Below are 72089 nucleotides of genomic sequence, written 5' to 3'. Positions count from 1 at the left end.
AATCCTGAGAAATTGTTGTGGAAGTGGTGTCAAAGTCTGCATCTCAATGTGCGGAAATATTCTACACTTGTGAGGAAAATATTCCCTTTAAAAAATAATTTTCTCTTGCTTGGAATAACAGATTAATTTTTTAACTCATTTGATAAAATCACTTAAAACTTTTACAACACTGAGTGTTTGGGATATACTTTTATTTTTTGGTCAAACCTCAAATGTAATATTATAGGTTGTTATTGATCATTGTGGGTTTTGATATTTTCATAATATCCGCAGGACTATTTCCTAGTAAATCTTTCCAAAGTTATGTGTTGTATCCATACATGAATATAACTATTTATTTGTTATGTTTGTTCTACTTATCTCGTAGGTATCATCAAAGTTGTTTGACACAGCATTGAGAAGGCATTTACAATAAATGGCAGCATTGCATTGTTTTTACTCATAAAAATGAATAATGAATAAATGATATGAGAAATTATATTCCGTCATCATGTACATGAAATCTAATTTGATTAACTTAGCACTTTGTAATGTTAATATTCTATTATGTCATAAATTATATGAAATATAAAAGATTCCAGATTCTTAGATTGAAAGAAAAATCTAGATGATTTCTTGTGAAGTTTATGATATTCATGACTTTATATACACATATTACATATTTAGGCGAATTTTTGAAGGATATTACTAATGTAATATTTATGATTAAATTTTAGCTTTAATACTCTGCTTTTCTTTTTCTCCTGATATTAAGAAAGAAAAACTGGAATCCATTTCAAGCTAAAGAGGAAATTCAACCTGGACTATCCTTCTTTCAAGAAAATTAACAAAGTACCAATGGAGTTCTTTATCTATGGAGTGCAGACTTCATTAATTAATCCTTTTTATCTGTGACAGCTAAAGGTAAATCTAGAATATTCTGCCTCCTTGAAATTATTTCTAGTTTTACTTTTACTTGCTAAACTACATTCTTTCAACCATATGTTATCTTTTGTCAAGCATGTAGAAATTAAATCAAATGGTATTGCACTGTTTTTTGCCTTGCATTGACATTTTAAAAGATAGCCATTTAGATAAATACTTTTTCATATTATTAACTTAATAATTTTGAGAGCAACAGAAAGCAAATGGAGAATATTTTTGTTACTCCTCATTTTCATAATAGTGGAAGGTGGAATTCATATGGCATTATAAGTAGAAATTTTCTGCATCACTAAGAACATGGCTTACAATATAATGCCTCCTGGACAATTCAGAAAATTATTCTAATAAGAAAAACTTCTAGTCATATATCATGCATGCCTGCACTATTTTTCTCCCTTTTCACTAAATATGCTTTCCACAAAAAAGGAATACAGTATTTAGTTCATCACTTCCTGCTATCTATTCCTCATTCCAAACCAATATATGTTCTGATCATCTACTTTAGAAATAATTATTATTCAACAGTGCAAAAAGAGACCATGAAAATGCAAGACAACGAAATCCTGAAAACATATGTTTTTCTTTTGAACTTAATGTTTTAACTGTTTTTGTTGAGGCCTCAGCTGCTTATTTAATGCTGATGATTTTTTTTTCCTTCATTTAGGGCCTTGCCATTAGACAAATACCTGCCAGGAACCAGTAATGGGAAAACATTCTAGTTACATGGATATTTGTTCATTTAACAAATATTTGTTCACTTTTAACAAAAAGTGACAAGCGTGTCACATTTCATCAGGTCACATCAGGTTGTGTCTCAAGAAAACAGAGAATATAAGATAAGCCAGTTCAAAGAGACATGCCTCATCCAGAGCACAGAAGAAAGGAAACATCAATTGCTTAGGATTAGAGAAAGAAAACTCAAACCCACTTATAGATTAAAAATCACCTGAATTTCAAATACACATTTGCAACAATATAATTGTTTTTCTATCGTATATATATTAAAGCGATGCCTTTTGTATTTCTTATCTATAATAGTTATTTGCTTAATATATTTATATAGTGCAGTGTATTTAACAGCTCTATTTTAATGTAAAATTAGGATGGTGGTCCCTTGATTTGAGGGAACATACCATCTGATGGATTATCTGAAAACTCTGTTATCCAATACAGTAGCCACTAGCCACCTGTGGCTATTAAATTACAATGAAATCAATTAAGTTAGGTGTTTTAGTTTCATAAGTCACGTTGCAATTGCTCAAGAGTTAGGTGTTATTATTAGTAGCTCCTATATTCTCCTATATTGAATAGCACTGAGATAGAATATTTTCATCACAGAAAGTCCTACTGCACTGTGCTAATTTAGAATACTACAGGTAAAATGTAATTCTCACATATTGAAGCTATGTATAAAGTATCCAAAAAAGTGATTTCAGGGTCAAAAGTATGTATTAGTCAAATACTTTTGGCTTAAACATATGACCTGGGCACTGTTTGTGCTAGATTTTACTAGATATCATTGCTTCTAATCACTCTCTGAAGAAGAGATAGGTAATAAATGTATATAATGTAACCTGTATATACAGACATATCTATTTATACACAGGTATCTGTATCTAACCATCTGAATGTATATTAATCTAACCATAAATTCATACGAATGTCTCCAAATCTAATCCTGTACCAAGGAGTTCATTCTAGCCTTCTTTTTACACTTTTCTGTAACTTTCTTCTCTGACAGTGAGAAACTTGGATCTCATAATTAAGAATTTAATTATTAACCCTGATATACATGTACAATAGTTTCAGAATTGTATCTCATATCCTGTACGTGTAGCTTTTTATTTCTTCATTTGAACATTTAAATAATACCGTACGTAGGATTTGCTGGCAATATGGGTGAATAGGAACAGCTCCGGTCTGCAGCTCCCAGCGAGACTGATGCAGAAGGCAGCTGATTTCTCCAATTCCAACTGAGGTACCTGGTTCATCTCACTGGGACTGGTTGGACAGTGGGTGCAGCCCATGGAGTGAAAGCCAAAGCAGGGTGGGGCATGGACTTACTCGAGAAACATAAGGGGTCAGCGGATCTCCCTCCCCCAGCCAAGGGAAGCCATGAGAGATTGTACTAGGAGGAACAGTGCACTCCAGCCCAGATACTGAGCTTTCCACACAGTCTTTGCAACTGGCAGAACAGGAGATTCCCTCCAGTGCCTATGCCACCAGGGCCCTGGGTTTCAAACACAAAACTGCACGGCCGTTTTGGCAGACACCGAGCTAGCTGCAGGATTTTTTTTTCTTTTTTTCATACCTGGTATGCCAGCAAGACAGAACCATTCACTCCCCTGGAAAGGGGGCTGAAGCCAGGGAGCCAAGTGGTCTGGCTCAGTGGGTCCCACCCCCACGGAGCCCAGCAAGCTAAGATCCACTGGCATGAGATTCTAGCTGCTAGCACAGCAGTCTGAGGTCAACCTGGGATGCCTGAGCTTGGTGCAGGGAGGGGCATCCACCATTGCTGAGGCTTGTGTAGGCAGTTTCACCCTCACAGCATAAACAAAGCCACTGGGAAGTTCGAACTGGGTAGAGCCGACCCCAGCTCAGCAAGGCTGCTGCAGCCAGACTGCCTCTCTAGATTCCTCCTGTCTGGGGAGGGCATCTCTGAAAATAAGGCGGCAGCCCCAGTCAGGGACTAATAGATAAAACCCCCATCTCACTGAGACAGAGCACCTGGGGGAAGGGGCAGCTGTGGGCACAGCTTCAGCAGACTTAAATATCCTGGCTTGACAGCTCTGAAGAGAGCAGCAGATCTCCCAGCACAGCGTTCAAGCTCTGCTAAGGGACAGACTGCCTCCTCAAGTGGGTACCTGACTCCTGTGCCTCCTGACTGGGAGACACCTTCCAGCAGGGGTCGACAGACACCTTACACAGGAGAGTTCTGGCTGGCATCTGGCAGGTGTCCCTCTGGGACAAAGCTTCCAGAGAAAGGAACAGGCAGCAATCTTTGCTGTTCTGTAGCCTCTGCTGGAGATACCCAGGCAAAGAGGGTTTGGAGGGGACCTCCAGCAAACTACAGCAGACCTACAGCAGAGGGACCTGACTGTTAGAAGAAAAACTAACAAAGAAAAAGTAATAGTATCAACATCAACAAAAAGGATGTCCAATCAGAGGCCCCATCAGAAGGTCACCAACATCAAAGACCAAAAGTAGATAAATCCATGAAGATGGGGAGAAACCAACACAAAAAGGCTGAAAAATCCAAAAACCAGAATGCCTCTTCTCCTCCAAAGGATCACAGCTCCTCGCCAGCAAGGGAACAAAACTGGACAGAGAATGAGTTTGACGAATTGACAGAAGTAGGCTTTAGAAGGTGGGTAATAACAAACTCCTCCAAGCTAAAGAAGCATGTTCTAAACCAATTCAAGGAAGCTAAGAACCTTGAAAAAAGGTTAGACGAATTGCTAACTAGAATAACCAGTTTACAGAAGGACATAAATGACCTGATGCAGCTGAAAAACACAGCATGAGAACTTCATGAAGCATACAGAGGTATCAATAGCTGAATCGATCAAGCAGAAGAAAGGATATCAGAGTTTGAAGATCAACTCAATGAAATAAAGTGAGAAGACAAGATTAGAGAAAAAAGAGTGAAAAGAAATGAACAAAGACTCCAAGAAATACGGCACTATATGAAAAGACAAAATCTACGTTTGATTGGCATACCTGAAAGTGACAGGGAGAATGGAACCAAGTTGGAGAAAACTCTTCGGGTTATTATCTAGGAGAACTTCCCCAACCTAGCAAGGCAGGCCAATATTCAAATTCAGGAAATAAAGAGAACACCATAAAGATACTCCTCGAGAAGAGCAACCCCAAGACATGTAATTGTTAGATTCACCAAGGTTGAAATGAAGGAAAAAAGGTTAAGGACAGCCAGAGAGAAAGGTTGGGTTACCCACAAAGGGAACCCCATCAGACTAACAGCGGATCTCTCTGCAGCAAGAGAGAGTGGGGGCCAATATTCAACATTCTTAAAGAAAAGAATTTTCAACCCAGAATTTCATATCCAGTCAAACTGAGCTTCATAAGTGAAGGAGAAATAAAATTCTTTACAGACAAGGCAAATGCTGAGAGATTTTGTCACCACCAGACCAGCCTTACAAGAGCTCCTGAAGGAAGCACTAAACATGGAAAGGAACAATTGGTCCCAGGCACTGCAAAAACATACCAAGTTGTAAAGACCATCGACACTAAGAAACTGCATCAGTTAACATGAAAAATAAACAGCTAGCATCATAATAACAGGATCAAATTCACACATAACAATATTAACCTTAAATGTAAACAGGCTAAATGCCGCCAATTAAAAGACACAGACTGGCAAATTGGATAAGAGTCAAAACCCATCAGTGTGCTGTATTCAGGAAATCCATCTCACGTGCAAAGACACACATAGGCTCAAAATAAAATGATGAAGGAATATTTACCAAGCAAATGGAAAGCCAAAAAAAAAAAAAAAAGGCAGGGGTTGCAATCTTAGTCTCTGATAAAATAGACTATAAACCAACGAAGATCAAAAGAGATAAAAAAGGGCATTACATAATGGTAAAGGGATCAATGCAACAAGAAGAGCTAGCTGCTGGGCATGGTGGCTGACATCTGTAATCCCAGTACTTTGGGAGGCCGAGGTGGGTGGATTGCTTGAGATCAGGAATTTGAGACTAGCATGGCCAACATGGTGAAACCAGGTCTTCACTAAAAATACAAAAATTAGCTGGGTGTGGTGGCACACACCTGTAGTCCCAGCTACTCGGGAGGCTGAGGCAGGAGAATCGCTTGAACCAGGGAGGAGAAGATTACAGTGAGCCGAGATCATGCCACTGCACTCAGGACTGAGCAACAAGTGTGAGTCTTCATCTCCAGAAAAAAAAAAAAAAAAAAAAAAAGAAGAGCTAACTATCCTAAATATATATGCACACAATACAGGATCACCCAGATTTATAAAGCAAGTTCTTAGAGACCTACAAAGAGACAGACTCCCACACAATAATAGTGGGAGACTTTAACACTTCACTGTCAATATTAGACAGATCAACCAGACAGAAAATCAAAAAGCATATCCAGGACTTGAACTCAGCTCTGCACCAAGTGGACCTAATAGACTTCTATAGAACTCTCCACGGTAAATCAACAGAATATTCGTTCTTTTCAGCACCACATCACACTTATTGTAAACTTGGCCACATAATTGGAAGCAAAACACTCCTCAGCAAATGCAAAAGAACAGAAATCATAACAGTCTCTCAGACCACAGTACAATCATATTAGAACTTCAGGATTAAGAAACTCACGGCCGGGCGTGGTAGCTCACGCCTGTAATCCCAGCACTTCGGGAGGCCTAGGCGGGTGGATCACGAGGTCAGGAGATTGAGACCATCCTGGCTAAGATGGTGAAACACCATCTTTACTAAAAATACAAAAAATTAGCAGGGCGTGGTGGCGGGCGCCTGTAGTCCCAGCTACTCCAGAGGCTAAGGCAGGAGAATGGGGTGAACCCGGGAGGCAGAGCTTGCAGTGAGTTGAGATCCTGCCACTGCACTCCAGCCTGGGTGACAGAGGGAGACTCCATCTCAAAAAAAAACAAAAACCAAAAAACAAAAAAAACAAAAAATAAAAAAACTCACTCAAAACTGCACAACTACATGGAAACTGAACAACCTGCTCTTGAATGACTCTTGGGTAAATAACGAAATTAAGGCATAAATGAAGATGTTCTTTGAAACCAATAGGAACAAAGACACAACATATCATAATCTGTGGGACACATTTAAAGCAGTATGTAGAGGGAAATTTATAGCACCAAATGCCCAAAAGAGAAAGCAGGAAAGATCTAAAATCGACACCCTAAAATCACAATTAAAAGAACTAGAGAAGCAAGAGTAAACAAATTTAAAAGCTAGCAGAAGGCAAGAAATAACTAAGATCAGAGCAGAACTGAAGGAGATAGAGACAGAAAAAAAAATTCAAAAAATCAATGAATCAAGGAGCTGGTTTTTTTGAAAAGATCAACAAAATAGACTACTAGCCAGACTAATAAGAAGAAAAGAGAGAAGAATCAAATAGACGCAAGAAAAAATGATAAAGGGGATATCACCACTGATCCCACAGAAATGCAAACTACCATCAGAGAATACTATAAACACCTCTATGCAAATAAACTAGAAAATCTAGAAGAAATGGATAAATTCCTGAACACATACACCCTCCCACAACTAAACCAGGAAGAAGTCGAATCCCTGAATAGACCAATAACAAGTTCTGAAATTGAGGCAGTAATTAATAGCCTACCAACCAAGAAAAGCCCAGGAACAGACAGATTCACAGCCGAATTCTACCAGAGGTACAAAGAGGAGCTGGTCCCATTCCTTCTGAAACTATTCCAAACAATAGAAAAAGAGGGAATCCTCCCTCACTCATTTTATGAGGCCAGCATCATCCTGATACCAAAACCTGGCAGAGACACAATAAAAACAGAAAATTTCAGGCCAATATCCCTGATGAACATCGATGCGAAAATCTTCAGTAAAATACTGGCAAACTGAATCCAGCAGCAAATCAAAAAGCTTATCTACTACCATCAAATTGGCTTCATCCCTGGGATGCAGGGCTGGTTCAATATAGCAAATCAGTAAACATAATCCATCACATAAACAGAACCGATGACAAAAAACACACAATTATCTCAATAGATGCAGAAAAGGCCTTTGACAAAATTAAATCGCCCTTCATGTGAAAAACTCTCAATAAACTAGATATTAATGGAAATTATCTCAAAATAATAAGAGCTATCTATGACAAACCCACAGCCAATATCATACTGAATGGGCAAAAACTGGAAGCATTCCCTTTGAAAACCAGCACAAGACAAGGATGCCCTCTCCCACCATTCCTGTTGAACATAGCATTGGAAGTTCTGGCCAAGGCAATAAGGCAAGAGAAAGACATAAAGCGTATTCAATTAGGAAAAGAGGAAGTCAAATCATCGCTGTTTGCAGATGACATGATTGTGTATTTAGAAAACCCCATCGTCTCAGCCCCAAATCTCCTTAAGCTGATAAACAACTTCAGGAAAGTCTCAGGATACAAAATCAATGTGCAAAACTCACAAGCATTCCTATACACAAATAACAGAAAAACAGAAAGCCAAATTATGAGTGAATTCCCATTCACAGTTGCTACAAAGAGAATAAAATACCTAGGAATACAACTTACAAGGGATGTGAAGGACCTCTTCAAGCAGAACTACAAACCACTGATCAAGGAAATAAGAGAGGGCACAAACAAATGGAAGAATATTCCATGCTCATGGATAGGAAGAATCAATATAGTGAAAATGACCATACTGCCCAAAGCAACTTACAGATTCAATGCCATCCCCGTCAAGCTACCATTGACTTTCTTCACAGAACTGGAAAAAACTACTTTAAACTTTATATGGAATGAAAAAAGAGCCCACATAGCCAAGACAATTCTAAACAAAAAGAACAAAGCTGGAGGCATCACACTACCAGACACCAAATTATACTGCAAGGCCACAGTAACCAAAACTGCATGGTACTCATACCAAAACAAATATATAGACCAATGGAACAGAACAGAGGCCTCAGAATTAACACTACACCTTTACAACCATCTGATCTTTGACAAACCTGACAAAAACAAGCAATGAACAAAGGATTCCCTATTTAATAAATGGTGTTGGGAAAACTGGGTAGCCATATGCAGAAAACTAAAGCTGGATTCCTTCCTTACACCTCATACAAAAGTTAACTCAAGATGAAAGACTTAAACATAAGACCTAAAACCATAAAAACCCTAGAAGAAAATCTAGGCAATATCATTGAGGACATAGGCAAGGGCAAAGACTTCATGATTAAAACACCAAAAGCAACTGCAACAAAAGCCAGAATTAACAAATAGGATCTAATTAAACTAAAGAGCTTCTGCACAGCAAAAGAAAGTATCATCAGATTGAACGGGCAACCTACATAATGGGAGAAAAATGTTGCAATCTATCCATCTGACAAAGGGCTAATATACAGAATCTATGAAGAATTTAAACAAATTTATAAGATGAAACAACCCCATAAAAAAGTGGGCGAAGGATATGAACAGACACTTCTCAAAAGAAGACATTTATGCAGCCAACAAATGTATGAAAAAAAGCTCATCATCACTGGTCATCAAAGAAATGCAAATCAAAACGACAATGAGATAACATCTCAAGCCAGTTAGAATGGTGATCATTAAAATGGCGAGGAAACAGCAGATGCTGGAGAGGATGTGGAGAAATAGGAACGCTTTTACACTGTTGGTGGGAGTGTAAATTAGTTTTTTTATATAAGCTAATAGTTTATATAAAGTAGTTATAATAAATTAGTTTTTTTTATAAACTTTTTAATATAAATATAAAAAGCAAAAGTACACAGGAGGGGACAGACAGATAATGACAGACAGAAAGCATGGTGTATAAAATGTTTCACAGACTTGTAAGAATAATGTCAGGAAGGCTAATGCCCAGATAAGAAGCACATGCATCAAAAATGCTTAGGAGCAGCCATAATATTTTAAATCTAAATTTAGAGCAAGAGGAGCCGGAGACTTGGGACTAACGGAAAAATATTAATGGATGTTAGAGATTTTAAAAGTTCATTTTATCTTACTCTTTTCTGCAAGGGAGATTGGGAAGAAATAACAAAATATTGGTCAAATAGAATAGAAGCTCTGGTTAGGTAAAGTAACTATGGATTGTCATCTTGTTCACAGCATAAGATATGGAGATCTTCCAGGTGAAATCAATAGACAGTTGTTGGTAACTTATAAGAACTGTGGAGAATGGTATATATGCCAAATATTAGTGACAGCTTCATTTCTCAATATTCAAAAACTTGAAGGAATTAAACACTTCTGAATGCAATGCCAAACTTGTGGATGTTTCTATAACAGAGTAGGAGTTTGAGGCATATAAATCTTAGTTAAGAAGTAATAACGATGTTTCTTGGCTCATGTAGAAAAGAATAACTATGCGCAAGATTTTATAACCACTTTTTAGCATTGTACAGAGAATTCATATGTTAAAAATCACCGGAGTAACTTTGTAAATGTGGCTTCTCCAGAAAATCAAGAAAACTTTAACCTAATTAAGTAACACGGTCAATATTGGTAGAAAGTGCTATAAAGGTATAAGTTACTTCTTGGTAAAAGGAAAAATAATTATTACATTTGTTGTGCTGTATTGTGTTTGCTTATGGAATTCTTGTAATGCACATTTAATCTTTAACACTTTTTTTATGTTTGCTTGTGGAATTCTCGATTTTTATATTGCCTCAGCAATTTTACTCCACTGTGGCCTGTGCACTTATATGTTTATTTATAATGCAACAAACCTTTCATATCTTCAAAACCACATTCAAGAAACATAATGTTTCTTCAGTGTTTCTTTAAATGTTCATTCTTACACATTCTTGAATATTAAAATTTCCATGATCTTATTACTTTTGCACATATAGTATATAATGTAGCTCTGAGGTAGTGTTTTCATTAACTAACTTTAATTTCTTATTAGCAATTTATATGTTAGTACTATATACTTTGTATTTTATTAAAATATTCTATACTATACTTTGTTTTAACAACTTCAGTTTGATTTCAGATTTAATAAAACATGGCCAGTGTTTCTAATTGGTTTGTATCATAGCTACTTTGCCAACTTATTTACTCTTTCTTGCTATCATATTGAAGGATGACTCATGTAATGTTATTAACCTATCTCTCACCTTGTTAGAGAAATATAGGCTTTATCTATATTTAGATAATTTAAACCAAGAAAACATGAACAATAATTTTAAAAGATGTGGAAAAAGAAGATGAAAAGGTATTGACAAAAGAAAAATCATTCAAGAATAAATGAAAGGGTTTTTATGGTTTACATTTTAGTCCTGAAGCGCAGACAGTTATATTTTTAGTATTTTAAATTTTGACTTTATGCTAATGCATCAAGACCTTTTGTTATTGTTGCAGTTATTGTTGTTGAAATATGTCTTCTCCCTTGTGTGCAAAATATATAGGCTCTTATTGTTTTTTAAGAGCTTTTGTTGGTTGAAAAACACAAATTACTGGAGACCAGGGATCTCCTTAAATTTTGTAAAAACCTATGCAACTGATTTATTCAATGTGTCGGACTTGGTAGCGAAGAAATGAATGACTTTAACTGGATTTTCATTGTCCTTTCAATTCCTCTCCTGAAACTTATTATTCTTTTCCTCTTGGTTTAAAATTTGGGAAAACCTTATAAATTTCTTATGCCTTTGAGATAAAATAAAGTCTACTTTGAGATGACAAAAGTCTAGTCCAGTATAATATAGCTCCAGACCGTATGTTATAACATCAATTTTGAAAACTTAACCAAATATATCTTCTTCCTTTTCCCTAACACAGATTTGCTGAAGCCTTGGATGCCTTCAGAGAAGCTTAGAAGGCAGGATCAGCTGCTTTCCCACACCTAAATCCGTTTCCTCTGCACTAGCTAACTGCTGCACTGAAGATTCTACAAAAGGGCATAATGTGAAAGAAAGGCAAAGCAATGCTGGTATTGTTGTAATATGATGTTTATGGTAGAAGCAACATTTTTGACCTTTCTTCCTGTGGGGCACTCTTGTTGGTTCCTCAGTGTATTAGAAAACTAAAAAAATGAGCACTTATTTACTTCCTGCAGTAAGAAGTCTGATGTTAAGCAGCTCAGAAATTTTAAAAGGCAGCATAACAATGCCATCAAGAATCCATGTTCTCATCTTTCTACTTCTCCATCCTTACGTGTTGGCATGTATTTTCATGCCTGTTTTAACGTAGGGGCAAGAGAAAAGTTGTGCCTTAAAGTTTACATCTTTGTTACAGATAAATACAAAAGAAAAATATGGACAGTACTGAGTCATATTAATTGAGTTAGTCCCTTTTTGACAAGAACAGAAAATACCTTAAAGTTTTGTAATGTAACATTTTAAGTAAACAATTTTGGGACAGTTTATATTGAAAGAAAAATTGTGAAGATAGTACAAAGAGTTGCCATATACTTTTAACCCGGTTGCTCCTACTGTTAATTTCTTACATTATATGCTAATTTATTATAATTAAACCAATATTAATATATTATTAACTAAAGCCCCCACTTTATTCGGCTTTTCTTAATCGTTAACATATCTTTTTTGTCTGTGTAGGATTCCATCTACAACACTTCATTGCACTTAGTTATTATATGTCCTTAGATGCTTCTTGGCTACAACAGTTTTTCAGACTTTCCTTACTTTTAATGACCTTGAAAGTGCCGAGAAGTACTAGTCATGCTTTGTAGAAGTTGGGGCTTGTCTGATGTTTTTCTCATGATTAGGCTGTGGTTACGTTCTTCAAAAAGGAAGATCACAGAAATAAAATATCATTTTCTTCAAGTCATGCCAAGGATCTATACTATCAACATGACTTGTGACTGCTAATACTGACTTTGATCACATGGCTGAATTAGTTTTTCAGATTTCTCCTCAGTAAACTTATTTTTTTCCATCCTGTACTCTTTAGAAAGAAATTACTCTGTGTAGCTCTCACTTAAAGAACAGAGGCTCTTAGTGGTGGCTCATGCCTTAATCCCAATACTTTGGGAGGCTGAGGCAGGTGAATTGCTTGGCCCAGGAATTTGAGACCAGCCTGGGCAACATGGCGAAACACCTTCTCTACAAAAAATAAAAACAAATTAGTCAGGCATGGTGGCAAACGTCTGTAGACCCAGCTACTCAGTAGGCTGAGGTGGGAGGATTGCTTGAGATTGGGAGGTTGAGGCTGCAATGAGCTGAGTTGTGCCACTTTACTTCAGCCTGGATGACAGAGCAAGACCCTCTCTCAAAAAATAATAAGAAAAAGAATAGAGGTTCTGCTCTACCTCCTTAAAGGTAGATTATCTACAGAAATTATTTGGAATTTCAGGTGACAGCCTGGGAACCTATGCAATGGGCCTCAAAGTACATAAAAAACATTGTAATCTTTAATTGGTATGTCTGAAAAATTACTTAAAATAATCCTAAACTTAATTCATAGTATTATTTCTTAAAGTAAGTTTTCTCCACCTACTCCTTAGTATCTTTCTTATCTTGCAGATTTACTAAAGTTTCTCTGTTCAAGCTATGTTCTCAAATTAATAATGAATGTCATACAAAAAACCCCTTAAAATCCCCCCAAAATTTATATTTAAGGCTTTTTTCCTCTTTTTCTCCACTTTTGTTCTTTCTATAGTTCTTTATTTCTTATTCTGGGGACACATTTCTCTCCATATCTATGAAAAAATATTCTATATCCCAGTTTAGATGATTGTGTATCTCTATCTATTGATAGAGAGATATCCATTGTGTATCTCTATCTATTGATATCTATCTTTCTCCATTCTATTGATTCTAGATCACACAAACTCCTTAACTAGACTGGTTGGCCCAGAACTTTTCCTAAATGATGGAGGCATGGAGTGAAGTGCAGAGACAAAAGCCAGAATGACTTTTATTAGTCGGCAGTAGAGGATAAAAAGAATAGGTTGAACACATGTAATTAAATACATTTTATTTGGCCCATAGTAACTTAATATTTGAGAGGAGGATGTTACTTAGGTCACATGTGTGACTTAATGGGCAATTTCTTTAGCCAAAATGTCATCAAGTGAATTGGCAACTGCAGATTAACAGTGCAAAAGTTTGCTTAATTTGTGCCCACAGTGCCTGAAGAGAGCAGTACCTAAAATTCTCATTTGTGATTAGTATTAGGTGAAAATACTCAGCTCCTGTGTCAACTAGCGTGACCTGAAGCGCTTTATTTAGATATTAATCATGTTATAATTAAATAAAATGCTGGCTTACTTCAGTTATACTACAGATCATGGTGCCCCTTTTTCTATAGTCATGATCATTGAGGAGTAGAATACTGCTTATAAATTTAATCAAAATATATTTGTTGTCTAATTTCTAATAGAAAATTTTACATAAAGCTAATTTAAAAAGCTGACATGAGCCATTTTTTTTGAAAGAGAAAGGTTAGAGGATGAAAACAGTTTTTAAAAGTACCTGTAGTATTCTAAAAAATAAATTAATTTTAATAAACATATCTCTAGTTTTGTGGGCTTTTCTTATAACTTCTCATTACTTCCTCAGCTATTCATTTTGTGATGTCCCTGTGTCAGTTGCAGTGTTTCCTGTGGGACAACTGTGTCTTAATATTTTAGTAAGAGGACAGCCATGTAATTATCTATAAATAATTTAGCATGTGTTTCATTTATGTGAAAATGATCCAATTAGCCAAAGTGGGGGAAAAATAAAAACTTTCTATGAAATGTTAAGCCACTTACAGTATGGTTTAATTAATTAATTCATTATTACTTTAGTCCTGCATTATCTAATTAAAAATATTTTTGAATTCATATAATCTGCTTAGTTTCTCCAACTGGTTTGAAGCTATTAATACTCATTTTCTCTTTCTTGAAGTTTGTGGCACAAATCTGTGCCTTTGGTTGTAGATTTTTAGAAAGTTTAGCTAGGATTGCTTTAATTTTAGCTAAGATTTTTCCCTTTAACAATGATACGGTTTGGCTCTGTGTCCCTACCCAAATCTCATCTTGAATTGTACTCTCATAATTCCACCTGTTATGGGAGGGAACTGGTGGGAGATCATTTAAATCATGAGGGCGGTTTTCCCTATTCTGTTCTAATGGCAGTGAATAAGTCTCATGAGATCTGATGGTTTTAACAGGGGTTTCTGCTTTTGTATCTTCCTCATTTTATCTTGCTGCTGCCATGTAAGAAGTGCCTTTTGCCTCCCGCCATGATTCTGAGGCTTCCCAGCCATGTGGAACTTTAAGTACAATTAAATCTATTTTTCTTCACAGTCTCAGATATGTTTATATCAGCAGCATGAAAACAGACTAATACAGTAAATTGGTACCAGTAGAGTGGGGCATTGTTGAGAAGATACTAGAAAATGTGGAAATGACTTAGGAACTGGGGAACAGGCAGAGGTCGGAACAGTTTGGAGGGCTCAGAAGAAGACAGGAAAATGTGGGAAATTTTGGTACTTCCTAGAGACTTAGTGAATGGCTTTGACCAAAACCCTGTTAGCAATATGGACAATAAGTCCAGGCTGAGGTGGTCTCAGATAAAGATGAGGAACGTGTTGGGAAATGGAGCAAAGGTGATTTTGTTATGTTTTAGCAAAAAAACTGGTGGCATTTTGCCCGTGCCCTAGAGATTTGTGGAACTTTAAACCTGAGAGAGATGATTTGGGGTATCTGGGAGAAGAAATTTCTAGGCAGCAAAACATTCAAGATATGACTTGGGTGCTGTAAAAGGCATTCAGTTTTAAAACAGAAACAGAGCATAAAAGTTTGGAAAATTTGCAGTCTGACAATGTGATAGAAAAGAAAATCCTATTTTCCGAGGTAAAATTCAAACCAGCTGCCAAAATTTGCATAAGTAACAAGGAGCCAAATGTTAATCACCAAGGCAATGGGGAAAATGTCTTCAGGGCATGTCAGAGGTCTTCATGGCAGTACCTCCCATCACTGACCTGGAAGTCTAGGAGGGAAAAAATGGTTTCCTGGGCTGGGCCCAGGGTCCCCATGCTGTGTGCAGCCTAGGGACTTGGTGCCCTACATCTCAGCTGCTCCAGCTATTGCTAAAAGGAGCCAAGGTACAACTTGGCATGTGGTTTCAGAGGGTGCAAGCCCCAAACCTTGGCAGCTTCCATGTGGTGTTGAACCTGCAGGTGCACAGAAGTCAAGAATTGAGGTTTGGGAGCTTCCACCTAGATTTCATAAGATGTGTGGAAATGCCTGGATGCCCAGGCAAAAGTTTGCTGCAGAGGCAGAGCCCTCATGGAGAACCTCTGCTAGCAGAGTGTGGAAGGGAAATGTGCAGTCAGAGCCCCCGCACAGAGTCCCTTCTGGGACACTGCCTAGCGGAGCTGTGAGAAGAGGGCCTCCATCCTCCAGACACCTGAATAGTAGATCCACCAACAGCTTGCACGGTGGGCCTGGAAAATCTGCAGACACTCAACGCTCACCTGTGAAGGCAGCCAGGAGGGGGGCTATACTTTGCAAAGCCACAGAGGCAGAGCTGCCGAAGACTATGGGAACCTACCTCTTGCATCACCTTGTCTTGGATATGAGGCATGGAGTCAAAGGAGATCATTTTGGAGCTTTAGAATTTACGGCCCTGCTAGACTTTGGACTCACATGGCCTCTGTAACCCCTTTGTTTTGGCCAATTTATCCCGTTTGGAACAGCTATATTTACCCAATACCTGTACCCCCATTGTGTCTAGGAAGTAACTAGGTTGCTTTTGATTTTACAGGCTCATAGGCAGAAGGGACTTGCCTTGTCTCAGATGAGACTTTGGAATGTGGACTTTTGGGTTAATGTGGAAATGAGTTAAGACTTTGGGGGACTGTTGGGAAGGCACAATAGGTTTTGAAATGTGAGGACACGAGGTTTGGAGGGGCCAGGGGAGAATCGATATGGTTTGGCTCTGTGTCCCTACCCAAATCTCATCTTGAATTGCACTCCCATAATTCCCACCTGTTGTGGGAGAGACCTGGTTGGAGATAATTTGAATCATGGGGGCAGTTTCCCCATACTGTTCTCGTGGTGGTAAATAAGTCTCATGAGATCTGATGGTTTTATCAGAGACTTCTGCTTTTGCATCTTCCTCATTTTCTCTTGCCACTGCCATGTAAGAAGTACTTTTTGCTTCCCGCCATGATTCTGAGGCCTCCCCACCATGTAGAACTGTAAGTCCAATTGAATCTCCTTTTCTTCCCAGTCTCGAGTATGTTTTTATAAGCAGCATGAAAGCGGACTAATAGAAATAGGTTAATTGGCTCATTGTATTCTTTGCCCACATTCCCCAATATAGAAACTATATCATTCATTATGAATGTAGATTTCCCCACTAGTGTACTTATTACTAGAATAATGATAAAGGTACAGCAGTGACACAGAGAACTAAAAGTTGTTGATGATTTGGTATTCCTTTCCACTAACATTTGGTAAAAAGGTCTTAGAGTTTACTGTAGGGGAGAAAGAAGGAGATTTTAGAGATAAATATAGTCTGCATTATGCCTGCATAGCCCACACTGTAGATGCTTTGCCTATATATAATTTAACCTTAACTGAAGTAAGCAGTCTTGGCTTTTTTTTTGTTTTTTCTTCCCATGAGTTATAAGTTTGATGCTAATAAATTAAATAAATTAAATTTAGTTCTGAAAGCCAGTTCATCAACAAGATGTTTGATTTTCAAGGAAAAAAAAAAAGAGATTTGGTGTCTACTTCCAAGTTTTACTTATATTAACAGATTCAGCTGAGTATCAAACACACAAACAAAACTATTATCAAGATAACCCATTCATTTCAAAGTCAGATTGATTGTACAGCCTTCAACAAGAGCTCCAGCTCATACTTACTACAATGCTTAGCAATTTCATTTGTCAGAACAGGCTGTTTGATGTACCAGTTCACAGTCTGACTTTATACTACATGGTCTTTTACGAAAGATTTTCTTCAGGTGAAATGGTTTAAAATGTCTGTAAAACACTAAATAAGTTAGTGCCCAATAAATAATAATATATAGGTTTTAGTGATAGGTGGCTGAAATTGTAACTTACAGTCAGTGTAGTAGGTCATATTGCCATGATTGTAAATATTGTTTTAAGTGTTTTATATCTAACACAGTGGCTGCATATGTACCTGTAAATAAATGATTTTCTCCAAGACAAAATTACCCAATATTAAACTTTTTTAGCAAATTAAGACACAATAAGAAAATATTTTATCAACAGTGGGAAAATGGCAATATGATTAAAAAATTATTGAGCTTTTGCCCTAAATATAAATTTTCTTTTTTCGAATATAATAGTTTTTTAATTGAATATTTTGTTGAGATAATTTTAGATTCACATGCAAGTAACAGAGATATCCTATTATTTCCTTTATCAGCGTTCCACAATGGTAACATTTTTCAAAACTATAGCACAATATCACACCAAGATATTCACACTGATACAAGCTAATGATCCTATTCAAATTTCCTTAGTTCTTCCTGTACTTGTTTGTGTGTGTATGTACATTTAGCTCTATATAATTTTTTCACAAGTGTAGATTGTGTATCCACCACCACAATAAAAATATTGAACAGTTCTCTCACCACAAGGATCCCTCATGTGTTAGTCCACTTTTGCACTGCTATAAGGAACTACCTGAGATGGTAATTTATAAAGAAAATAGGTTTAATTGGCTCATAGTTCTGCCAACTGTACAGGAACATGAGGCTGGCATGTGCTCAGCTTCTGTGGAGGCCTCAGGAAACTTTCAATCATAATGGAAGGTGAAGGGGAAGCCAGCACTTCACATGGCTGGAGCAGGAGGAAGAGAGAGAGGAAGGAGGTGCTATATACTTTTAAGCAACAGGATCATGTGAGAACTCACTCACCATTGCGACACAATACAGAGGGAAAAATCCACCTCCATGATCCAATCACCTGTTTTCAGGCCTCACCTCCAAAACTGGGGATTACAATTGAACGTGAGATTTCATATTTGGGGATCCAAACCTATCACCTCACATAGATTTTACTCTTTTATTATCACACCCACCTCCCTCCTGCACACCACCACTTACCAGGTTGTCTAACTCCATACAACCACTACTCTGTTTTCCATTTATAAAAGTTTATCTTGCCAGGCAAAAGCCTGTAATCCCAGCACTTTGGGAGACGGAGACAGGCAGATCTCTTGCAGCCAGGAGTTCAAGACCAGCCTGGCCAACATGGCAAAACCCTGTCTCTACAAAAAAATAGCTTGGTGTGATGGCACATGGTCTGTAATCTTAGCTACTCAGGAGACTGAGGCACGAGAATTACTTGAACCTAGGAGATGGAGGTTGCAGTGAGCCGAGATGGCGCCACTGCACTCCAGCCTGGGTGAGAGAGCAAGACTCTGTCTTAAAAATAAATAAATAAAATAAACAAATAAATAAATAAAATTTTATCTCAAAGCATTATATAAACGGAATCATACACTATGCAACCTTTTAGGATTGATTCTTTTCACCTAGCATAATTCCCTAAAAATCCTTTAAAATAGAGCTTCTTTTTATTGCTGAATAGTAATCAATGGCATGTAGATAACAGTTTGGTACACCGGTCATGTGTTGTTCACATGTTAACATGTTGAAGAGTATCTGTGCTATTTTCAGTGTTTAACTATCTGTGTTCTTACTATTATGAATAAAAGTGCTATATTCGTTTACAAGCTTTTGGATGAACATAATTTTTTCTCTGTGATAAATGCCCATGAGTACAATTGCCATACAGTAATTGCATATTTACTTTTATAAGACTGTTAAAATTGTTTTCCAGAGTGGCTGTATCATTTTATATTTCCAGCAATGTAAGAATGGTGCAATTTCTCAGAATTTTTGCAAACGTTTGGTGTTTTCACTATTTTTTTTAAATTTTAGTCATTTGATAGGTGTGTAGTGATTTGTCATTGTGATTTTTATTTGCATTTTTTATGTTGAGCATTTTTTCATGTGCTTATTTGCCATCGGTGTAACCTCTTTGGTAAACTGTCTCAAAATTTTTATTCATTTTCTTACTAAATTTTTTAACTGTTGAGTTTTAAAAGCTTTAAATCATATTTTGTATACTAGTTCATTGCTTATTATGTGATTTGCAAATATTTTCTCTCATTCCATACCTTGACTTCATTTTCTTCACATGTGATTTTATGTAGTAAAAGTTCTTAAAAATATTGATGAGATCCAAATTGTTAATTTTTTCTTTAATGGGGCATGTTTTTGGTGTCATGTCTAAGAGTTATTTGGCTAACCCTATACCCTCAAATTTTCTCCTATATTTTTTCTAAACATTTTGTGAGTTCACATTTTGTATTTAAATTGGTGATCATTTTTAGTTAGGTCAATGTTAATATTTTTTCTTGTGGATGTTTAATTTCTCCATCACCACTTGTTGAAAGGGCTGTCATTTTTCTACTGAATATCTTTTGCCCCTTTGTCAAAATTCAGTTGGGCACAGCTTTGTGGGTCTATTTCTAGGTTCTCTATTCTGTCCTATTGACCTACGTGTCTAGCCCTCTGCCATTATTGCACTATTTTGATTATTTTGGATATATAGTAGGCCTTATATCAAGTGAAGTAAATGTTCCCTTTTTACTCTTCTTTGTTAAGATTATTTTACCTGGTCTAGGGCCTGTACCTTTCAATATAAAATTTAGAAGAAACTTGTCTATGTCTACAAAAATCTTGCCGGGATTTTAGCAGAAATTGTTTAAAGCCTATACACCAATCAGGGAAGAAATTATCTCTTTATTCTGTTCAGTTTTCCAATCTATAAACATTATGTATTTCCATATTCATTTAGGTAATTTCAAATTTTATCAATCAGTATTTTGTAATTTTAAACTTACATATCCCACACATAGACCTGTGATAATTGTATGTGTCACCTTGATGGGGTTAAGGGATGGTCAAATAGCTGGCAAAACATTGTTTCTAGATGCGTCTGTCAGGGTGTTTCCAGAAGAGATTAGTATTTGAATCAGTTGACTGAGTAAAGAAGATTACTCACCGAGGTGAGGCATCATCCAGTCCCTTGAGGGCCTAAATAGAACAAAAAGGTGGAGGAAGGGCAAGTTTGCTTACTTTTCTTGAGTTGGGACATACATTTTCTCCTGCCTCCAACAGGTTCCTGGTTGGAGCCCCTGGTTGTTCACTCTTTGGACTCCATGATTTGCACCAGTGTCACCATTACCAAACCCAAGCTCTCAGCCTCAGAGTTGGAATGACACCCTTGGCTCCACTGATTTTCAGTCCTTCGGACTCAGACTAAATTTTACCACCTTCTTTCCTGGTTCTCCTGCTTGCAGACAGCACATTTTGAGACTTCTCATTTTTCACAACTGTGTAAACCAATTCCCATAAAAAATCATCTTATACATATGTATACATTATTTCTGTTTCTCCAGAGAATCCTGACTAATATAGATTTCTTTAAGAATTTATTTGTGGAGCAACTGTAAATGGCGTTGCATTTTTAATTGAAGTTTCTACGTGTTTATTGTTAGTCTATATAAATGTTATAGGTTTTTGTGTGTTGATTCTATGACATTGCTAGACTCACTTATTTGGTCTAAAAGATTTAGTTTGTTTGTTTTTTTAAATCCCTTGGAATTTTCTATGTAAATGATCATGCCATCTTCAAGTAGTGCAGATTTATTTCTTCCTTTATAAATGATATCTCTTTTTGTTTGTTTGCTTTTCTTGCCTTATTGAACTCACTGGAAATTCTGTCTGAATGTCTGTTCAATAGAAAAAAACAGACATTCTTGACTTATTCCTTGTTTGAAAGGGAAAGTATTCAGTCTTTTATCATCAGTATGATGTTAGATACAGGCTTATGTAGACACTCCATGAAATTGAGATAATTCCTTTCTATTCCCCACTTGCTGAAAAATGGGTGCCATATTTCATCAAATGCTTTCTCTGAGTAAATTTTATGGGCATATTTTTACATTTTAGCTTGGAGATATGGTGACTTATTTTGATTTTTTTTTTCTGATGTTGAACCAGCCTTACATATCTAGAATAAATTCCTCTTGGTCACAATGAAATATAATGAATTTAATGAGAATACTTTCAAAAAATTTAGATTGTTCTGAAGGAATTTCAAATAGCCATTAGATCTATTATTAATATTTCCAAACAGTTGTGGGGAAAGTGTCATAAAATTGGTAGTATATTCATTTTAATATATCTCATAAAACAAATCATCTACCTTTGTCCCATATGCAACATTTGTTTGAGAAGTAACGTATGATCATTGAATGAGCTCATTTTCTAATTACCTTCAAATGACCTTAGTAATCTCACATGTTTATCATAGCAGAGTCCTTTCTCAGGTTTTCCAGTTTTAGGGTGATAGTTTCATTGTCATACGTATATTATACAGGAAATTTAGCAAGTTGGCTCTTTTGGCTCTTTTTCCTAAAGCAGAGGCTTGAGTTTCAGTTCTATACCTGTTGAGCCTCACTTTTTTAAAAGTTGAGTTTCTCATACATAGTAATATGAATAATTTGTCATAAGGAGAGATAACACTAAGAAAAATATTTAATACAAATAAATTAAAATGCATTGAAAAATGAAATGCTGTGTGTGTGTGTGTGTGCGTCTGTGTGTATCAGGAGATTATTTTAAAATTTTACCAGAATGATTTCATCACACTTAAACAAAATTAAGTTTCCAGATTTATCTTGAACGTAACTGCCATTGTTTGAATGATGGTGTTGGAACTTAATCCCCATTCTGGTGGTATTAAGAAGTGAGTCCTTTTAATTACATCCTTAGGTCTCCTTCCTTGACTGCCCAGGGTCGTCTCAAGTCTCTGCTTACTGCATTCTAGTAAAGTGCTCCTTGGCTGCTTCAGCTGTGGCTCAAGTGGGCCCAGGTGTGGCATGGACTACCACTCCAGAAGGCACAAGCCATACAACTTCGTGGCATCCATGTGGTTCTAAATCTGCAGGTGCACAGAGTGCACAAGCTGTGGAGGCACGGCAATCTTCACTGAGATTTCAAAGGATGCCTCAGTGCCCAGGCAGAAAAATACCACAGAGTGGGAGCCAGCACAGAGATTACCATCAGGGCAATGTTTAGTGGAGCAACCGAGGTAGGGCCACTGCAGAAAGTCCTTACTGTGGCAGTGTTTAGTGGAGCCATGAGAGAGGGCCCATCTCCAAGACCCAAGAACTATAGAGACACCAGACTGTGATATCAGCCAGGGAGAGCTGCAGGCATTTGACTCCAAATTAAGAAAGCTGTTGTGGGAGCTGAGCCCAGCAGAGCCATGGTGGCAGGCTCTTGCTGAGCCTTGGGCACTCTACTCCTACTCCAGTTTGTACAGAAGACAGGACATGGAGTCAAAGATTATTCTTAAGCTTCAAGATTAAATGTTTGCCCTATAGGGATTTAGATTTTGTTGGAATCTGTTGCCTCTTTCTTCTTTCCTACTTCCTCCTGTTGGAATGGTAATGTCTGTCCTATGACTGTCCTATCATTTTATTTGGAAGTATATAAACTGATTTCACTTGCAGATGGAGAGAAATTTGCCTCAGGATGAATCATACTTTGACTCTAATCCATATCTAATTTAGGCAATATTTAGATGAATCTTTGGACTTAGACGTTAAAGTTGATTCTGGAATGAGTTAAGATTTTTGGGGCTATTGGGATGGAATGAAACTATTTTGTATGTGAGAAGGACATGAATTTTGGGAAGGGGGCAGGAGCAGAATGCTATGGTTTGAATGATGGTGTCCCCTCTGAAATTTATGTTGAAGCTTAATCCCCATTGTGGTTAAGCTAAGAAGTGAGGCATTTTAGGAAGTGATTAGGTAATGAGGACTCCTCCTTTGTGAATGGGATGAAGGCCACACAGAATTCAGCTACCTCTTTTTAATTATTTATTTTTAATTATTTTAATTATTTAGAGAAAGGGTCTTGCTCTGTCACTCAGGCTGGAGTGCAATGACACAATCACGGCTCACTGCAGCCTTGAACGCTTGGCTCAAACCATCCTCCTGTCTTAGGCTCCTGAGTAGCTAGGATTGCAGGCATGCACCGCCACATCTGACTATTTTAAAAATATTTTATATAGATGAAGTTGGGCTATTGCTCAGGCTGGTCTTACTCTTGGCCTCAAGTAATCTAGGGCTCAGGCAGTTATGTTTTAGTAGGTATTTATCTATAACACGAAATTCTAAAATGCAGAATACCACTTCATTTTACTTGCATTTTTAAGTCTACTAAAATAATGCCTTTGTATATAGCCTCTTTTTCTTTTTGAGGTAGAAACACAAATATTTAAGAAATAAGCATGTCCTTTAAAAAACAGTACATGGGAAATTAGTTTTCTTTTAATCAAAAATAAGTTAAACTGGAAAAATTGATTTTTTCCATTAAGAAACTGATGGATTTTCTTGATAGCATTGAAAATGAGTTGACAGAAGGTAAACACTTAGCTAAAATATATTTAGAACTTAGTAGAATATTAGCTACAAGATAATGACATCTTAGCCATAGAATGAATTAAAATTGCTTAGCTATGGAGCAAGGGTATAAAGATTGAAAATCAGCACTGGAATCACAAGATAAAGATAATAATAATAACACCTTCCACATAGAGTACTTAACTTCATCAAAACACGTTTGCTTGCATTATCTCCTTTGATTTTCACTGTATATTTTAAAAAATAAAAATGCCATTTTAATGTAACTCATTTACAATTCTTTCTAAAGACAGATACCATAGAAGCAAAACAAATTTACTTGTGCATTCAATCATATTGCAGTGGTTCATGACAACAATAGACTTAATTCCATCCATTTTTTTCTTTTCTTCAGTTCTTCCTTTAATTATGCAAGCAGTTTCCCCAGGCTTCTTTGTATTTAACTGATTTTATGTACCTCTTTTATGATTTGCAGGATCTCTTTGTGGGTTTAGGTGATCTTTTCTTTAACTCTTTTACTTCCATCACACTGTGATTTTCTTTCTTTTGCTTTTCATTTTAGCAAGTTTTTAATGAAAGTTGTACATGGGATTACTTTATTCCGGCATCTTCTCAGTTTCTTTTTTTCTTATTTATTTATTTATTTACTTTTTTTTATTTGCCCTTTTTCTTTCTTACTTGGTGAATTTGGCTTTTCATTCAAGGATCCTTTTGCCGTCTTGGCCCAGTTTTAGCCTAGCGATAACCACCTTGCTGGGGTGAATGCCCATATGAGCAGTTGTGCCATTACCTTTTCCTGCTGCATTCATTCAGTGAAGATGACATACTTCTTCCTGTAAATCTAGACTGCTTTGCTGACCTGTTAGTGTCCTCACACAACATGAACTCCATCATTCTTTTGGATGGACATAGACCTAACCTTCAACTTCTGTCTTAGCACTTTGGAAGCGGGGGGAAGACATACTCTTCCTGAGAATGTGGGAAGGGGCATTGGAACATCTTTTGCAGTTCTTGCTTTGGTCAGAAGTCACAAAGGGATTGACCTTCATTTTGACTGCTTCTGCTTTGGTGATGGCCACAAAAGGGAAGAGGGGAAGCGTGCTTTGCTATTTTCTTTTTTTGGGGGGGCAGGGGCGGGGGCAGACAAGGACACACTCTGTGGCCTAGGCTGGATGCAATGCAATGGTGTGATCACCACAGCTCACTACAGCTTCCACCTTCCCGGGTTCAGGTGATCCTCCCACCTCAGCCTCCCGCCCAGTGAATTTTTAAAATTTTTGTAGCGATGGGGTTTCCTCATGTTGGATAAGCTGGTCTCAAACTCCTGGGCTCAAGTGATACGTCCATCTCGGCCTTCCAAAGTGTTGGGATTACAGGCACAAGCCACTGTGCCTGGTCTGCTCTGCTATTTTCTACCTCCATTTTCCCCCTACTTTTGTAAAATTTCTGGGGAATTTATAATTCTCTGCTTTTCTTCTCCCTCATTAATTCCTCTAGCTGTTTTTCCAAAACAAAAACTATTATTTGGAAGCATGGAGTATAATTATATTTTCTCAAGCAGGCTCAGACTCTGTGTTGGGTTATTCTGTGCTAATTTCAGTTTTCCTTTGCTCCAGTCTCTGAATCCCAACATTATTTTCTGTGGAAGCTCAATTTTACTGTCTTCTATTCCTCTTAGTCTTCTCTCCTACTCCCACTTACCTGTATTTCCCTGCACCAAATGTTAAAAGTCCAGATTTTCCACTTTAAATTTTAATTCTGGGTCTTTGAGGTTGGTTTGGCTCTATTTGTCTCCTGTTAATATCTTCTTGTTCATGGGCAATTAATACTAATATGTCCTTTCTTGTCCTCTTCCTGATAACAGAATGACATTACTCTGTCAATATCCTGAACGTTGGAGCTGTTTCTAACTACACATTACCTTCTGTGGAGTTCTTGAACCACATTTATGGCAAGTGCTCAGCTAGCTGTCCCTTACATCAGTTAAAGTGTTTCTCCACCTCTAAATCAAATTCATGGGGCAGTTCCTTAGACCCAGTGTCTCATATTCAGGATGGAGTATTCCTCTGTCTCTGTCTCTCTTTGATATGAAATCCAAACCAATCTGACACTTTCCTGAGGCTGTTACTATTTCACAATATCTTTTTAATTGAGTCACTGTGTCTCCTGCTTTTGCTGCTTGTTTCAGACTTTATTCATGAAAGGTCTTAGCTCAGTGGGCTTATCAAACATCTTCTTAGCGGTTTTAGTTTTTTTTTTTTAATATTCTATTTGACACACTTTCCAATGTAAATCCAAGTGCTCTGATAATGTGGAACTGTTAGCAAAATTCTTTGCTCCTGGGAATTTGAACTAGGTTAAATATTTCCCTTGAGTTTATCTGTTAGGTTCCCACCACATATTGCTTTTCTCGGTGGATGCCACAATACCTTGTGTAGATAGTCCTCACTATATTTTTTTCATATTCACACTAATATCCCTTTTTAAAAAAGCTTAAATTCTCTATCTTTCTTGTTCTATTTTTCCCCCCACTGCCAAGGTCACCGGTGATTTTTTTTTTTTTATAATCTAACACAGTGAGTTATAATCAGTTCCTATCTATTTGACCTCTGAGCCCTCTTTGAAATAATTGCCATCCTTGCATTTCAATATTCACCACTTCTTTGATCACATTTTTCTCATTCTCTTTTGTCAGATTATTTTCCTCAATGGGTTCCTTGAATGTTAGTATTGATCATAATTTTCTTCTTATCTCTTTTCTCTTTTTTTCTTGCTTGGGCAATCTTAACACAATAGTTTCAACTATCACTTGCAGACAGATACTTTCAAAATCTTGATCTCAGCCTTGCTTCAGACACTGCCCTGCAATTCTCTCCTGAGTATATGTATGCTTCAAGCTTCAAATATTCAATACGTTTGCAGCTGAACTCTCTCTAATTTGCTCTAAACTTTTCCCCCATCTTTGTACCTTATTTTTGTGAATACTAATTTATCAGCCCATTTATTCCTAGTCAGATCTGTTTGTGTTTTCCTTGTGCATACATGCAATAAATTACATTTACCAATTTTTATTTTCTATATCATAAATATCTCTTGAAAAATGTTTCGTCCTCTTCAACTTTGTGGTTTGTTCAGAATTTCATCAGATTTTTCATGGACTATTGAGATATTCTCTTTACTTCTCTCCCTGCTACCTATCATATTCTCCTTAATCCATTCTTCAGTTCCTTCCTTAAAGCAATTTACTAGTTCTTCATTGCTGTTTTACAAGTTTCCTAGGTAATTCTTATGTGGCCAGCCAATTGTAACAAGGTCTACCTAGACTTACATTTGAAACTGATTATATAACCTTGCTGCTCCAAATGAGCTCTGGTTCTAGCAACATTGACAACATCTGGGAACTTGTTAGAAACACAGAATCCCCCATCTTGCTTCAGAGATCCTAAATTGTAACCTGAATTGTAGCAACATCCGCCACTGCTGCACAAGCACACTCAAGTTTGAGAAGCATTGTACGCTGGTTCTATTCCAAGCTCTGCCAATCCAAGTCCAGGGGTTTAGGGGCTACCTGGGTATCTGTATCTATTTTGTAGAGTTCAGGGAAAACTCAATTCAATTTTTTCCCTATACCTTTATCTCATTTACATTGCAAATCCTATCCATGGTCCACTAAGATTATTTCTCCCTGACAAATTATTGGTCTTCAATAGATTCTCCTCTTTTGGTAAACTAGAAAAAATACTTGAAGGTTTAAAATGATTTAGATTATATATCTATATTTATAATATATATACACTATATATTATATATATTTATATATTTTATAAATATATATATATAACATTTCCTAGGTTTCAAAAGGGCCCAGCTTGAGATTGAGCACAAGCTCAAAATACAACGTTTTTTTCTTAATCTGCATTCAATCAATTGCTGTAATCTCTCATAACAAAAATATTTCTATACATGTGAATCTTGGGTCAAATTTGTTTTTAAGTTTCTTAATATAACTTAACTTTTGTGTATATGTCCTCATAATGGTCCCTGAATTTGATTCTTCTGATGTAAAATATATTCCCTGGTTGTATAAGAGGACTAAGCAGTATATACACTAAACCAGTGGTTCTCAAATGTTTTTCTATGAGCAACAATATTAGTATCACCTGTAGACTTATGAAAATGTGAATTATCTCACCACATCAAAGACCTATTGAATGTAATGTTTTTTTTTCTGGGAATTGTGATCTGTGTTTTAACAATTTTGACTGATGCATGGTAAAGTTCGGAAATTATTAGTCTGTCTAAAATAATTACTAAAAGTTCATTTTCCTTTCTAGTGCTGGATTTAGATATGGGCATGATATACAGTAATAGTTAATGAGATATGAGAGAAATATGTCAGGGAGGCCTCTTGGAACAATACTCTTGCTGTTATAAAATAACAAACAAAAAGGAATAGACCTTTTTCATGGTTGGGTATTGATATATTACATACAGTTCCAAGACTGGCTATAACCATCTTACCATCATGACACAGAATTACATGTTGAGGTTGGTTTAATTAAAAGATCGTAAACATATAGGTTCATTATGATGTCACTGAGCCAGAGAATAAACCAGCTCTGGCATGGTATTGTTCTGGGTTTTTTGTTATATAGAATTGGCCTTATTAAATAAGCCAATTTATGTTGGATTTTCTGTAATCCACAGTTAAAAATGTCACAACTTATACATCATGAGTCTCTTTTATAGTCAATAATAAAATAATAAATGCTGTTTAAAAATCATTGATGCATAAGAATTTTTAAATGGAGTTTTCTATTCTTACACATAGTATTTGCTGTCAGTCAGTGCTAGGGGTCTGTAGGTTTTAATAGGGTGAACACCTCACAATTAAAAAGGTATATCAGAAGTTAAAAATAAAAACACTTAACATAAAGTGGATAAGATTAACCATCTATGAAAAGCTTGTGAAGCATAAAAAGACCATAAAGTAATTAACAATTGTGATTGGATTAGATCAGAGTCCCTTATTTAATCTCATAAGGAACTTTAAAAATGCCTATAAAAAGAAAAGTAATTATTGGAGTGTAATTAATAAAAAAAAATCTATAATGAAAACATGTCCAGTAGATGGAAGTGTTCTAATGATAGATTTTTAAAATAATAAGAAATATTGGAGATAGATAGTAAGTACTTTTCAGATTTATTTAGCTTCTATATCTGATCAACACTACCATTAAAAATTCTTCAGGCTTTGCCATAGATGAGATTGAACAGCAGGCAAAACTGTCAGACTACCTTTGTTCTTTTCTCATGCACACAAACTGCTTTATCATTCTAAGTTCAAGTTTTGCAAGTATCTTAGTTTTGAGATGATAGTGTTACAAAAAACAAATTGATGCATTTTGTTAACTATGTATATATTCTCTACTTTAAAAATTAGTGTTTAGGAGAGTAAATCAATGTTTTGGCAGTTTAGTTAATGTGACTCACTTACTTAGATCCTAAATCATCTCATAGTTATAAAACTTAGCTTGTATGGTGCAAAGCTGAGAATCACATTTTGTGTAGCACCCCCACTGCCATAAATATTACATGGAGTATTTTTTTTCTTTTTTCCTTGCTAATCATTTTAACTTCCTGAGTCATAACTGCTCTGTAATTTCATTTCCAGTGGAGCGTCTCAATACTTTATAAAAGCAGTTTAATAGTTATAAACATAAACAGGAAATAATTACCTTTTGTAAGTAGGGTCATAATACCTCTTCAACTGCTTTTATGAATTCTTACAACACTTTTCAATACTTTATATTTTCCTTCTCTTCTTGCTACTTTAGCTATCAAGGAAGCAGTTATATGAAATTTTTTTCGTGTGTATTTACTAGGCAATTTTTCTGGTTGATGTTGGAAAAATATGGAAGGCAGTATGACGGTAACAAGTACCATGCTTTTCTTTCTTTTCTTTTTTTTTTTTTGATGGAGTCTTGCTCTGTCACCAGGCTGGAGTGCAGGGGTGGGATCTCAGCTCACTGCAACCTCTGCCTCCTGGTTTCAAGTGATTCTCCTGCTTCAGCCTCCCGAGTAGCTGGGACTACAGGCGAGAGCCACCACGCATAGCTAACTTTTGCATTTTTAGATAGGGTTTCACCATGTTGGCCAGGATGGTCTCCATCTCTTGACCTTGTGATCCACCCACCTCGGCCTCCCAAAGTGCTGGGATTACAGGTGTGAGCCACCGCACCCAGTCACTTTTCAATTTATATAAAAAGCAATCTAATTCATTATTCTCCAACGAGTGTTTGTATGTATAATACTGTTGCAGATATGAGAGACATTTGTTGTAGAGTCTGCCTTTTACTAAAAGTATGAAAACTAAGGTATCAGTAAACCCACACTGAAAGAGTTTCAGAGCAATTGGATGAAAACTTCTCTTTGAATTCTTATAAACAATTCTGAAAATTCTGTGCAAAATGTCAGCTGCCATCTCAGTGGTTTTCTTAACCCAGGATGGAAAGATGGGGTATATTGCTTAGTACAGATTATTTCAACTACAGGGAAAAATGTGGTCTTCATGTGGGAAGAATAGAACTCATTATTCTTTTCTTCATAAAATTAATGGCAGTGCACATTTAAAAATAAAACTTAAGCCAGGCATGGTGGCTCATACCTGTAATCCCAGCACTTTGGGAGGCCGAGGCAGGTGGATCACTTGAGGACAGGAGTTTGAGAGCAGCCTGGCCAATACGGTGAAACCCCGTCTCTACTAAAAATACAAAAATTAGCCGGGCATACTGGTGCATGTCTGTAATCCCAGCTACTAGGGAGGTTGAGGCACTGGAATTGCCTGAACTCAGGGGGCAGAGGTTGCAGTGAGCCCAGATCGCGCCACTGCACTCGAGCCTGGGCGACAGAGCGAGACTCCATCTCAAAAAGAAAAACAAACAAATGAAAAAAGTTTGAAAAAACCTTAAAGCCTTAATGCCCATTGTGACACTTTTTGACAGACTGTCACTATGTTGTGGGGGAGGAGGAGAGCTTTCTTTTTTTGTTGCTCTTTTTGCATGAAGTGATTTGGTTAAGCAGGAAAAAGAATGAAGGAGTTTTGACACCTCATCCCCTATTCTATTCACCAAACTACATAATCCTCTCCTTTGCTCAGTTTGATTTTCCTTTATTGAATTTTGCTTTCTGTGATGTTCTCATTTCCCTTATTAGATTAAATCAAATTGTTCTTACCCATCCAACATTACCCCTTTGGGAGAGCAAAATTCTGTCTCCCGAGAGAAAAACGTAAAGAAAATCTACTTAGAGAAGATTACTCAGCTGCTGTTATTACCCGTTTCCAATTTCCTTTTTACTTTACAGAGTAAGTTTGACTCATTCCCCAATGGCAAACTTTCCTCTCTTCTACTATGTAACAAGGATGAGGACAGGCCATTTATAATAGATGAAGCCTAATGTGAAGTGCAGAAACTCAGGATTGATATGACATGTTATATACAATAGGTCAGAAAAACTCTTAGCTTATTGCTTGGGCTTGCGGCTACTGTCTTTTGAAATCACAAAACTGTCCCACTGAACCAAGAATTATTTAGGAAATTCTATTAGACCATTTAACTGACACACAGGTGATACTCTTTTGGTGATTATGATGGAACTGCTGAAGATCTGTCGCAACAAAGATGTGAGAGCACAGCAACTTTATCTGGATTGCTTTGGATTCAACTTCCTTTCTACACAGAGGAAAGAGGAAGCTTAAGACAGACAACCTCAGGGGAAATCATGTTTCTGTCTTTACAAACTGTTTAAACCTCAACATAGAGATTTGCATGAATTTTTTAAACATTTTCAAATTTGCTCACAAAACATTTATTTTTTTACTGTAGTACAAAAAAATGGAAAAAAAGTATATTCTGGTCCAAATGGTAATAAGTACATGAATAACTTAATGAATTGCGGACTTACACACTCCCTTTTCTCTGTGTGTGCATCTGTGTGTGTTTTCTAACCCAGCATCTTAAATTCTCTTGAGGTCACCCTGTCAGCATCAGTCCTGTGGCCTGGATTTAGTTGAATCAATCCTAATTGCAATTCAGCACAGGTCTGCTCCTCTGTGGAGATTGCAGATGAATGACAGTGCAGTGGCAGGAAAGATAAATATGCTGGCAAATAAGATCCTGGCTCTCCACAGAGGATGGAATAAATTACTTTACCAACGGAGTGGAGGTAATATGTTGGAGAAAGAAAGTGAAATCGAAGCCAGTTGAATACGAGGTTTGTTGAAGTTTAAAATAAAGCATTTTAGGCTTAAGTAATACACGGATGGTGATTCTTTTTATTTAGAAAACATTCCATTGCTCTGTACTGTAAGAAATAATGGCATAGATGAATTTTGTTTATGCAGATGACAGCTTGGACAATTTTAATTCATGTGGCATTCTCTGGTATCTGAGAGGCCGGTGGTAACTGTGGTGTAGCATATTGATTAGTAATTTGATAAATACACAAAATGGCACGTTGAGCTTTAGGTGCTTCATGCAAAATGTATTTAAATGACCTTGGCTAATTAGAGTGCATAGCTGCAAGGCAGGACCATATAAACAAGAGCCAGTTTGTTGGTCCAGATATTTATGTAGGTTTATGACACAGAATAGGAGAGACCTGAACACAACATTAAGACTTCTATCAAGGAAACAGTACATCGTCAGGAGAAAAATTGTATTTTCCGTTGTGAGAATTATTAACCTTATGCCATATAATTAGTTCAATGATTTTATATCTAAAATGCATTTTGCAGATTTTTAGCCAGATCTTGGATTATATATAAACTTGCATTTTACTATAATAATCAGGCAAATACTTTTAAAGCAATCTTAAAATGAAAATTATATATTATACTTAAAGATTAACATACATTCTTCATTTTTATTTACCCCAACATTTTCTAGCTGCATGAAATGTAAAGTTCCAAAATAATATGCTATCCCTACGGAATATACATTTAAGGTTTATCATCACGGATCATGTTGGATATCCTTCAATTACATCTTGAAATACAAATTCTAATTAGGTTTCATTGGTAAAGGTCAGGTTTTCCCTGTATTCTTATGAAAAAGATGTTTATCAGATAAGTGGAATGCTCTAAGAATCCAAATAAATAATACCTGGAAAATTTCTGTAGTTAATTTCCCTGTTTCACTTGGATATACATTTCCATGACAACACTGGATAATAAATTAAAAATAAGATGTCATAGACAGGTGATTTGATTTCATCATCCCTTGTGCATGTAATCTAGGCATTTTTTGGAAGTATACTGATTTTTTTCTTTTTTTTTGAGACAGGGTTTCACTCTTGTTGCCCAGGCTGGAGTGCAATGTTGTGATCTTGGCTCACTACAGCCGCTGCCTCCTGGGTTCAAGAAATTCTCCTGCCTCGGCCTCCGGAGTAGCTGGGATTACAGGCGCTGGCCACCACGGCTGGCTAATTTTTTTTTAATTTTTAGTAGAGATGGGGTTTTGCCATGTTGGTCAGGCTGGTCTTGAACTCCTGACCTCAGGTGATCTGCCCGCCTCCACCTCCCAAAGTGCTGGGATTACAGGCGTGAGCCACCGTGCTTGGCCAGAAGTATACTGTTCTTATAAACATCCACAGAAGCTTCTGGAAGCAAAGTAAGAAGGGACTCTAGGATGAGATTTCTGTGTAAATATTCAAACTCTCTAAATTGAGCTTAGGCTCAAGCGAATTGTTCTTAACAGCATTATGTGCACCTCCAATTGTATTGGGTTTTTCAGAATGCATATTGCTCTGAAAAAAGTCAAGCACAACTGTCTATTGTTACAATGTATGATTAATGTCTACTAGAAATCTGCTGGCATGCTTCAATTTGGAGTGAAATTTGCACCCCGAAAAAAGAAGATGTGAATGAGATTTTTCAATAACTTAGCTTTAAGTCAATGTATTTTTGTTTTCAAATTTCAAATGGCAATTTTCTTTACCCACTCCGAGCATCTCTTAATGAATCTAGGTTATGTCAAATACAACTTTCTCTGACTCTCCAAAATCACACTTCTCCTCACGTAGTTGCTTTCAACTTCAGAGAGCTGCCAGAGACTATTTCAGTTTGGTTTTCATTGTAAGAGATATGATTTTGAAAGGATAGATTTCTAAAAAGAATTTTCAAAAGCCTTAAGGAAAAATCTTCTAGAAGACTGATAATCTTTTTTCCAACCTACTTACTTTAATTATTGAATATTTTGAAACTAGAGAAGACTTAAAATGTTAACAAAGCCTAAATCTTTGGTAATACATGATAAGCTTATGAATATTGATTGTAATCTATTACTGTTACTCTCAATACTATACACATACAAACACATACATACACACATATATATATGATGGTGAAAGTAAAAAACTTGAGAAATGTATTAAATAGTTGAGAAATGAGTTATATGAAAAAATTAGACTGAGGAGTTCTACGAAGGTGAAGGTAACTTAGAATCTATCTTGAACAAAATGCATATCAGGATGATAGCCTCTACTTTGTCAGTGTATAAAAAGTACTCAATATTGTACTTTAATCTGACCTAAGTCTGTTCTGTCCAAATTAAGCAGAATATCTTTTCAGAATTCTTGACTAAACAAAATCATCTCTTTAGGTTTTTAATTACGTCATTGAACACCTTGCTAGGCAACCTGAAGACTCAATGAATGAGTTTAATAGATTGTGGTTCACCATATGCATTAGCATCAACTGGGGTGGTTGTGATAAATGCAGATTCCTGCCTTAATCCAGGATTCTGACTCAGGGTTAAGGAGAAAGGGGCCAGAATCTCTATTTTTAGGGGCTCTCAAATGGATCTGAGGTACTTTCAAATTGGAAATCCACACAATAAATGCTTACTGTCTGAGAGATTTCACTTTAGAAGATAGGCTATAGGCCAGATTATCTGTATTGATTCCTTCCAGCACTATCATTCTTGAGAAATCAAGACACAAGTATTACTTAAAGTCATAAACCTGCGAAGGGATTGTTAACAATTTTTCTAAGCAATTGAAGAAGTTAAGCTAAGAAAAAGTTATGAAATTTACTCCAATAATGAGTTCTTATTTTAATTCACTTGAATAGACCAAAAAAAGGTAACAGACAAAAAAAAACTCTCTTTAATTTTGAGATGAGTAAAAATGGTTAACTATGAAATTGTGTACACCAATATAGTTCCCACTTTACAGGTTTCTATCATAGAGAAATGGACTTTAAAGGTGTGTGAAATAGAAATATCTTGAATAAAAAAGATTCTGAAACATAACTTGCTCATATTGAAATTACTAAGAAAAATCCATTAGCATACCTTGTCTTGTCCTTACTATGAAGAACATCATTCCGGTGGTAGCTATGACATAAGCAGAAGCTAGAAACATGAATTTTTAAATGGCTAACTTCTGCCAGGTTTACTCCCTTATTTGCTCTTAGATATGTATGAACACACACAACATGATAGAACTGAAAGAGGCAGAGTATTTTTTTAAATGCTGTCTTTTTTCTCTGATCATTTCTCTCTTCTCCTCTTAGGGATCTTATTTATTTCCACAGCTTCAGTCACTACCTCTGTGCAGATACTCTCCAATCTGCATCTACAATTTTCTTCCTTTCTGAGAGATGATATCACATCCCTGAGGATAACTAGGTGTTTCTACTTGCTTAACTTTCTATTATTTCAAATTCAGTACTTTAAATCAAGACTCATGATCTTCTGCCTCTCAGCTGACACCCATTTTGGCTTGCCTATGTTAGAAAAAAAACTTTATACAAAATAAATTTAAGAGTTCATTTGAGCAAAGAAAAATTCATAAATCGGGCAGCACTTGGAATCAGAAAAGGTTCAGAGAGCTCCTCTCAGCAAAGTACATATACACTTTCATTTCATTGGTGGTGTTTCCCTTCAGTGTAAATTTTTAGAAGTGGAATTGCTGTTTCAAAGATTAATATATTCATAGTTTGATTAGATATTATCAAAACTTCCTCCATAAGTGTTGCATTGGTTTGCATTTTCATCACAATATATGACGGTATCCATTTCCCCAAAGCCTCACCAATATTTTGTGTTGTTCTACTTATTTTTTTCTAATCCAATAGGTGAAAATTAGCAACAATGTAATTTTTGTTTGCATTTCTTTTATTATGATTAAAATTGAGCATAATTTCATGGATTGAAGTGTCATTTTTATATATGTTTTGTGAATTGTCTGTTCATGTCATTTGCCCATTCTATTTTTCTTTTAGATAGTTCCCTCAATTTTTAAGAGATTTTCATATATTAGGAATAGCCAGGCTTTATTTGTTATATATATCATCTCTCCTTTTTTTTTAGTCGTTTTGGCTTTGTCTGTGTTTTTTTCTTGGTTTACAAATTTTAAAAATGCTTAAATAAATTTGTCATTTTTTTGTATCTGGAATTTTAATTGCAAATAGAAAGATATTCTCTATGTCTAGTGTCCAGGTTAAAGAGGAATGTGCCTATGTTGTTTTCTTCTAGTTATATGGTATAATTTTTTTCTTTACATTTAGAATTCTGATTTACATGTTGATGTAAAGCAAGGATCTAATTTTATCTTTTTAAAATAGTTTTAATATTTTATTTATTTTTATCTTTTAATTTATTGTCTTAGAATACTTTCCTAAAATGTCACCTTTATAACAATAATTTAACATGCCACATTTAATGTACTAAAGTTTTGTATGTTCTTGTATCTATCTCTGGCCTTACATTCTCTTCTATTTATCTGTATTTTCATGAGTTTGTACCATGTCATTTTAGTTATAGAGACTTTGTAATGTTTTAATATGTGGTAAAGTTAGTCCCCATTCATGACAGTATGAAATAGACTATTTTTATATGTGAAAATATTTTCATATTACAAGACATACCAACTGAGGAAATATCTGAAACATATATGACCCAGGGTAAAATATGTTAGAGCATCTGAGTAACAAAATACAAAGTTCATAAACAAAAAATAAAAATAGTCATTAAAGAAATAAAAACACTCAACATGACTATTGATTAACTATATTAAAATTGTAAAGTGATATGCAATTTTCATCAGTTACATTGGAAAAGATTAGAAAATGATATTTCTGAGTTTGTCAAATGTTCAAGGTATATGTCACTTTAAATATTCTTAGTGCACTTGGAACCAACCCAAATGCCCATCAGTGATAGACTGGATAAAGAAAATGTGGCACATATACACCATGGAATACTATGCAGCCATAAAAAAGAATGAGTTCATGTTCTTTGCAGGAACATGGATGAAACTGGAAGCCATCATCCTCAGCAAACTAACACAGGAACAGAAAACCAAACACCACATGTTCTCACTTATAAGTGGGAGTTGAACAATGAGAGCACATGGACACAGGGAGGGGAACACCACATACTGGGGCCTGTCAGTGGGTGGGGTGGATGGGGATCAAGGGGAGGGATAACATTAGGACAAATACCTATTGCATGTGGGGCTTAAAACCTAGATGACGAGTTGACGGGTGCAGCAAACCACCATGTTACATGTATGCCTATGTAACAAACCTGCACCTTCTGCACTTGTATCCCAGAACATAAAGTAAGTAAATAAATATATAAATATTCTCAGTACAAGAGTTAATTGAAAAAACCTATTTGGAAAACAATTTGTCAGAATGTATTAAAAGTCTTAACACATTGAAGAATCCACACCTTTCTTCAATGATTTAATCAGAGATATTCGCAAATTAAGTACAAGAATGTTTTGCATTATTGCTTGCAACAGCAAAAATTGGCAACAATTTATGTGTTTAGAAAGGAATTGAATAAATTAGACTACTTTCAAATGCTAAAATGATAGGTTACATGGAAACGATTATATTTTAGAATATTTTAATGGCCTAAAAATGCATTCACAATATAAACTTCAAAGCTTCTATTACAATTTTAATTCTTATTTAGGAAGTTCTTCAAACAATTGGAAAAGCAGAAAAATAAAAGCTGATTGCATTGTTGAATATAAAGCTTGATCACAATTTTTTATAAAGGAGCTTGAATATCTAATAATAAGAAATATGTATGTACACATGGATACATTTATACGTACATGCATACACATGTACATATTTGTGTGTGTGCATTATGTGTGTTTATATGTAAGTCACCCGGGCCTCCTGTTTTTCTCTCACTTCCCATTGTAGTCTGTCTGAGTTCCTATAGGCTTGCTTCTTCCTCACAGTTCAACATTTTTACAGTCATCACTAATCGACATTACCATACTCTCTCATTTCAACTCCTGCAATATTCTTCTTAATGGCTTTCCATGCTTCTGCAGGTAGTGGAGAAAAAAAATTCTTCTTTTTCTTGGGAAGCCAAGGCAGGCGTATCACGAGGTCAAGAGATGGAGACCATACTGGCTAACACGGTCAAACCCCGTCTCTACTAAAAAAAAAAATACAAAAAATTAGCCGGGCATGGTGGCGGTGCTTGTAGTCCCAGCTACTGGGGAGGCTGAGGCAGGAGAATGGAGCGAACCTGGGAGGCAGAGCTTGCAGTGAGCCGAGATCGCGCCACTGCACTCCAGCCTGGGGGACAGAGCAAGACTCCGTCTCAAAAAAAGAAAAAAAAATTCTTATTTTTCCTACTGTCATCACAGGTTATCTTGCTGAGGTCCTGTGAATTGGACTGATGAAAGACAAATTAAAAAGAAAAAAAAAGCAAAAATTTATGAGTATGCGTATTGCCTTTACACACGGGAGCATTTAGAAATAAGTAACTTAAAGAGTTAGCACAAGGGCTTATATAGCATTTTACTAAAAAGAACAAAAAACAGAAAAACAAAACAAAACAAAACAAAAACAAGTTTTAGAGAAGTGACAAAGCAAAGAGAAAGAACTTTGAGATTTTTTAGGACAATAAATTGTAGGAAGGCAAATATGTAGGAATTTAACAGTACACAAAGTCTAGTTGGTAAATTATTTTGAGTTAGATAAGTGCCAAATCTATCTCTGGCAATTATTTTTTGTCTTTCCTAATACGGAGGAAAGCATTTCAAACTTGTATCCAACTTTTAGGCAAATGGAGGAGGATAGAGAGCTTTTCTTATTTTTGCTTTTTCTCAATTGCTTCAGCTCAAAGGGGCATATTTTGGGGTGGCACAGTGTGCTACCAGACACATGCTTCTCCCTATAATCAAATTTCTAAACAATAAAAATAATGACTATATCATATCATACTCCTGCTTCAAACTTCCCATAAGCTTTTAAATAAAATATATATTTTTTGTCTTTACACGTTGCTACATGATTGCTTCCTTCCAACATCTTCTTTGACCTCATCCCAAGCCTCTCTCCCTTGATCATATCTATATCCCTACAGGCCTCTCTTGCTTTTTTGAGCCCAACAGACTTATTCTGATGTCAGACAATGAAAGGCCTTAAGATGTTTCCATGATTTTACTATTTCTTGTTATTTAGGTCTCAGCTCAACTGATGATTCTTCAAAACATTTTATTTCATCTTCTTTTCTAAAGTACTCATCCCCTCCCCCAGAGTAATTCTCTGGTTATATCTATATCTAGCAATACCTATAGATACCGACATAAATATATATATATACACACACACACACACACACAGATATATCTAGATATATATATCGATAGATACAAATATATATGTAGATATCAGTTGTTTGTTTTTTGAGATGGGGACTCCCTATGTTGCCCAGGCTGGCCTTGAATGCTTGAGCTCAAGTGATCTTCCTGTCTCGGCCTCCCAAGAAGGTGGGACCACAGATGCACAGCTTCATGTTTGGCTTGGTGGTATATATTTGAAGCACTTATCATTGATGAAACTGTGCTATTGTTATTGTCATTATCTGTATCTCCAAACTTAAATGTTTAGGCTTCAAGAAAGAGGGACATCAGTGGTTAGAACAACATTTGACATGTAGTAGGCATATGAAGGCAGAGTTCATCAAGAATATTTCAAAAGAAGAATGAATATTGTGAGGCCTGAGTTAAAACTCTGAGATTTCTTTCTTCAGTGGAAGTGTCTCTGGGTTTCTTAATCTTGGGAAAAGGCAAAAGCTGCAAGCATTCCCCTTGAGGGAGGGAATAAGACAAGGATGTCCGCTCTCACCACTCTTATTCAAAATAGTACTGGAAGTCCTAGCCAGAGTAATCAGGCAAGAGAAGGAAAGAAAAGCCACCCAAATAGGAAGAGAGGAAGTCAACTTATCTCTCTTTATAGAAAATATTATTTCATACTTCAAAAATCCTATAGTCTCTGCTCAAAACCCCTTAGATGTGACAGACAACTTCAGCAAGGTTTTACGATATGAAGTCAGTGTACAAAAATCAGTAGCATTTCTACACACCTATAAGATCCACATTGAAAGCCAATTCAGGAATACATTCCAGTTCACAGTAGCCACACACACAAAATACCTAGGAATACAGCTAACCAGAGAGGTGAAAGATCTCTACATCTCTACAACAAGAATTAAAAAACACTGCTAAATAAATCAGATGTGAAACAAAGAAAAACCATTCCATTCATTCATGGATAGGAAGAATGAGAATTGTAAAAATGACCATACTGCCCAAAGCAATTTAAATATTCAATGCTACTCCTATCAAACTACCAATGACATTTTTCACAGAATTAGAGAAAACTAGTCTGCAATTCATATGCAACTAAAAAAAAAAAAACCCCAAATAACTAAAACAATCCTAAGCAAAAACAACAAAACCTGAAGTATTACGCTACCCAACTTCAAACTACAAGGCCACAGTAAAAAAAAACAAAACAAAAAATCCCCCCAAAAACCCAGCATGATACTGGTACAAAAACAGACACACAGACCAAGGGAATAGGCTAGATGGACCAGAAATAAAACTGCACACCTACAACCATCTGATGTTCAACAAGGTTGACAAAAACAAGAGATGGGGAAAGGATTCCCTATTCAATATATGGTGCTAGGGTAACTGGCTAGTCATGCAGAAGATTGAAGCTGGACCCCTTCATTTTACCACATGCAAAAATCAACTCAAGGTAGATTAAAGACTTAATTATAAGACTTAAAGTTATAAAAACTCTGAAAGAAAACCTAAGAAATCCCTTTCTGGATATAGGTCCTGATAAAGATTGCATGATGAAGACTCAAAAAGCAATTGTAACACAAACAAAAATTGACAAATGGGACCTAATTAAACTAAAGAGCTTCTGCACAGCAAAGGAAACTATCGACAGAATAAATAGACAATCTATGGAATGGGAGGTAAATATTTGCAAACTATGCACCAGACAACAGTCTAATATTCAAAATCTATAAGGAACTTAAATTAACAGGCAAAACCCAAACAACTTCATTAAAAATGGGCAAAGGACATGAATAGACACTTTTCAAAAGAAGACATATATGCAGCCAACAAGCATATGAAAAAATGCACAATATCATTAATCATTAGAGAAATCTGAATCAAAACCATGAGATACCATCTCCCACCAGTCAGAATGGCTATAATTAAAAAGTCAAAGAATAAAGATGCCAGCAAGGTTGCAGAGAAAAGGTAACACTTATACACTGTTGGTGGGAATATAAATTATTTCAACCACTGTGGAAAGCAGTTCGGAGATATCTCAAAGACTTTTAAACAGAATTACCAATTGACGCAGATATCCCATTATTGGGTATATACCCAAAGAAACATAAATCATTCTACTATAAAGCAACTTGCATGCATATGTTCATCGCAGCACCATTCTCAATAGCAAAGACAGGGAACCAACCTAAATACCTATCAATGGTGGACTAGATTTTAAAAATGGAGTACATATACACCATGGAATACTACACAGCCATAAAAAGAGTAAAAGTGTGTCCTTTGCAGCAACATGGATGGAGATAGAGGCCATCATCAATGCAAGAACAGAAAACCAAATACTGCATGTTCTCACTTATAAATAGGAGGGCTAAACTTTGAGTACACACGGACACAAAGAAGAGAATAGAGATTGGGGCCTACTTGAGAGTGGAGGCTGGGAGGATGGTAAGGATAAAAGAAACTACCTGTCAGGTACTATGCTTATTACCTAGGTGATGAAATAATCTGTACTCCAAGCCCCTGTGACACAATTTACTCATGTAACAAACCTACAAATGTACCTCTTGAACGTAAAATAAAAGTTGGAAAGAAAAAAAAAGTTAGCAGGTTTTCTTATGCCTTCTAAACTCATATTGGTTAGAGTTCACCTTATCCAGGGTGAATTTCTTGACTCACATGGCAAAATTAAAACATTCTCCAGCTTACGATAAAGATGCATAATTTTTAAACACCCTATTAAGAAAGTCTTTTTCAATTGTAGGTATTTCAGAACACATAAGAAATATTAAATGTGAACAATATAATATCCTTATTCAAATATAAGGGTCCATTGTATCTATTAATAATACACATTTGTATAGCAATATGTTATTCCAGGCATTCTTCTAATAATGTTACAGATGTTAACTCATTTATCCCCCAACCATACTTCAATAAATTGCTCTTCTGTTTTACAAATGTGAACTTGATATACAAACAAGTTCGGTAAGTTGCCCTAGGATACAACTAGTAAGTACAGACGACTCCAGAATCTGCTTAACCCTTATGTATGTTGCCTGCCCATTCTTAAACAATAGACTAAAATAAAATAAAATATGGTTAGATAATGGGACAGAATAATGAACCCAATAAGGCAGAAGCTAAAGTTTGAGGTAGTAAATAGCAGTCTAACAATACACAGATAAACTCGGGAAATCCTTCAAGAATACAGAAAAGTGGAGAAAAATAGTGAAAAAGAATAGAGTGGAGAAAGTAGCCATGGATAACATACGTGAAGATAAAATCATAAGAATTAGCTGTTATATAATAAGCAAAGTGGAAACACAGAAGGTAAATTTTATACAAAGTTAAATTAATAAAAATAACATTTAACTGTGTTTCAAGTCTTACAAAGACCAGATAGATTCTGAACAAGTTTCACTGCTAAAAGATGATCAAAAGAATTAGAATACACACATACACACACACACACACAATCAAAAGTGAAGACTTTTTTAAAAGTTTAAATTCAAAAAAGGTTACTTTAAGGAAAAGAAAATACAGACAGAACCTTTTAAACAATAAATGACAAAGACAAAGCACTGTTTTCATGCTTTTAGTGAAAAATAACTGTGATCTAAGTTTTTCCTATCCAGCTCAGTTACCATCCTGATGGCGACAGCGAGACTCCGTCTCAAAAAAAAAAAAAGGCTCCAAAGACATTTGTGTTGTGATTACTGATTGTCAATCAAAAAATATCTCAAGAATGAAGGTAGCAAAGATGTAAAAAAACTGACAATACATATTGAAATTAATTAAAGATTATAACTACTCAATTAATACTATCAAGCTCTAATTAAAAATAGATGGATGCTGATAAGCATATGTAATAACTGTAAACTTGTAACATTTAACATGAACAAATTTAAAAATAAAAAATGCTTGGCTCAAATATGTTTAAGAGTATTCCCATTTTTGGCTTGGTAAATATTATTTAGAAAACTGACAATATTTATTTATTTATTTTTTGTGAGATGGAGTCTTGCTCTGTTGCCCAGGCTGGAGTGCAGTGGGGCAATCTTGGCTCACTGCAACCCCCACCTCCCGGGTTCAAGTAATTCTCCTGCCCAGGCTTCCCAAGTAGCTGGAACAACAGGCATGCGTCACCACACCCAGCTAAGTGTGTGTGTGTGTGTGTGTGTGTATGTTTAGTAGAGACAGGGTTTCACTATACGTTGGCCAGGCTGGTCCCAAACTCCTGACCTCAGGAGATCCACCCACCTCGGCCTCCCAAAGTGCTGTGATTACAGGCGTGAGCCACCACACCTGGTCTGTTTCTATAGTTTTTATCAAATTTGTAACAAAAACTGTTTGCCTTACACCATTCTATAGTTGTGCCTTTTACCCTGTCTACTGTGAAAAATGAATTTTGTCCACAGATGTTTGTATATAGTTTAGCATGCTATAATTAACAAGATGTCCAGCAATATAACCTGGAAAATAATCATTTCTTTTTTCATGTTACGAGTAACTTAGGGATAGTGGTTCTAGAGTTGTATTAGGGATTTAATGACAGCAGGACTTGAGATAAATCATATGGTTTTTAAAAGTATGGATCCTCCTGTATTCAGAACTTGGCCCCAACTCTGCATGTGTGGTTTTGGATAGATCACTTAATCTCTACAAATTTCAGTTTATTTATTTATATCATTAGGATAGTAACAGTATTCTCTTAAGGTTTTTGTAAAGATTAATGAAAAAACATCTGGCAAATCGTATACAAGCAGCAAATAATAACTATTTCTATTATTATTAGTAATAATATTATTAGATAAATATATTGCTCAACTAAAGATTGCTAATTAGTGAGTAATGTAGCAATTACCAAACAAGGAAACAAATTATAAGTCATTGATTTAAATTCTAGAATAATTAAAAGTTTCAGTTTAATTTCAAATGTATATTATTAGAAGTATTTAAATAAACCAAATTGTGTTGGTATGGAGTAATAAAAATCAGAGTGAACTTTATGTTCTAATTCTATAATTAAATTATAAATGGAGGAAGAAACATTTTTATTAATTATCAGATAAGGTTAATTAAATAAAAGTTAATAAAATTTGCCTGTCAATTTCATTAAATAAGCTTAAATAGTGAAGAGAAGTAATAGAGAAGTCTGAACCAGTTAGGTAAAGTACCTGCCTTGGCTGATTGGGTTGCTGTTGTCAACTATATTTTCTCTTACTCTTATTTGATAGAAGTTTCCCATGTCACCATTTTAAGTCCTTCAATAGCTCAGGATTCAAGTAAATAAAAATTGGTCCTCTGAGGCAGAGTCTTGTTGCTTTTAAAAGATTCACTGTACCGTCTTTCTTAGTTATATGATTCTGACTTTATTCTGGGAGCAATGTGCTCAGTTAAATGACAATTTTCCAACCTGTCTTGTAAATCAAGGTGGAAAGTAAAATACAACTAGAAATTGTTGGGTGGGCTCTAAGAAAAGCTTATTAAAAGGGATGCCACACAGTTAACATATGAACTATTTTGACACCCTCTTTCCCCACCTATTATCAAAATTCAGATAAGATTTCTGGAATTCAGCAGTCATGTAAGACTGTAATGCTGCATTGACATGGAAGAACTTTCTTGGACAAAGAGTAGAGCACAAAGGTAGTGACAGGCTGTGTCCGTGAATACCCACGTGGTCACTACGCCAACCCTGAATTGCCGACCTCACGTCTAGGAGAAAGAAAGTTAAACATTTATGTTGTGTAAGCCTTCGCTTTCAAATGTTTAAAAGACCTGAGGTGCAGAAATCAAAGAGAAGCTGGCAGATGCTCTTTTATCTCTTCTAAAATAAATCATGTCTTTGCTGCAGTAGCAATGTGTACACATCATCTCTTTCTCCTTCTGCTCACTGCCAGTTTCTTTCTCTTCTTAAAATTTTAAATTTTGATATCTTCATCTCAGTAGTGACAATATATATATTCCATGGTGCTGTGAGACTAAAATGAGATAATTATGTGTAAAAATACTTGTGACTATAAAGTTCACTTGAAAAATATGACATTATAAGAATTGAGGGTGATGGAGTCAAGATGAATGTGGGGAGGTTAAGCGTTCTCAGTCAAATCATCTTATTTTATTCCTCCTTCACACTAAAACAATACCTAAGTGTTTAAAAACTAACCCAGGGTTCCAGTTCAAGATGACTGACTAGACACAGCTAGTGGGTGTCTCTTCCTTAGAGAGGAATCAAAATAGGGAATAAATGTTCACACTTCAAATAGATTGTCTAAGAGAGAACACTGCAATTCATCAGAGAAACAATGGGAATCATGAAATGCAAAGGAGAGTGAAGCCAGGTAGCCTGCTGAGCTGGGATCAGTGTGAAGCTGGGAGAAGCTACCTGACATGGGGAACAGGTGAGTGAGAGACTTCTGGGGCTCCACACTCCTGCCATGGACTTTTACAATCCTAACTACAGTAGAGTCCTTGGATATCCCTGGGCTTCCAGACTAACAAGGAACTGCCTTGAGATTGTGCTGAATCATTGCTTGAACTCGTGTGGAATTCCACAGGCTTTTGAACCCTGAGCAGCTGCAGGCTGATGCTATTCTTAGCTCCCAGTCCCCAGAAGCCTGTGTCCTGCCCTTGCACTGCCACCGTTGCTGCCACCACTATACCAGGGAGGAAGCAGGGGGGCTGGGCACTTCTGCACACTCCAATGATGGATACTGCTGTCATTACTGCAGAATGGAGGAGCGAGCAGACTGTGTGCCCTGTGGCTCCCTGTTTCTGCTGAGGGAGTGCTGTCATCCCTGGTGAGAAGGCCATGCCAGTCACCTTGCTCTGAATTAGCATTTCAGCTGTGGCACGGCACCATTCTGAGAGCCAGGCACCCAGAGGGCTGCATTCTGCCCTGGGGCCAAATCAAGGAGGGAGTTGGGAAACCAGGCACCTTCACACGCCCCAGGGATGATATCACCACCTCTGCTGTGGGATGGAGTCATGAGTAGGCTGCATCCCCTGCAGCTGCATGCCTTTGTCGCTCCTGCTGAGAGGGTCCAACCCTCTCTGGGGGCAGGCCCTCAGCACAGCTGCTCTGTTCCCACCCTAGTGTTCTGCTGGGGGCCTGGAGAACATCCCATCCCTTCCTATCACAACCAGTAACTAGTCCTGGGGAACTGAAGACAAGTCCACCAGTCCAGTCCTAATCCAGTCCCTCCAAGACTCATGTACATCATCCAGGGTGCTGTCTAGGGGCCAGGGTATTGGGGCATTGCCTAGCCCAATCCACCACTGCCGACACCTGATTAATATCCAGAGGGTCTGAAGTTAAGCCAACCCAACCAGCCAACACAACCACAGCTGGCACCCACCCACATGCACTGAAAAGTACAGCGCCTCCCCGACTTTACACGAATAGCAGTGTTCCAGCATTGGAGAGCAGGCATGCAGCGAAGCTGTCTGTATTGGATTGAGAGATGAGGCTCCTCCTGATAGCCACTTCTACAGAAAACCAAGGGACAGGTGTTTTTTGTGCCTGTCAGCTACATGGTTGCCTGGAGACAACTGAGAATGTCTGACTGAATTGAAAGCCATGAGCCCTGCAACAAGGTGGTAACAGGGAAATGGATCATGTTCCTGCCTAGGATGTGGAGATGACGCAGCCACTTACCCCCATGTGAATACTTTGGTGCATTTCACCAGGAGATCCCCCTGCCACCTCCGTTAGGGCTGATGCCTGTACTCAACCCTGAGAAATTCATGGGCAAGCTTGCTAGGTCAGCTCCACATAGCTTTCTCCCCAATACTTCCAGGCTGAACAGTGAACTCAGGGCATTAGATGTTGCACAAACCAGCTCATCACCTTAAACAGAGAGCACCTCCCAGTGGACAAAGATCAAGTACATACCCATACATTTCTGCCATAGAAAGCTCTAAAATATTTCACCTGCCGGCATGGAGGTTGAACTGCATAACCTAATACAAAACTTGGTGACACAAGTGCATATTACTGGTGAATGAGATGAGCTTCTTGAGACCTACACAATCCCAGTTCCACAGCAGGCAGTGAACCTGCTCATATGCACAGTATATCACTATTGCAACTGGAGTTTGAGAAAGCCACCACACAAACACTATCTATAAACAAGCAACTCATACAGAGCTTTGGCCCCCTGAAAGCACCTAGAATTGAAGGCAAATGACCATACACAACATACATTACAGAGTACCATCAAAATGAGAGTAAATTCAAAAATAAGAAGTGACAGTTTTTCCAGATGAGAAGGAAATAGCATAAGAATTCAGGCAATATGAAAAAAGAGCTCAATGAGATCCAAGAGAAAGTTGAAAACCAAACAAAGAAATAAAAAAAACCTCAGGATCTAAAGAATTTTCTAAATAGATACACATTTTTAAAACACCAAACAGACTACTTGAAATAAAAAATTTATTGAAGGAATTATAAAATACAGTTGAAATATTTAACAATAGAATAGACTAAGCAGAAGGAAAATATCAGAGCTGGAAGACAGATCTTTTGAATTAACCTCGTCAGACAAAAATTAAGAAGAAAATCCTCAAAAATATCAGCAAACCAATCCAATAGTTCATAAAAAAGATAATACATCACAATCAAGGGGGTTTTATTTCAGGAATAAAGGAAGTTTAAGCATATTAAAATAAGTGTGATTCATTACATAAAGAGAATTAAAAACAAAAACCATATGGTCATTGTAATAGATCCAGAAAAAGCATTTAATAAAACTCAGTATCTTTTCATGACAAAAAACCCTCAACAAACTAGGCATAGAAAGAACATACCTCACAGCAATAAAAAGCATACACAGCAAACCCACAGACAACATTATACTGAACAGAAAAAAGATTGAAAGCATTTTTCCTAATAACTGGAAAAAGAAAAGAATGCCCACTTTCACCACTCCTATGCAACATAGTACTGAAAGACCTTGCCAAAGCAATGAGGCAAGAAAAAATAATCAAAAGCATCCAAATTGGAAAACAGAGAGCCAAATTTTCTCTTTGCTGATGATATGATCTTATACAAAGAAAATCCTAAAGACTCCTCTAAAAGCTTCCTATATTTAATAAATGAACTTAGTAAAATTTCAGGATACCAAATTAAAATGAAATCATAAGTAGTATTTCTATACACCAGTAATATTCAAAGTGAGAACCAAATCAAAAACTCAATTTTATTTGCAATAGCCACAAAAAGAATAAAATACCTAGGAATACATTTTTCCTAGGAAGAGAATGGCCTTTACAAGAACAACAAAACACCAAAACACGAATTAAAGAAATTATAGATCTCACAAACAAATGAAAAACATTCCCTGCTAATGGACTGATAGAATAATCATTGTTAAAATGACCATACTAGCCAAAGCAATCTATAGATTCAATGCAATTTCTATAAAATTACCAATGCCATTCTTCACAGAATTAGAAAAAACAACCCAGAAAAGATCCTAAATAGCCAAAGCAATCCTCAAGAAAACAATAAAGCTGTGGGTATCACATTACCTACTTCAACTGATACTACTAGGCTATAGTAACCATAACAGCATTGTGCTGGTATGAAAATAGACACATAGATCAATGAAGCATAATAGAGAATTCAGAAATAAAACCACATACCTACAACCAACTGATCTCTGATAACCTCAACAAAAATATACAATGAGAAAAGGATACCCTATTCAATAAATGGTGCTGGGGAAGTTGGATAGCCATATGGAAAAGAATGAAACTGAACCCCTATCTCTCACCACACACACAAATTAACACTAGCTGGATTGAATACTTAAATGTGAGATGTGGAACTATAAAAAATACTAGAAGAAAACCTAAGAAAAACTCTTTTGGATATTGGCCTCGACAAAAATGTTATGATTACCTCAAAAGGAAATGCAACAAAGCAAAAATAGTCAACTGGGACTTAATTAAACTAAGCAGCTTATGCACAGCAGGAGAAACTCTAGAGGGAGTAAACAGACAACTTAAAGAATGGGAGAAAATATTTGCTAATTATGCATCCTACAAAGGACTAATATTTAGAATCTACAGGAAACTCAACCAGAAAAAAAAAATACCCCATTAAAAAGTGGACAAAGGACAAGTACAGACATTTCTCAAAATACATACAAGTGGCCAACAAACATAAAAAACCACCATCACTAATCATCAGAGAAATGCAAATTAAAGCCACAATAAGATAATATCTTAAACCAGTCAGAATGGCTATTACTAAAAATTCAGAAAACGATAGATGTTGGCAAAGATGAAGAGAAAAGGGAATTCTTTTACACCGATTCTTGGTGAGAATGTAAATTAGTACAACCTCTATGAAAACAGTATAGAGATTTCTCAAAGAACTAAAAATAGAAGTACCATTCTATTCTGCAATGTCACTACTGGATATTTACCCAAAGGAAAACAGGTGATTATATAAAAAGACAACAGCATTCATGTTTATAATAGCACTTTTCATAATAGCAAAGTTATCAAATCAAGCTAATTGTCATCGACAGATGATTACATTTAAAAATGTGGTATTTAGTTACCATAGAGTACTACTCAGCCATAAAAACAATAAAATCATGTCTTTTGCAGCAATGTGCACAGCGGGCATTATTGTACATGAAATTACTCAGAAACAGAAACTCAAAAACTACACATTTTCATCCATAAATGGTACCTGAACCATGGGTACACACAGACATACAGAGAATAATAGACACTGGAGACTCTAAAAGGTGGAAGGGTGAGAAGGGGGTGAGGAATGAAATACTATTTATTAGGTGTAATGTACACTATTGGGGTGATGAGTACACTAAAAGCCCAGACTTCACCATTATGCAATATATCTGTGAAACACGACTGCACTTGTATCTCCCACATCTATAAAAATTTTACAAAGGGGAAAAAACCCTAACCCAATCATGCATTATTGAAATTTAAAATATCAGCCTAAAAGAATGAGGTAGGAATGAGAGGGAATGGGAAGAAATACATTTGAATGCCTTGTAAAGAATAGTTACCTAAAGAATAGTAGATTCATTTACATATATTTTTCTAATCCTTACAAAACCCCTGAAAGTTATGTGTCCTTATGTTTATGCTAAGAATATTAGGATACTAAGTTTTAAATATGTAAGTTAACTTGCCTTTGGTAGTATATCCAGGATCCAAAACCAAAGTCCTTTTCTCCATTACATCATTTCTAATGTTGGATCAAATTTGGATACAATTATACAACTAATTGCATGTACTAACATTTGTATGTTCTTGATAACTATACTTTATTTGGTTACATTAAATTCTTCAAAATAAAAAATTCTCTCAAATACATTATCTATTGCCTAAATTTCAATAAATGTGATCTGTAAAGTAGTGGCTAATGTTTGTATTTACCAGGATATGTCATGCGAGCTAATTTTTTGTGGGAGTTTTCCTTTAATCAGAAAAGAAAAAAGGATAAATCAAGTTAGACTATTGTACAATACAAAAAGTATGGCTACTGACATGGTTTGGCTCTGTGTCCCCACCCAAATCTCATCTTTAATTGTAATCCCCATGTGTCTAGGGAGAGACCTGCTGGGAGGTGATTGGATCATGGGGGCGGTTTCCCCCATGCTGTTCTTGTGATAGTGAGTGAGTTCTCATGAGAGCTGATGGTTTTAAAGTGTGGCACTTCCTTGCTCTCTCTCTCTCTCTCTTGCCAGTTGCCATATAAGATGTGGTTTTCTTCCCCTTCACCTTCCACCATGATTGCAAGTTTCCTGAGGTCTGCACATCCATGTGGAACTGTGAGTCAGTTAAACCTCTTTTCTTTATAAATTACCCAGTCTCAGGTAGTATCTTCATAGCAGTGTCAAAACGGGCTAATACAGCTACTATGTGTAGTGACTTCTATTTTCTTGCTGATATTCCACTCTGTAGCTATAGAACTGCACACAGAAATTGAGCTTCCTGAATAAGTTAAAATTAACCAGTCATCATAATATCATCATGAGGACCCAAGAACAAGATTTTCTGTTGAGAAAGGTGTGCTCCATATGCAGAGTTTCATGAAGGAGAACTAAGTAAATTATTTGGCTCATAAAATGACTATGAGACAATACTTTAAAAATATTGAGTAATAACACATATAGTATTTTATAATATGCCGGTGCTCTTACATATAATAATTTTATTTATCACATGAAATTTATATTCTACTTGTAGAGATGAAGCAATCAGAATCAGAAAATTTAGAAACTTTTAAAAGGTCAAGTGGATAGTAAATTACCATTATACAACTTGAATCCAAGTCTTTTGACCAGACTAGATCCTGAACAGTAAGTAATATGGCAGAACCTCCATTTGTACTGATACTGTGCAAACATATTTAGCTCTAAAATATTTTATTTATATTGATTATTCTTAGAAAGTTATTCCAAGACTATTCGTTTATGTATCAATTTATTGATTCTTTTGTTGAATATTTATTGAGTGCCTACTATATGCCAAGCACTTATACAGACATTAAGGATATAGCAGTGAATACATGAGATAAAACTTCCTGCCTCAAAGAATGTACATTTTAATGCAGAGGAGATAGTAAAACAAACAAACAAACAAACAAACAAACAAGGAAATGAGTCCTATGTTTGTATAACATAGACTTTAAGAGCTCAGGCTCTATAGTTATACTGTCTGAATTTAAAGCCATATTGGATCAACCATTGCAAAATATATAACTTGCTTGTCTTTAGTTTCCTAATCTGTAAAATTGGAAATAAAGTCATAATCATCTCCTTATTTTGCAGAAGAAATAAATTCAGAATTCTTGGAAGACTGAGTAAACAATAGAAGCAAAATTCTGAAAGATTTATTTGCTCACAGTCTGCCCTTTATAAATGTCAGTTATTATTTATGGGGATGTAGAAGATTTTTTCCTTTTGTTTTATTTTTCTTTTGATGCTTCAGTCATTCATTCAACACATAAATGAATGTCTAGATAGTTTCCTAGAATGTGGTTTCTGTATTCTACTATAACAAAAATATAATGGGCAGTTAGACAGGTAAACAGCATGAACTGGTGTCACAATAAAGGTAATCCGCAAGACTATAAAGATATGATACAGAAACTCCTAATTGCCCAGGGAGCTTGTATTAGATTCCTAGCACACCATAATGAAGTATAGTCATGCTCCACTTAAGATGTTTCAGTCAATAATGGACCACATATATGACAGTGATCCCCTAGATTAAAATGGAGCTAAAAAATTTCTATTACCTGATGACTTGTGTTAGTTGCTTTTAATATTCAGTGCAAGAACATGCTGCACAGGTTTGTATCCTAGGGGCAGTAGGTTCTACTGTACAACCTAGGTGTGTAGTAGTCTATACTGTTTTGGTTTGTGTAAGTGCTGTATACTCTGTGGTGCTCACACAATGACAAAACTGTCTAACAGTGCATTTCTCAGAATGTATCCCCATCATTAAGTGATGCATGACTGTACCACAAATTAGGTGGCTTAAACAACAAAAATTTATTGTCTCACAGTCCTGGAGGTTTGAAATCTAAAATTAAGGTGTGGGCAGAACCCACACCCGTTTTCACTTCTAGCCCATAGGGGAATTCTTTCTTGCCTCTTCCTAGCTTCTGGTTATTCACTGACAATTTTTGTGTTTATTGGCTTGTAGATGCATACTTTAAGCGCTGCATTCGTCATCACATGACGTTTTCCCCATGTGCAACTCTCCTCACTTGGTTGTCTCCTTATAACACCAGCTATATCTGATTAGAGGCTCGCCCTATTTCAGTATGACCTCATCTTAATTACATCTGCAAAGACCCTATTTTGAAATAAGGTCACATTGCAAGGTACTGAGGGTTTAGATTTCAATGTATCATTTATGTTTTTGAGAAGGGAAGGCACAGTTTAACTTATAACAGAGCTCAAGAGGTATTTCTGGGACGTTTAAGTTGATAAATAAAAATTTATTAAATAATCTTAAACTTTCTCTTTTATATTAAATTAATTACAATACCTGTACTGTTTATTAATAGTTATTTTATTCCATGGCTTTTATGAAAATTGCCACATTAGGATGATAAGGGGTTTAAAGTACAAATGCATTTGGTTCTTTTTAAAAACCTTATTTTCTGGAGAAATTTTAGGTTCACAAAAAAATTAATCATATTCTTCAATCCCCTCCACCCATAACCTTCCCACTGTTAACATCTTACGCTATAGTGGTACATTTATAACAATTAATGAACCTACGTTGACACATTATTATCATCCAAACTCCATAGTTTATAGTAGAGTTTACTCTTGGTGTACATTCTATGAGTTTTGATTAGTATATAATGACATATATCTGTCATTATATCATCATGCATAGTATATTTACTGACCTAAAAATCTGCTGTGCTCTGTATATTCGTCCCCCACTCCTTGGTAAACCCATGCAACCACTGATCTTTCTTTTGTCTCCACAGTTTTGTCTTTTTCAGATGTCATATAGTTGGAATTATACAATATGTAGGCTTTTTAGATTGGCTTCTTTTCACTTAGCAGTATGTATTTAAGCCTCCTCCATATTTTCTCATGTCTTGAAAGCTCATTATCTTTATAGTGCTGAGTAATATCCCGTTGTCTAATGGACCATAGCTTATTTAAACACTAATCTACTGAAGGAAATCTTGGTTGCTTGTAAGTTTTGGCAATTCTGAATCAAGCTCTAAATATGTGTGTGCAGGTTTTTGTGTGAATATAAGTTTTCAACTCCTTTAGATAAACACCAAGGAGTTTAGATAAATAAATATCAAGTGCTGGATCATAGAGTAAGAGTCTGCTCAGTTTTGTAAAAGAATTTTCAAACTGTCTTCCAAAGTGACTGTACTGTTTTGCATTTTCACCAGCAATGAATGAAAGTTCCTGTTGCTCCACATTTATTTCGGCATTTAAGGTTTTCAGTTTTGGATTCTTGCCATTCCAATAGGCATGTAATGGTATCTCATTTTCATTGTAATTTGTAATTTCCTAGTGACATATGGTGTTGAACATCTTTTTATATGCTTACTTGCTATATGTATACCTTCTTTTGTGTGGTTTCTACTCAAGATTTTGCCTGTTTTAAAATTGGGTGGCATATCTTATTATTGGTGAGTTTTTTGAATTTTTTGTTCAGCTGCCCTTTATCAGATGTACTCTTTGCAAATATTTCCTTCAAGTCTATAGCTTGTTTTCTCTATCTTTTGATTTGTATGTGTTTACAATGCATATTATAAAGACATTTCTGATATTATATAGCAAGTGTAATTTTCTTTATTTTTGAGAGGAAGAATCATTATGCTATAAAGTGGTCTGGAAAATTACATTTTGCCTGTTAATGTATTCGAGCATCAATTTTGAGAAAATACATATAACATCTAAATTATATTTAAAATTTAATATTTTCTTTATTCTTGAAAGCTAGTGAATATTTAGAATTCAAGCAAATAAAAGTATTACATATCAGAATTAAAGTAGCTATTAAAATAGTAAGAAAGAAGATACTTTTAAAATGTAGAATATATTTAAATTAAGCTACAATTAGGAAAATAAAGTATCAATGCAAATGAGAGAAAAAATGTGCTCGGGTAGTCAATGGAAGTATATTTGAGAAGTGTTTTTATTTGTGAAAATGTATGGGGCATGTGATACATTTTTTATAGGTATATAATGCATAGTGATTAAGTTGGGATATTTAGGGTACCTATCCCCTGAGTACAATACATGTTTTAAGTATAGTCCTCCTACTCTGCTATCAAACAGTGAATTTGTTCCTTTATCCTTTAGCCCACTTCTCTTGATTTCCCCCATCTCAACTCACCCTTTCCAGTCTTTGTTATCTATTTTCACACACCGTATGTCTATGTGTTGAAATTTTTTAGCACCCGCATATAAGTGAGAACATAAGATATTTGACTTTTCTTGCTTGGCTTATTTTACGTAAGATAATGATTTCTAATTCCAGCCATGTTGCTTCAAATGACAGGATGTCATTCTTTTTTATAGCTGAATAGTATTCCATTGTGTATATATACCATGTTTTCTTCATCCATTTCTCCACTGATGGACACTTAGTTTGGTTCCTTATCTTTGCTATTGTGAATAGTGTTGCAGTAAATATGAAAGTGCAGCTATACCTCTGATATATTGATTTATTTTCCTTTGGGTAGATATCTAGCAGTGAAATTGCTGGATCAAATGAAAATTGTGTTTCATTTTTTTGCAAAATTTTCATACTGTTTCTGTAGGGGCTGTACTAGCTTACATTCCCTCCAATGGTATATAAGAGTTTCCTTTACTCTGCATCCTCACCAAGATATCTGATAACTTTCAAATCTCCTTTTTCATGGATAATTATTTCCACCCTCGCCAAAACTTATCGGAGTTTCCAATGAATTACATTAGATAAGCAGCAGGTCTAATCCTTATCTTGCTCACCTTCTAAGGCACCTATTTATAGACAACTAACAAACAGAAAGACACTAGGTGAAAAAAGAAAGAATATATGTTAGATCATCATAAACCACTGAAGCTTGAATATATGGATAAAACTGTAGAACAAAATACTAACCCACTTTATGTATCTAAAAGAACATTGTGAAATAAAAAGGAAATATTAGATTCAAAGGTTATACTCAGCATAATAATTTGAAACAGTGTAATCTCCATGCAAGCCTTGGAATAATAAAATAACAGTTATTCCCATTACTGTTGTCGACATCTCATTAATTGCATATCTTGATATCCCTTAGAAAAGGTGAAAATCCCCTGATAAAACCTTGGCAATGAATAAGTGTAGCCAACCCCTAAGGAATTAAGATAAGATGAGAAAAGGTTATAAGAATAGATCTCTGGAGCCCAACTGAAAAACTAAATTCATTTACTGAGCTGCAGTAAGCTAACAGGAATAAACAAAGCAATCTGAAAAGCAGAATAAAAAAAATCTGGAGACATAAAAGTCAAGATGACACAGAAATTCCCTGAGCTATGAAACAAATTTCCTACATATTCTCTCATTGATGGGTACAGGGAATTCCATTTGAAAAAATGTATTAGCTTTGTTTACACTGGTGGTGCCAAAGTCACTTTTCTATAGGGAGGCTTATCTCCAATGATGGGGCAAAAAGTGAATCTGCCTATTAAAAAATAATAACTATACTGAGTTTATGCAAATATATTTCTTTTGACTTTGTAAAAGTATAATCATTACTAAGTAAAATTTATACATGTTATACAAGCATACAGCACATATGTATTTAAAGTTTATACTTTATACATACATGTATATGTGTGTGTATGTACACAGTATTATTTCTCTATGATAAGGAAACTGAAATTTCCATTTTCTTTAGGAATCTATTGTACATGAAGCCTGAGCACTTTTGGAATTTAGGACTGAGACTACAGTGTCAAATAGTCAAGGAGTACGATGAAGAGCTGGGGTAAGAATACTCAGATTATTTAATCGGTTATTCTCTACCACTTTTGGAAAAGAAGCAATCAAAGATATTTGCATGTGATAAAATGTATAATACAGATCCTACTGATCAAAAATAAATCAACCAATTTTCAGCAGTGACCTAGTCATTTTCAAAATAGTAGTGTTATGCCCAGGCAATACTTAGAGAGGCAGCTACTGTTCAATAGTATCGAAACAGTACTATTAGTTGGAATCACTTTAATTGTGAAAAAATATATAAATCCAGAGATTTTCTTTGAAATACAGTTCCATGTGTATAGGTTTTAAAAGACTGGATTTCCGTGTGACTAAAATATAAAATCAAATGCATATCAGATTTTACAATTCACATATTCTTATAAAGATGGATAGAAATTAATGCTTTATGTAAAATGTATTATGTTTTATTTTTCATAGATACGAATATTTTTGTAAAGTGAGTTTTCACACCTTCATTTTTAAAAATATATCTAATTTTTCACAGAATTTTAAAGAATTTAGCATGCTAGACGTTCTGCTACATTATCTCTTTCATTGTTTTTTTCCAGACACTACTGCATTTTCTAATTACAATATGTCTGACAAACTCGTGCATCATTGCAGTGCCTACAGGACCTTAGCTATATGCATTGAACGTAGAAGGTGCTCAATGATGACTTCTCGATTCAAATGGTAGGAAAAGCTTTAGGAGAAAGACCTATAACCACAATTTTGTTCATAATAATTACAATAATGATCTTCACTATTAGACCTACCTACTCAAAATGATTATAATCTGCCTCTTCTAACAACTGAGGTCAGTGGACCTGTTTTGCTTTACTGTATAGCTCCATGAAGTACCTAAAACCATGCCTTAAGAGATTTATGAAGCAATGTGGGATTTGGCTTTAAGTCTTACATTATGATCATCTGCTTGGTCCTCTGGTCTCTAGCTTGTACTGCGGCTCTGGAATCCTTTATTATTCTATTTATTTTTACTCCAATTCTAGTGCTGTAAGAATTGAGAACTCTGCCTTGTTTTCTTGAAGTTACTTTACAGGTAGAACCCATTCTTGAACCTTAGCCTAGCAGCTGGACCATGGTTAGTTACTGAGTCAATATTTTATGTCTAAATCAATGCATTTTTCAATCTCTAAGTAGGATTTTTTCTTAAAATTTCTTTGGTTCCATAACGGATTCTCCCTTCATGTTTTTTTTTTTTTTTTTAATTCTTTCAGGCTAAATACTAATCTGTTGTAATACCCTTGGAACACCATGTTGTGCCTGACTGGAGCAGATGACCTTGAATTATAACTGAGTTTGTTAACTCAGAGCTTTACCTCCCCAGGGAGCAAGTCTCATTTCAGATTTTATTTATCAGGTAGTCTTTTCTTTTCAACTACAGGTAGTGGAATTATGATTGAATCCATGCTGAGATAATTTCCTCAGTCTCAGCATAATTTGGGCTTGAATTAAGGTTAACAGTCATCCATTGTTAGCCAGATTTCTGTCACAACTCCTAAGTTGTCTACTTAGAACTCAAAGCTGTCTGGCTAATTCGTAAGTATGAACCTTGAAGAAGCCAACTATTTGCTAACCAGCATTCCAAATCAGACTCTTAAACATCTATCTTTAAAACTGCTGCCATCTTGCAGCAACTCTGCTATTGTTGATTTATTTTCACAGTCCTAACTTGCTTAGATCTTATCTGAATCTCACCTTTATTTCACTCTAGTCTTCTAACCAGATCTTTCCAGGGCCCATTAGTTAACCTAAGAATTTAACTTGTCCATTTTGAAGAGCAAGGACTGCTTAAGCTGTGGTGTGCCTACCTAACTCCAACAAGCCATTGCCTATACTGTTTTACTGACCAGATTGCTATGTCTCATAAAGATTCCACCAGGAATTCAGAAGTATCCATTTAGCAACAGAGCTGGAGGGCTATTGCAAAGATTACAATTCCTACCTCTGAAGCTATCAGTGTAAAAACAGATCTTAACATGAATCCTAAATACTGACACCTTGCTGCTTTGCCTGTGGGGTGAGTGAGGAATGTACAGCAGAGGTGTAGTAGCTATAAGGAAGAGAAAAGAAGGTCTTTTGTACTTTCTCTCCTCCCCACTTTCCCATTTCTCTCATTATACACCATCTTAATATTACCACCCAGCCATTAGGATGAGAGGTGTGAAATAAGATTGTGCTCAATGCTGGAATAGTTGGTTATCAGTGATGAAGTCTAGAGGTGGCTTTCCATGAAGGGCTTATTGTAGCTAGGACACATAGCAGCACAACTACGGAAGCAGTAAAGGAATGGCACAGACAGCAGTTCCAGGAAGCTGCTAAATTCGAGATGTGTGAATATTCTTTTTAGCTTTGCACTATCATTCACCAAATCATTTGCCAGATGATAAGAAAAATTAATTGCTGTGGGTTCATGTGACCTCAAGTACAAAATAAAGTGTAGAGTTAAGGTTACTGAATACAACTATGAGAGAATTTTATAACATATTTTAACCCAAAAACATTAAGACTGAACTTAGGTGATATCAGCAAGAAGACTTCTAGTATCCCTCCATGGCAACAATAATTTGGCAACCATCTACAGACAAAAGTGCCTTTATGGAAGCTTTGAGATCCCGATAAGAGTCTGAGAAACACGGGTGGAACCCAAGACTGAGGAAGGCTATTTGAGAAGTCAGGCTCATACCAGGTAGCAGGCTTGCCAGCAGTGGTCCTGGCTAGAAACCTGGAAGCAACCCATCTCCCTATGGACTCAGCTCCAGCTCCCATTTGGTTGTGATCCTACAACTACCCCTTATCCACCAAGGGACCCGGGAGAAGCAACACCCATCTGTATCCTGGTAACTGGCCCATAGGCTGTAGACTTAATTGTGAATCCTAAAGTGACTCCGTAACTGATATCCAGCCCTGCTCTATCACCAGTTCAAAGTCATCCTGCCTACACAGGGGCAGCCAGACATACCCCTTCATGACGCTGGTAACAGGCTCATTGGCCGTGTACTGGACTGCAGATCCTGAAGCAGCCCTGTGTTCTGGCCCTAATAGCCTCATGACTCAGCTGTAGCCATTCAATATTACTATAAATGTAAATAATATGAATAATATTACTATAAATGTAAATAAAATGAATAATATTATCCAATCAAAAGACATATAGAGTGGCTTAATAATAATAACAAAACAAACAAAACTAAATTCTGGCTACAAGAGATGCACTTCAGCTTCAAGGACTCACAGAAGCTGAAAGTAAAATGATGGAAAAGATATCCCATGCAAATGGTAAGCAAAAGAGATGAGGAATAGCTATAATTGTATCAGATAAATAAACTTGTCAAAACTGTGATAAGAGACAAATAAGGTTATAATTATATAATGATAAAAATGTCAATTCATCAAGAGGATGTAAAAATTGTAATTAAATATGAAGCCAACATTAGAGACCTTAAATTGTATACAAAGCAAATGTTAACAGAACTGAAGGGAGAAATAGACAGCAAAACAATAATAGTATTCAATACCCTACTTTCTCTCTTTTCTTTTCTTTGTTCTTTTTGAGACAGGGTCTCACCCTGTCACCCAGGCTGTAATGCAGTGGCACGAACACAGCTCACTGCAACTTTGACCATCTGGGCTCAAGTGATCCTCCTACCTCAGCTTCTGAGGTGGAAGCTCGTTGTGCACCACCACACGTGGCTAATTTTTTCATTTTTTTGTAGAGATGGGGTCTTGCTATGTTGCCCAGTCTGATCTTGAACTCCTGGACTCAAGCAATCCGCCCACCTCAGCCTCCCAAAGTGCTGGGATTACATGCAGGAGCTCACTTTCAACAATATATAGATCATCTAGACAGAAAGTTAATAGGGAAAGTTAGACTTGAACTAACTTTAGACCAAATGGATTTGACAAACATACACACTACATTTCATCCAACAGCAGCAGGATACACATTTTTTCTCAAGCAGACACGAAACATTCTCCAGGATAGATTACATGTTAGGCCACAGAACAAGCCTTAACAAATTAAAAAATTAACATCATATCAAGTATATTTTCTGACTATAATAGCATTTAACTAGAAATCAATAATGAATAAAACTGGAAAAAGAATAAGCCTTAACAAATTAAAAAATTAACATCATATCAAGTGTATTTTCTGACTATAATAGCATTTAACTAGGAATCAATAATGAATAAAATTGGAAAACATATAAACTTATGGAAATTAAGGAACGTCCTTCTGTACAACTGATGAGACAAAGAAAAAATGAGTAGGGAAATAAACATACTGAGACACAAAAAATGGAAACACAACATACAAAACTTATGGAATAGCAAAAGCATGTTTAAGAGGGAGGTTTATACTTATAAATGAGTACATTAAAAAATATCTCAAACAACCTAACTTTAGTTTTAAGAAACTAGAACAAAGAACACACTGAGCCCAAAGTTAGCAGAAGGTAGGGAATAACAATGATTAAAGCAGGAATAAATGAAATAGACACTGAAATCTTTAGTTAGACCAAGGAAGGAGAGAAGGTTAAAGTAAAATAAAATAAAAAATGAAAGAGGAGGCATTTTTGTGAGATTACTCTGAACAATTATATGCTGACAAACTGCATAAACTGGATCAAATGGATAAATTCCTAGAAATATACAGCCTACAAACACTGAATCATGAAGAAATAGAAAATCTACATGGAATAATAACAGAAAATCAAATCAGTAACAAAAATCTCCCAACAAAGCAAAGTCCAGGACCAGATGCCTTCACTGGTGAATTCTACCAAACATTTTAAAAAGAAGTAATATTAATCCTTCTTAACAAAATAAATTACAGGCCATGATGTCTGATGAACACAGATGAAAAAATCCTCAACAAAATGCTAGCAAACCAAATCCAACAGCACATTAAAAGGATCATACAACATGATCAAGCAGGATTTATCCTTGGTATTTAAGGATGGTTTCACATACACAAGTCAATAAATATAAATCACTAAATTAATAGAATGAAGGATAAAAATTATATAATAATCTCAATTGATCCAGAAAAACAATTTGACAAAATTCTACATCTTTTTATAATAAAAGCTCTCCACAAATTAGGTATAGAAGGAAGGTACCTCAACATAATGAAGGTTCTGTCTGAAAAACCTACAACTAACATAATGCTTTCAATGGTTCCACTAAGAACTGGAACAAGACAAGAATGCTCACTCTTGCCACTTCTATTCAATATAGTATTGAAGGTCTTAGCCAGAGCAATCAGGTAAGAAAAAAAAATAAAGGTATTCAAATAAAAAAGAAAGAAGTAAAATTATCTTTGTTTGCAGATTACATGATCTTATATATAGAAAAGCCTAAAGACTTCACCAAAATACTGTTAAAACTAATAAACATTTCAGTAAAGTTGGAGGATATAAAATCAACCTACAAAAATCAGTTGCATTTCCACACTCTAGCAAAAACCTATCCAAAAAGGAAATTATGAATACCATCCCATTCACGATAGCAACAAAAATAATAAAATACTTGGGAATAAATTTAACCAAGGAGGTGAAAGACCTGGGCACCGAAAACTATAAAATACTGTTAACAAGTTGAAGAAGACACAAATAAAAAGATATCTTGTGTTCTTCGATTAGAAGAAGTAATATTGTCACAATGTCTATACCACCAGAAGTGTTTTACAGATTTAATGCAATGTCTATTAAAATCCCAATTGCATTTTATTCACAGAAATAGAAAAGAAATCCAGAAATTAATTTGTAACCACAAAAAACTTTTAACAACTACAGCAATCTGGAGCAAGAAGTACAAAGCTGGAGGCATTGTACTTTCTGATTTCAAAATGTATTACAAAGCTATAGTCACCAAACACCATGGTATGGCAATAAAAAGACAGACTCATTGTCAAGCTGAACAGAACAGACAGCCCAGAAATAAGCCCACATATCTGAGATCAACTAATTTCCCACAAACTTGCCAAAAATACCAATAAGGAAAGGAAAATATCTCCAATAAATGATGTTGGGAAAATTGAATATACACATACAAAAGAATGAAGCTGGACCTTATCTTACACCATACACAAAAATTAATTCAAAATTGAATAAAGACCTAAACATAAAACTGAAAATGTAAAACTCTTAGAAGAAAACATGAGGGTGAAAGTTCCTTGACATTGATTTTGGCAATGACTTTTTGGGATATGACATCAAAAGCACAGGCAGTAAAAGCAAAATAAAAAAGTGGGACTATATGAAACAAAATAGTTTCTGAATAGCAAAAGAAACTCAATCTAATGAAAAGGCAATCTATGGAATAAAAAATTTGCAAACTATATCTCTAATAAAAATTGGTATTCAAAATATATAAGAAACATACAAGTTCATAGCAAAAAACAAGTAACTTGATTGAAAAATGGGCAAAGGACTTAGACATTTTTACAAAGACGATATAAAAATGGCTTTTGGGTAATGAATGGGTTCTCAACATCACTAATTATCAAGGAAATACAAATTTATACTACAATGAGCTATCAGTTTACATCTGTTAGGATAGTTATTAAAAATATAAGAAGTAAGTGTTGGTGGATATGTGGAGAAAAGGGAACACGTATACACTGTTGGTGGAAGTGTATATTGGACAGCCATTATGGAAATCAGTATGGAGAATTTAATAGTAGAGCATACATGTAATTTTGCAATCTCACTTCTTGGTATATTTCCGAAGGAAATAATATCATCTGAAAAGGTTCCGTGCATTTGTAGATTCACTGCAGAATTATTCACAATAATCAAGATATAGAAACAATATAGGAGTCTGCCTACTGATGAATGGATAAAGAATATATATATGTGTATGTGTGTATGTATGTATGTATATATTTATATAGAGATATATGTATGTGTGTATGCATCGATATATGTACACACTATGTGCATATATATATATACACATATACATACACACAAAGTAGAAAATTAGCCTTAAAAAAGATGTAAATCCTGTCATTTATGACAACATGGACGACTCTGGAGGACATTATACTAAGGGTAATAAGTTTGACACAGAAAGACGATACATGATTTTACATATATGTGGAAGCTAATAAAGTCAAACTAATAGAAGTAGGGAATAGAAAGGTGGCTGCCAGTAGCTTGGGGGGATGGGGAGTGGAAAGACATTAGTCAAAAGGTATAAACATTTATTATAAAATAAGTAAGTGCTGGGGACATAATGTACAACATGGTGGCTATAGTTAATACTAACGTATTGTATACTTGAAATTTGCAAAGGGAGTAGATTTTACATGTTCTGTCCACAAAGACACAAGGTAACTATGTGAGGTGGTGGATATGTTAATTAGTTTGAGAATTTCAAAAATTTCACAATATACATGTATATCACAGTATGTTTTACATCTGAAAGACACACGATTTGTATATGTTAATCATATCTGAATAGGCCTAAAAATACTGGTATTATTTAAATTTATTAATTAAATCTAGGAAACTATTTTCTAAAGGATGAGCTATTTTTTCTTTATGTAAATATGGGAAATAATAATGGGGGAGGTAGATTGATTTTGCTCCCTGCTCCCAGTGGTGCAAAGGGATAGAGAATCAATTAATTAAAGCCTACACAAAGGGGTGCCTAATATATTCCCAACCTCACTTTTCCTCTCAGTAGTCATATACATAAAACTTGGAAATGAGCACACGAAAGTTGGTTTAGCTGGCAGCTCTTGATTAATTTGGTGGATTTGGTGAATAGGTGGGCTTTAACATCAGTGGCTAATTTGGATATGTTTGAGAAACACCTTAAGAAGTATGTGCATTCAGTTACCTTCTGTTAGTTACATCAGATATTTAATGTGCTTTTCTCCAACAATAATAGTCTTTAATACATAAATAATTCAGTCATTAGATTCATGTAAGTATAACATATTAACAAAAATAACTAAATAAATCTTAAATTGCATTTAATGTTATCTTTTGAAGTCTTCAGGGAAATATGTTCAAAATAAGGCCAATCATTTTGATCTCAGCATTCAACTATAAAATATCCTATTTGATAACCTAAAAATCAGTTCAGTATTGGCTGCTTTAGTGGTTGTTACAAGCTTCCATCTGGTGAAACAGCAGCCCCAAATGGACAGATGTTTTAAATTTCTCATCAGGGAATAATGATCTTAATATACACGTCACAGCTACTTGGCATGGAGCAAGTGTATCTTTGGCTAGATTCTTTCATGTCCATCTGCTAGACTGGCCAGTTGCCTGCTCACAAGTTGGTCAAGTCTTTGCCATGAGACATAGGTTTCAACTTTGAGAGCATTTACATGGAAACCTTGAATTTGAGTAAGAGTAAACATTATCCCAATACTGGGCCATTTTCTATTTAGTGGTATCAGATATTTTCATCCTCTATTTTAACTTAGATTCCATGGGTATATATTTATGTACTTTTCTTCCCATTTGAAAACATGATCAAGCCTATTTTTGAACTTAGTGTCTCTAACCACAGTGTCAATAAACAATTTAAGAATGAATAACCTATCCATTTGGAGGTTATTGTTTTCATTAGGAAGTCATTTACAGAAGCTATGCCTATGAAATTGCCAATCTACCAACTAGCCACGCATAAAGTAATAACTTCCTGTTTCAAATGTCATTAATTTAACAATACCCAGATGCTTTTACATGTTAAACTAACAGGAAGCAATACCTTTGTGTAGTCAAAAAAGTAATTGTTGTAAAGTTCATAAATTTGGCTTACAGCTTATGAGTTTTGGAAATACCATAAAATTTTCATTGCGAATCTAATTATTTAAGACAGAATTTGAAGAAGCTTGATTATCTAATTTTCATTCCAAAGTGAATTACAACATACAAATGAGAAACTCAGAATAAAGGTAAGGTAGAAGAAAGGGTATTAGTTCTTCTGTTTTTACCATTGAGACTGGCGAAGATGTCAAAAGAAGCTGGATGCAGAGCTATCCAATATCATTCCTATTGTCTGATAGTCCAAACAGCTCTATTATGCTCTTGATCATCCAAAGGATATATTTGATAGTTTCCTTTCTTCTCAAGTTTGTATGGGGATAACTAAAGTCTTGAAAATATGTACGAGGCACAAATGGGAAGAAAAATAACATCTAAAACTCAAGAATGAATGCGTTATTCTTAAAATGGAAGTACATATTGTATTTGTGGTATTTTAAAACTAAACTCTTCATATTGTAACTAATATAATACAATATTAGTTAATCAGAATTCTTAAGGAATAAAACATTATTTGCAATTTTGTTTTCTGGTGAGTTGAGGGGCTAACAGAAACTCTTCATGTTTTAAATCCAAAAGGTTATTAGTCTATTTTTTGCCTTAATAAGAGTAAAGTGAAGATGATGTAAGCATTCTCTAATTTGGGAGGAGATTATAGAACAGCCTGGTTCTTAATTTAAATTACCATTATAACATAGGTGGAGTAGATAAATGATTCATTTTAATTTGAGCTAAATCTTACATGGTCACATTTTTTTGCTAGATTTTAAGTTTATTTTATACCTATTTTTCTTTTAAATATTTTGCAAACATGACTTGATATTCTAATTCTGATTAACTGAGTTATCACTGAACTTTTCATAGAAATGTAATTGAGACTGTTAAATTTAAATAAAGAACTTTCCTTTTACCTTTCAAAATATTTTTATATGCCAATGTAATTCCATTCTACTTGATCTTAAAAAGTGTAAATACTCAAAATAGAAAATTTTCAAACAGGCTTTAGAGGGCCATGTAAGAGTCAATCTAGTCTAAAAATAATTTTAATACAGTAATAATTAGGATGGAAGTGTAAAAGAATCTATTTTGTTTAAACTGTTTAACAAAAATATATTCTCCAGAATTTTAAGGCAACATTATTTGTCATTTTTTATAATAATGGCATATTATATATTTAGGAAGATATTTGGCATTCCTTGTGTCATTTGCTGAGAAAAATGTGAATTGATAAAAGAGAATGCTATATATATTTAAAAAATATTTTCCTGTCAGTAACTTAGACACTTCTCTATATAGGGAACTAATTAAATACTGAAATAAAAAAAGCACATGCTCTAATACATGTAGAATGAATATTTTAGTTCTGGATGAAAAATAAGATTCTCTGAAAAATACGACAGAATTTTGAGGAGAAAAAAAGTACAGATCTTAAAGGTGAAAAATTATATAAATTTATTAAACAAATTGCATATAGAGAAAAAATGGGCTTGAGTTGTCTTATATGCCAGCTTTCTATCTATAAGTAGCAACACATTCACCTAAGAATAATAAATTTTTTTTAAATAATACACTCCCAAAATCCATTGTGCCAATAATTTCAGGTCCCATTATGAGTAATTTATTCTACGAATTATGAATTATCCCTCTGATAATTGTTGGGTCCTTCATAGAGATGTAAAAAATTTGTTTTCATTGTTCTTCCTAAAAAGACTTTAGTATTTAAAGCCCTGCATTATTACATGACCCTTTAACATTTTCTTCATTCAGCTAAAGATTCTAGTTTTATTCTCTGTTGTTTTTATGAATGTTATTTTCTTTCTTTCAGTTTATTTTCTATTCTGTAATTTTCACAATATCTCTTTGGCTACAAGGTTGAGAACTAGATGCAGGTTTCCACTGATGATCAAAAGTCATTTTGTTATCACTTTGACTCCAGATATTACACTGTTGTGTGTGTAGGCAATTAGCTTGAAATTTAATTAGCTAACTTTTTCTCAGGGACTGGTTGAGAATGGCAAAGGAAACGGTTGCAGTGTAAATTTCAACTGTTAATAGGGACAAATAACAGACAAAAATGGATGGTGCTTCCTAAAGTTTGAATTCATTTTAAAAACTATTGTTATCAAAGACATTCTTTGAATAAAATGAAAAGTAAATACAAAGCTTTTCCAGAGACCATCAGTGCTTTATTTTAGGGGGATGGTGATGTGGTGGTGATGGTGGATAAATTTAGTTTATTTATTTTATAAGTAGCTAATGATTATAAGGAATTAACTTTCTTTGTTAAAGACATATGCCAGCAATGACATGTTCGTGATGAAATGAAAATTTCTTTTGTTTGAATCTTTAATTTAGTTTAGTTTAGTTTAAGGTTGAGAGATGAATAATCATGCTTTATAGTCCTAGGACATTCATGAATAATTAGAAAGATGAAAAATTAAATGTCTATGTACACAACACTAATATCTAGCTTACAAATTGTATTTTATGTATTTTACTCAAGTAACTACACACATTCATTTATAAGATGGTGTTTACATGGTAGTATGAGTTTTGACTCTCATTTCTTTTACTCCAGTGACACTGCTGAACAAGATTGACATATGGCAGGTCTGCAAAAGTCTACTCCCCTAAACAAAACCATGCATTTTACGTGTTAGCCGTGCATTTTATATGTCAACAAAGCTGTTGTATGTGTCTCAGATCTATTGTTTTCTACCATGCGGAGCAGTTGATTGATCATCATTAATACAAATGACAAGAGGATCAAGTAAAAGTTATAACCTTATCTCATGGTCACTGTCAAAGTAGCTTGTGCCTAACATTTCTGTTTGTTGATACCAAATGTAAAGGCATTATTATGAGATTACATGTGGAGTAGTAGCATTGATAGCTGTTAGTGCTGATGGCTGTGGAACAGTATTTGTTCTAGGTTAGCAATATAGGAATGCCTTGTCAATGGAAGCTGAGTCATAGTGATCTTTAAAATAAGTGTAGCTTCCTGCATTATAAGGCATAAAATAGTTCAACAAATTTTAGCTATTCTCTCACAATTCTGCCTCATAAAAGCAGCATTGTTGTCTATTCAATTGTACAAAGAAAGTAGTACACTATAAATATTGGATAAATAAATAAATCTTATATATTAAATCCTTCAAAATATCATTTAAACAATGTTTCTACTTAATATACTATTTGTGGAATATACATTTGGTTATGTATGCAAGAATATGCCAAATAGCACTTCTATTTCTCTTTTTGCTGTGTCCCGAAGAAAACAGACAGACAAACTATCCCTATATTCCAATTAAGATGTTAGATCACATAAGCAAGAGTAGTAGAAGAGGTCTTCCGAAACTATAACCTTTAACTGAGAATGTATCTTCAGCATACAAGAGACTGAGAGAAGAGTTGGAAAGTTGAGATTTTTTTAGAGGGATTTGTGCTGTAGATCTCCCATGTCCTAATGCATCCGTGGTACAGTGGAGCAGTGAGAGATGCTTTTGGCTCAATTCAAATCAAGAAAGTAGAACATTAGTGATGTTCAAGTGATTACTTGAACCGCTGATGTATCCTCTGGAATCTGGGAGACAACAGATGGACTAGCCAATGATACATGCTGGACAAAATGTGAGTAGCTGACTAAAGCGGTCTGTGGTAGACAAATAGAGGGGTGTGTTTGGAAAGTTATTGCATTCTCATGGTTACGAGGTCAAATATATTTGCTTGCGATGATGAAATATGGGCCAAGCAAGCAATAAGTCCGGTTTCAGGTCATTATAATTAGTCCATAAAAGGGTGAAAAAAGAAGGGGAATGAGAACAAGAAGGAAAGAGACTGGAATTAATTCTGGATGCCCAGAAGCTGTGTAAGGACTGTGTTGAAAAGATACATTTTGCCCTGTATCAAGAAAGGTAGGATGAGAGATCCTTAGTTATACGCTCACTGAAAAACCCGTAAGACCCCATGAGAGCAAAAGTCAGCTTTAAACATCTACCATGGACAGAGGAAATTAATACCAAATTGCTTTATATTACAGATGCTTCCCGCCCTAATATTTATTTTCCTCCTCCCCATACACAGCTCCTACTCTAGAGGGGGCAAGTATTAAGGCTTGCTAGCAAGAAGATATAATGTCCACAAGGGCAAAGTCTAGAAAACAAATATTCCAGTTTCAGGGACTCTTCTAAGTGCTGCACTCTCTCTCTTTCTAACTCACTTAACCCAGACAATAATCCAATATGAGTAACTATTTTCCCAAGATCACAGAGTTAGTAAATTTCAGAACTGGGATTCCTTCCCAGGTGTTCCCAGGTGATCTGATTCATATCAGTACCTTGCTAAAGTATCTCTGTTTGCAACACACATCTCAGTACACCTCAATTACAACCATAAGGAAGTAAAAGTTGATCTGTGCTCACTTCCTTCTGCAAATTCTCTACCTGAAGCAGGTAAGAGCTGGAGTAGAGAAGTGTGAATCTTAAATGGGAATTCAGAAGTTTGACTATTACGTGGAATTTCAAGTCCTAACTATTTATGTGAGGTTTTTTTTTTTTATCAAAAGAAGTCACAGGGCAACTTTTTATTTACCAAGAGTTACCAGAAATGCCAATAGCACATGTCCACAATTTTACCCAATAGGCAGATAACCATTAACCCTAAAAATGGTTTTGCATGGGTATGTAGGTAGGGGTAGTCTGTTTTCACACTACTATACAGACCTACCTGAGACTAGGTAATTTATAAAGAAAAGAGGTATAATTGATTCACAGTCCCACATGGCTAAGAAGGCCTTAGGAAACTTACAATAATGTTGGAAAGCAAAGGGGAAGCAAGGCACATCTTACATGGTGGCAGGAGAGAGAGAGGCACCCCTCTCCCCCCCCACACACAGAGAGAAACCACCACATGCTTTTAAACCATTATATCTCATGAGAACTCACTACTATGATGAGAATGGCATGGGGGAATGACCCCCATGATCCAATCACCTCCCACCAGGTTCCTACACTGACACATGGGGATTACAACTGGAGATGAGATTTGGGTGGGGACACAGAGCCAAACCATATCCGTAGGCCAGGTAAGAATTAGCCTTGCTTTCTGATTGCACATGAGAAGTTCCACTTGTTCATTGTGTCCATTTCTCTAAGCATGTGTACATGTAAGTTGAATTATATATCCAAATTCGAATAGCTAACTATGAACCAGGAAACTGCTATTATATATGTTGACAATAAAATTAAGGGATTACTCTACAGGAAACAGATAAGACCAAGTGAGGTAGGAAGTCGGATTCCACTCCAGAGGTGGGGCTTGGACACTGGACCAGGTTGAGGACTAGCTGAAATAGAGAAGAGGCAAAAGCCCCTCTCTGTAAGACACACCCACCAGTGTGCCACGTCAGTTTACATTTGCCATTGCAACTCCCCAAGTTACTATTTTTTTCCATGACAATGATGTGATGATCTGAAAGTTACCACCCTTTTTAAATAAAATTTTGCATAATCTGTCCCTTACTTTGCATATAATTAAAGTGGGTACAAATATGACTGCAGAACTGTCTGTGAGCTGCTGCTACTCTGGGAACACTGCCTATGGGGTAGCCCTGCTTTGCAAGGAGCAATACCTCTGTTTGTTACTGTATATAGCTGCTTTAGTAAAAGTTGCTGTCTAACATCACCAGCTCACACTGGAATTCTTTCCTGGATGAAGCCAATAACCCTTCTGGCTAATCCCCAATTTTAGGCCACATCTGCCTTGCACCATTTGGCTACCATGAAAGATGAAGAAAGCCAGAGAGGTGGCAATTGTAAAGAAACAGAGATGTGGCAGTAGGTGGGACAGACAGACAGCGAGAAGTGGCTAGACAGTGGTCAATGGGATGGTGAGATAGTAAGAGGCAGCAATTGACCAGAGAAAGCAAGAAGGTGATCAAAATCTGCAGTTATGACACTGAGACTGCAACCGCAACAATAAGGAGTTACTAACACTGCAGAGCTGTAACACTAGTCAAAGTCTCTTTTAAGAGCCATCATCATTTCGGTGGGCAGTGGAGTCATAGCACT

The sequence above is a fragment of the Pan paniscus genome, chromosome 15 (assembly GCF_029289425.2).
Source record: "Pan paniscus chromosome 15, NHGRI_mPanPan1-v2.0_pri, whole genome shotgun sequence".
NCBI classification, from domain to species: domain Eukaryota; kingdom Metazoa; phylum Chordata; class Mammalia; order Primates; family Hominidae; genus Pan; species Pan paniscus.
Note: the sequence above shows the minus strand (reverse complement) of the source record.